At 34.1% G+C, this 72,089-nt stretch overlaps 3 protein-coding genes across 4 annotated transcripts in view; all 3 read right to left on the bottom strand.

The window, feature by feature from the left end:
• Positions 1–1,605: 1,605 nt before the first annotated feature.
• LOC139515391 (serine-rich adhesin for platelets-like) lies at positions 1,606–25,205 on the bottom strand. Its single transcript, XM_071304960.1, has 6 exons — positions 25,080–25,205; positions 17,445–17,754; positions 14,323–14,355; positions 8,593–8,678; positions 7,918–7,997; positions 1,606–7,318 (listed from the first exon to the last, which is right to left on the bottom strand). Exons 1-6 carry the CDS (start codon positions 25,203–25,205, stop codon positions 1,606–1,608), a joined length of 6,348 nt encoding a protein of 2,115 aa, XP_071161061.1.
• Positions 25,206–42,743: 17,538 nt separating this feature from the next.
• Positions 42,744–46,215, bottom strand: LOC139517154 (interferon-inducible GTPase 5-like). The gene is made up of 2 exons (XM_071307863.1): positions 45,873–46,215; positions 42,744–45,094 (listed from the first exon to the last, which is right to left on the bottom strand). The coding sequence occupies exon 2, from the start codon at positions 45,091–45,093 to the stop codon at positions 43,882–43,884; it is 1,212 nt and encodes a 403-aa protein (XP_071163964.1). The 5' UTR covers position 45,094; positions 45,873–46,215; the 3' UTR covers positions 42,744–43,881.
• Positions 46,216–59,812: 13,597 nt separating this feature from the next.
• LOC139514923 (calmodulin-like) overlaps positions 59,813–72,089 on the bottom strand; it is a 23,320-nt gene continuing 11,043 nt past the window's right edge. For both annotated transcript variants that reach the window (XM_071304505.1, XM_071304506.1), the window contains 5 exons: positions 72,003–72,089; positions 64,968–64,995; positions 63,685–63,831; positions 61,194–61,436; positions 59,813–59,973 (listed from right to left, as the gene is read on the bottom strand). The exon at positions 72,003–72,089 is cut by the window's right edge and continues 69 nt beyond it. In XM_071304505.1, the coding sequence (XP_071160606.1) occupies positions 59,951–59,973; positions 61,194–61,436; positions 63,685–63,831; positions 64,968–64,995; positions 72,003–72,089 (528 nt within the window). In that variant the 3' untranslated portion in view covers positions 59,813–59,950. The remainder of the gene's footprint in view (positions 59,974–61,193; positions 61,437–63,684; positions 63,832–64,967; positions 64,996–72,002) is intronic.

Below are 72,089 nucleotides of genomic sequence, written 5' to 3' on the forward strand. Positions count from 1 at the left end.
GAATTAAAATTAGAAAGATCATATCATATTTAGGGAACATGTGTGCTAAGTTTCAAGTTGATTGGTATTTAAACTTCATCAAAAACTACCTCGACCAAAAACTTTAACCTGAAGCGGGACAGACGGACGAACAGCAAACGGACGGACAGACGCACAGACTAGATAACATAGTGCCCATAAATGGGGCATAAAAATTGTCCTACAGGGTTCAATTAGAATCAATATGCAATGTGTATGTCATCTCTTCAATACGATATGTTGACTATATGAAGAGAGTTTCCAAATTTTCAATCATCATTCGTATAAGCTTTCAAATGTTGTAGTTTGAACCATGACGATAACTGTTTAATATTATAATAAGACCTTACATGCACTACATGTATTCCTATTAAAACGAATTTTGTTGAAACTGGCTGTATGCAGAGAAGATTACATGGATTAAGATTTACATAAATCATCTACGAAGAATAGATGACCGAAGCTTATTGGCGACACTATTATATAGTACAATATTAATGGATTCACGACGGAATTTCAGTTTTCAAAATAGTACCTAGTTCATTGGACAAGTGAGCTAGTATTACAAAGGAAATGCCATTGTTGAAACAAAACAAGTAAATCGACTGGATTTCAATTTATTTATATCACTTGGATAAATCATACAATAAAAAACATATCCTTATATACACATTATTACAAAAATATATTTGACATTGTGTTACCATACATTGTATGTACTGTTAACTTCAAACTGTAGATTGTATATTTACTTATAAATGTGTGTGCCTACATAGAGTGGGTGTACCTCATACCTGTTTGTATATTAAAAGTGGTCACATGATTTTTATATACACCTTTCTAGAGATCAAATTGAAATTTTGACAAACTAACACTAACACTTTGAACAGATTTGAATTGAACAATTGGAAACTTGAAAATTATAAAATAAAGACTGATACTAGTAGTTAACGTGCTTTGCATAAAAAATCTTATGCACGTTTCTTATGCACGTGTTTTTACACTGCACATACTACATAACAACTTAAACCTATACACATTTGTCGACTGCAATTAAAGGGGGAAATCATTTTTGTGACAGATCACTATAAATATGGCAATTTTGTATGATTGCTAACAGAGTTATAATAACATGCATATTAGCAATTGTAGTTCATTAAAACGCATCAACATTGGGCATAATCCATAACGAAGAGTCAGTTGAAAAAGTCCCGACATGAAAAAATGCGAAACAATAAAAAAAAAAAATGCCAGCGTTTTGAAATAGGATATAACATGTTCAAAAAACGAAAAGAATCGTGCAAAAGTCATGAAAATAAATCTCAAACATAGTGCAGGAAATCTAAGTACATTTTTTTTTTAAATGTGAATTCAATAGCTCACTCATCATTTCAAATCTTTGTATTTTTTACAAATCCTTGTATACACGATACAATTAATACAAACTTCATATTTATTCATGTGTATTGTACTTGTACAAGTATCTGACTGTATCTTGTTAAGTTGAGATCGTATACATCGTATGTTTTATTTTCACTTGCAATACAATATGTTGAAACTAGGTGTACAAGTTTTGATTTCTTTTTTTCACTTTCCACCAAGATTTGAAAAAGGAAAAGCATTTTGACCAAGTAAGTTGACGTCAAATAAGAAAAAGCTGTTTGAGCCAGAATTAAATCCTCCTGTTTGAAGTTTTGTTGCTTTTGTTGTCGTATCTCTTTTCGAAGCTGTTGTACCTTCACGTTCGCTTACATTAGCTTTACTTGATAGCCCGTAATTTGGACTCGTTGGTTTTTTGGTTACATTTGTTATCGATCTCTTCACAGTAAACCTTGATGTAGACATTGCTTGAAAAGTTGTACTGGTCTGTGAAGGTTTTGTCGAAACATCAGACTTTTTCGTAGAAGGCAGTATGGTTGAAGGAGCGATTGAAATTACCTTTGAAGGTTGCGTGTCTATAATAAAGGTGGTATCTGTTGAAATTCCAACCTGTTTTACTTCTACTTGCGTAATACTCTGTATGGTACTTGTTTCCGTATTACTTAACACGGTTGTATTTCCCTCATAAAGAACAGTTGTATTAGGTTTATCTAACATGGTAGGATCTGTGTTATCTGATGGTATTGGTGCATATATTGTTGTGGTATCAGTAGTTGTTGTTGTACCATTATATATAACTTGTTCAACTTTTGTTGCATCCTCATTCGGGCGTGTCGTATTTTGTACCGTTACGTTCAAAGGATTGATATAGAGTAAGTTTGTTTCGCTAGTATTTGTCATATCAGTTAGTTCTGTTGCATCAACTTTAGTTGGAGCAGAAGATGTCGACATTTCTGATACAGTAATGTTTGATCTTTTATTAAAGGTAATGTCATCTAGTCTTGTTCCGTTTACTCTTACTGACATAGCTACAGATGATGTTAGGTTAACCACTGTATTGTTGACTAAAAGTGAAACATTGGTCAATCCATCGACACTATTTTTGCTTAAGTTAAACCTAGTATCCATATTAACTATACTACCATTATCTGGAACAGTGATATTTACTGCGGATGTTGCAAGTAACGACGAATTATTTATCAAATTCCTGTTATCTTCTACAGAATCATCCCTAGGTATTGTCAAATTACGTTCACTTTCGTTACTTTTCTTCGTGATATGCTGTAATTGAATTGTAACATTAACAGCTGAAGATTCTGTTATATCTGTGCTGTTGTCTGTTAATACACTACTATGGAACATATCGTTATTGATAACGCTGTTATTTTCTTGAGTAACATTTGATACTAAAACTGATGATATGGTCGTGTCATTAATCTTTACTGTATCCCTAAGTATTTGTATTTCATGTACTGTACTATTGGATATTGTTCCTTCAGCTGATTCGGTGTTTATCACATGTTTTATCTTGTTACCAGATAAAACTGTTAACATAGATTTAGAATTATTATTTACTTTAATGTTAGAAACAGTATTTTGTTCTCTGTCTTCAATTGCCGATGCATTTGTTGATTCTTCAATATAGTCTGTTATATTTCCAGTTAAGGACAGTGTGTTTACGTTTTTTGCATTTGGATCCAAACTGATAGCCGAACTATCGTGTGTCTTATTGGTTTGTTCAATTGACACCGTGCTATTAATTGTGCTATTCATGTTTGTTGAATATTCGTTTTCCACATTGGTTAAATTATTGTCAGCTGCTGGCATTGGTTCCATAGTCAAATTTTCTGGTAAAGAGTTGTTACTTGCTTCATACTGAGGTACTGTAGCATTTCGCTTAAAATAATTTCTGTTTTCAACTGTTGTGTTATTAACCAGTGTATTATTAATTATTTCTTCTGCTCTATCATTTGAGATACTAGAGTGTATTTGTACATCAAGTTTTGAAACATTCCTCAGTAACGTGATATTTTCACCTTCAAAGTTAATCAATATAACATTAATGACATTCTGCGACGTGGAGTTTTCAGCTCTTATTTCAATAGGTATCGATACACCAGTTGTAGTGTTATTCAAAACCGTTGTATTACCATCTTTATATTCATTGGCTGTTAACACGTCATTCGTTAAATCATCTGTTTGTATCGATTCATTAGCTGTGGCATCAACGACAGTTATTTTCATGTCAGCAGATAAAACTTTCAATGTAGTTCCATTTATATTTATCAAATTATTTGTGGCATTTTGGTCAGATCTCGCTGTTAAGTTGCCAGTTTTATTATTTAAATTATGAGTTAAATTTGCTTGAGCATTCTCATGTGAATCCTGGACAAAAACGTTGGTCATATTGTTAAATCGTTCATCAATAATTTGGCCATCTAACGGTAGAGTTCGGTTACTGGATACAGGCAATGTTATATTGGATGAAGTATTGTCCGGGTTCTCGTTATTTAGTTTTTCTACATAACCTAGTATTGTACTATTTATCAAAGAATCCGTTTTATTTTCTAATTTGACTATTGTAGATATGCTATGATTTAGACTGTTCTCTTCGGTCATCAATAATGGTAATAATGAATCAGATAGTGAAAAATTTGTCTTTGTGTTTGACTCTGTTGAACTATTTGTCTTTATGATATTTTGTTCTGTTACGTTTGTCATTGATTTGCCAGGTAATATCAACAACGTGTCAGTGATATTGGACTCGACAACCCAATTTGCTGCATCAAGTGTAAAATTATGAACCAAATGTGTATAACTATCCGTTTCGTTGATGTTATGAGTTACACTTGTACCGTTATTTGCAATTTTTTCGTCTGTTTCAATAACATCCTTGATGAGTGCATACGCTTGTGGTGAATTGGCCACAGCTGTAATGTCATTGATAGAACTGGAAGCATTTGTAACTGTATTTTCTTTTTCGATTTCCCAATTGATTTCAGTGTTCAGTGTCATATTAGAGTTTGTTAGATTGATAATTTGTTCTTTGATTTTGCCAGTTACATTTACAGCATCCAAACTGAAAAGTCTATCACTAACATTTGTTTGATTTCCTTCGATAACTGTATGAGATTGGTTATTCGTATTAGACTTTTTATATGTGATATTTCTTTCCATTATATCGTTTGAGAAATAATGCTCATCCAAAGACTCATTTGACCTCTCCCTGAACTTTATCTGAAATGCTGTAGTTGATGCATTAACGAAAGCATCATCATTTTGGTCAAAAGTTACATTCAAAATATCAGCATTAGTATGATCATTATTAATGGATACATTAAACGGACCAGAATTATTTACCAAAATGTTGTTGGACATGAAAACAAAATCATCGTTGGTAGTCACATTTGTATTAGTTGAAGTGAAATCATCTGAATCAGTTTGCATTGTATTTAGTGTGGTTTTATCGTAGGATTTTCCTGTAGAAGTATTTGTTCTAATAGTATCTGCAATGCTGTCATTTGTGCTAGTTGCATTTGACGGTGTATCTGAACTTATTGTTTTATTTGTATTATTAGGTTCCATTTGCGTATCTTTATTATTCGCTGTTTGATGTTTGTTATTGGATAAAACACCCGAATTTATCGATTCATTAGCTACTGTATCAACAACTGTTACGGTCACTTCAGCATTTACAATTTTCAGCTTTGTTCTATAAAAATTTGTAATATTCTTTGAGACATTATCTACACTGGTTGTATTGACTTCAGTAGACATGTTTGAATCGGTTGTTCCTTCTTCAGTTATGATTGTAGGAGCTGACTGAATTATATTAGAAGTTTCATCGTATGTGATATTTGTTTTCATTGTATCATTGTGTACATAATACTGATCCAATGAATCAGTATAAATTTCCGGAAATGTCATTTTCAATGATGCGGTGGGTGTATTACCAAAATTATCATCAATTTTTTCAAGAGTTGCATTCGAAATATCAGCAACAGTTGGGCCATATTCTGTTGATATATTAAACTGATCCTCAGAATGTTTGTTCATTGTATTGTTTGACATGAAATTAACATCATCATCTAGACTCGTTGCATTTGTGTCCATACGAGATAATTGTGTAGACGTCTCAGTTTTATGTTTTGTCACCATCAGTAGAACTTCATCAGCTTTGATTGCTGGATCAGATTTTCCAGTACTATTTACATTTCTGACTTCAGTTATTTTCTGTTGTTTTTTATGAGAAACATCAGGATATTTATCTTTACTGTTATTCACATTTGTAGTTGTGGTGGTATTGGTATCGACTGAACTGGTTTTGGTTATGTTTGGTGCTGTTTTCCCGAAGTTTCTTACTGCAGTTATATTTCCATCAATGGTTTTCGTAATGGTATCATTTGTAGTTGTTGTGGTATTTGATGAAGCTATAGAAGAACTAATTGAATTACTGTCTGTATTGCTTGTAGTATTTGTGTCTTTATTGTCCACAGGTGATAACCCATTATTCGATAAATTACCCATAGGTATCGATTCATTAGCTATCGTATCAACAACTGTTACTGACACTTGAGCGCTTACAATTTTCAGTTTTGTTCCATAAACGTTTTGTATATGTTTTGCAGCACTATCTTCACTGGTTGTATATATACTGCCTTTGTCAGTTAAATTGGTAATGATAAGTCCATTAACCGATGTATTTGTTTTCATATTTTGTTTCGTCGATTTCTTTGGATCATCTTTGCTTGCCTTTGTACGTATGAATGTTGTATTACTGAATTCAGTTTCGTTAAATTCATTTATATCACTCACATTAGATATGACATTCAATTCTTGAACATGTGTTTTATTTTCACTCTCAGCATGAACAGATGCAGACACTTCTAAGTTCGTGTCCATTTTCAAACGTACATCAATGGGTTCTTTAATGTTGCTATACGATTTCCTTGTTATCGAAACGTTTGCACTATCAACATTTTCTAGTGTTGGTGTTTCTGTTGTAATGATGTTGTCAATCATGGCCCTTTTTGTTGTCATATCTCTATATGGTTGTTCATGTACTGCATGTGAACTGAACGATTGAGCAGGAAATGATATATCATGGCCATAATTATACATTGTGCTAGAAATTGACTCCGTTGTTTTGATAGTCGTAGAAAGAGTGGTCATTGGTATTTCCGTTAAATTTGCATTTGAAGTTTCGTTTTCTGTGCTTTTTGTTTCATACTGACTAAAATTGATGGAATCCTCAGTTCCATTCTGAATATTTTCCTCGCTTTTGTTTGAAGACAATTTGTCTGTAACAGATACTGACACTAAGGTTGTCTCTATGTTAGGATCTGGGCTCATGGATGTGTTATCTTCGTCTTTTTTGATATTGGGTATCGCTTGATCATTTGTATCCAATAAAGACGTCTTATTTTCGGTTTCAGTAGTTTGTGTTTCTGATCCTTCATTGCTTTTTATAATTTCCATCAAAGACATGTTATTATTGTTTTCTTCTATTGTAGTTTCCTGAGTTGTAATTTCCTTCAGATCATTTGAGAAGAAATTGAAATCGTTACCAGATAAACCTGATAATAGGTTATTATCAAAAATGGAATGTCCAAAATTCATTGGTTTTGGATTTAAACTTCCATCGTTTCCATCGAAAATATTTCTTAGATGTTTAACTTCTTCAGATGATAATACTAGAACACTGTCGGGTTCTTTCATTTCTGTTGTTGTAGTAAGGGGAATCGTTGTAATATCTTGCTTAGAAGTTGAAGTTGAAATTGGTTGTTTTGTTGTTGTTTCGAAAACGGTTACAGACTGTTCCTCTAGTTTAACTTTTGGAATACCATTATCAACCGCGATGTCACCTTTTATTAAATTATTTCCTGTCTCTAAAAGCAACACCATGTGCATAAATCCTTTCCTGAAAAGATATTGGAAGATACCAGGGTAAAGTCATGATAATAGTAATATATCAATATACAATTAATGGAGCGCATTATATACTACAGCAACTACTCTAGCGCTTCACATTTAAAACTAAGTAAAATACAGAATACAAAAAACATATAAATACAAAGCACCAATTTACACGAATCAAACAAGCAGATAAAGAGTAAACATTTTTTTTTAATTAATCTAGTGTATGTTTGAACTGGTTTGTGAACAATATCATCATTTTTATTAATTCTATAAACATGTTAACATAAGTTTAATAGATGAATCACTCCAAAATATGTTTCTTCCAAAGGTTAAACTTGTAAAGTTTAGAAGTTGATATCTCAATGCATAATAGCAAATGACGAATTTCATTTTTATAAGCAGAATGCACTATTTTAGATTTAAATTGCATAGTCCTTTTCTCGTTTTGTGTAATACTGTACTTGTGATTGGTGCACACGCTTACATGTATGTATGTAATAATAGGTTGGTTTTTTTTTTGGGGGGGGGGGGGGGGTCTTAGATATCATGTAAATTGTTACCAATTATTCTTCTTAATTGTTTTATTTTTTTCATACTTACTTTTTTGTCAACGAAATAGAACAGTTATGTAATTGCTTTTCTGGAGACGTTATATTATTTCGTTCCAATGCTGACTTCATCTAAAAAAAAAACAATATGTATGATACAAGTTATTTAACTGATTAAAAACAAATTTTTAGTCAATTCCATACGAAAAACTTGAATTCAGCAATGAGTTATTCGTGTGTTAAATGGTAGAAGGTTTACTATTTCAATTCAGTCCATTATATACGTTTACAACACATTTATACTTTATCTAGGCCTCCCTAACCAAACAATGGAGTCTTGCTTTGTGGTATATATATTGATTCCTACCTGTCTTTATCTACTTTTGGTTTTATTTTTATACCAATTTCCAAAACTGCTAGGTTACATGTTTGTGATATCTTCCATCAATTCAATTTAAATTTTAAATGTAGATTATTTATCAAAAATATGAAGATCAAGATGACCTCAAGTTCTCGCTTCTGGAAGTTATGCTTTTGGTTAAGAGCCTAGGATTTAAGAGTAATGCCTAGCATGATTTATGCAATAGACTTACTGCCATTGCATTAGCTTATTGCCTAGGATTTAAGCTACATTTGTAAATGCCTTATTTCACTTATTGCCGCTAACACATTTATGTAGTAGGCCTTTTTTTTTTTAAATTAACGAAGATCACGAATATATACTCACCAGTGTACAGACTTCTTTGGATATATTTTTTTCTTTTGACTTCAATAATTCAAGGTCTGTAATTGTAGATAGTCCTGTGCCGTTTTCTACAAAAACAGTATACTACAAGGTGAAAGATATTTATCAAAATTTACAGTTTTATATGCCACACTTTACAATGATGAATGTTATGCGAATTATTGGATATGCTTTTAAATTACCTCCGCTTGAATTGTTTGTCGACAACTATCCATTGTGTGGAATGCCATTAGGCCAGAAACCCAGTTTGACACTATACTAGAGGAACGCGTTGTTGCTGGTTTTCGTACCCGAGAGCAACGCATAACAATAAGTTTACAAATCATATAGCAACGCATAACAATTATTGTAAGTACTATAGAGCAACGCATAACAATTAGTTAATGTTCCCTACAGAAATGGCCTAGTGTATCAAGTAACATGTAACTTATGATTTCGTGTTTTCATTATTTACTTTTCCACATGTATCAAATATATTCAAGATTGTACAAAGTAGTGCATGTCATAATTCCCTAATAAGCAAGTCAGAGTGATATAATAGTAAATGCCTACGAGAAAGACACGGTGATAACTGATACATGTATTACTAAGGAATAATAGAATACATCTGCAATAAGGGCTAGCAAACAATTGTCGGATTCTATTGTTATACCAATTGTTTTGTAGAACTAGTAAAATATTGTGAAATAGTGTGCGTTAATCAGCGAAGTATAGAACAAAATATCAAAGAATCCGAATATTAGCTTACATGAATAATTAAAGGAATATTAAAAGGTGGTACACGAATAAATATATGACCGTGTCAGGTCCTGGATTTGTATATCTTTACTCTCAATAAACCATATTACATAGGTATAGAGAAGACAAATGAATTATGTACAATATTTACAAGAAGACAGAACAAACAAAATAGTTGCTAATACAATATATGAAGTCCATTTCAGCCAGGAGCACATACACCTGTGTTAATAATCTTTATGAATTTACATAGTTTAAAAATTCTGATTTGTTTTTTGAAGACATAATCTGATTGTATTTGACAATATTTGCATTTTTTAAATAATAATTTGACAGACAATGTTTCCTGTTTTCTTCAAAGTATTTACATTCTAATATATAATGCATTTCATCACCAATATCATTTTTATTACATAGAAGACAAATTCTATTGTTTCTAGCTATATTGTTCCATCTACCCTGTTCAATAGGGAGCTTGTGATTTGTGGTCTTAAATCTACACAAATCAATAGACAATTTTTTCCCAAGAATTTCAAAATAACCTTCTTTTCCAAAAAAATCTTTAAAAAGTTTGTAATTTATTGCTATCACAATACAAAGGATGATGATTACATGTATATGCATACAAGTGCTGTTGCAATAAGTAGAATTACTATGTATGAAATACATCCAGAATATTTCTGAGAAATTACATATTTACCTAAGTTCTTTTTTTTAAATTCATTTGAATATATTTTTCATTACTTTATTATGTTTTTAAGACTAATTTTAGTTAAAAATCATTTATTCATAATATGTTTGAAATCATTTAATATACATGTTCATACATATAATATTTGCAAAGATAAGGCGAAATGTCGCTTGATGTTGACTTTCTCATTAACTTTCGACCCTGATCAAAATATGTTCGTCATAATCATTAGCTTGACCTGACATGACTTATTGTCTGATGTGTGTTATGTGATTATAACAAGTTACAATAATAATCAGGAACAAATTGCATGTCAATAAGTATTAAAAAGAACATAATATATGACATGTTTTATTTTGTCCTCGCATTTCTTGGTATACTTATTAATTGACATGTTACGATGTGTTATCTTTACATTCGGTGATTCGTGCATTTGATTTGTTTCAACAGTATTTATCTCGTCTATCTATACAGCAGTACGTTAATGTGAAATGACAGTAATGTGAACCAGGTGCTCCGCAGGGCGCAGCTTTATACGACCGCAGAGGTCGAACCCTGAACAGTTGGGGCAAGTATGGACAAAACATTCAAGCGTGATACAGCTCTGAATTTGGATTGTGATCAAATTTTTGACATTACATGGGGTTTTTTTTTACACAAAACAAATGTCAAGATTTTACAAATCAATTAAAGATTTCTTCTTCAAACTTTTTAAATCTAAAATTAAATAGTTGACACAGCATAGGTTTCTGACACAGAATGAATGTGGTCTAATGAACTTAAAAGTTTTTTTTTTTGCCTTTGAGCAATTCACTATGCTGTTGAATATTAATCCTCTCAAAAAAATGTTTGAAGAAATTTTCTTTTTATTTATGAAATCTGAAATGAGAAAAATTTAACCCCCCCCTTTTTATTCACATCCCCGTTTCCCTTTTTCCAAAACTGATATCAATTCAAATTTCTAATGGAGTTTGCAACAATAACTACTCTTTTAAATACATCATAAAATATTAAAATGTAAAATAAAGTGCTTGTTATCACTGAATGGTAAAGATTGGTTGGTAGTAAAAGTGAATATACATTGTTTATTGTATAAAACAATAAAAAAAACTTCATCAGCAACATTTTATATTGGCAAATTTCCAATGAAGTTATTTACATAAAGTTATTGGCAAATAAAAATAGAAAATGACATCATAGTCATGTCTGGCAAATGTCCAACATACATTATCTAAAAACATTTTAGATAAGATAAGGAAAAAAAGCTTCATCAGCAACATTTTATATTGGCAAATTTTCAATGAAGTTATTTACATAAAGTTATTGGCAAATAAAAATAGAAAATGACATCATAGTCATGTCTGGCAAATTTCCAACATATTTTATCAAGTACTATTCTATACAAAGAAAGATAACTCCAATTGAAAATTAATTGCTATTGCACAATATTGTGCAATTAGATATTTCTTGCTATTGTGCAATACTGTGCAATTGAAAATTTCTTGCTATTGCACAATACTTGATATGGAATCCTGATTTGGACCAACTTGAAAACTGGGCCCATAATCAAAAATCAAAGTACATATTTAGATAAAGCATATCAAATAAGCCCAAGAATTCAATTTTTGTTAAAATCAAACTTAGTTTAATTTTGGACCCTTTGGACCTTAATGTAGACCAATTTGAAAACTGGACCAAAAATTAAGAATCTACATACACAGTTAGATTTGGCATATCAAAGAACCCATTTATTCAATTTTTGATGAAATCAAACAAAGTTTAATTTTGGACCCCCATTTGGACCAACTTGAAAACTAGGCCAATAATTAAAAATCTAAGTACATTTTTAAATTCAGCATATCAAAGAACCCCAAGGATTCAATTTTTGTTAAAATCAAACTAAGTTTAATTTTGGACCCTTTGGACCTTAATGTAGACCAATTTGAAAACGGGACCAAAAATTAAGAATCTACATACATAGTTAGATTCGGCATATCAAAGAACCCCAATTATTCAATTTTTGATGAAATCACACAAAGTTAAATTTTGGACCCTTTGGGTCCCTTATTCCTAAACTGTTAGGACCAAAACTCCCAAAATCAAACCCAACCTTCCTTTTATGGTCATAAACCTTGTGTTTAAATTTCATAGATTTCTATTTACTTATACTAAAGTTATGGTGCGAAAACCAAGAATAATGCTTATTTGGGCCCTTTTTTGGCCCTTAATTCCTAAACTGTTGGAAACAAAACTCCCAAAATCAATCCCAACCTTCCTTTTGTGGTCATAAACCTTGTGTTAAAATTTCATTGATTTCTATTCACTTTTACTAAAGTTAGAGTGCGAAAACTAAAAGTATTCGGACGACGACGACGACGACGACGACGACGCCAACGTGATAGCAATATACGACCAAAAAATTAAAATTTTTGCGGTCGTATAAAAAGGGTAATCTTGTTGAAAACCATTTAATGTTTAAATATTTTACTAAGAAGCATATCGCAATAGAATAGAGAAACTCTCAAATAAATTCTAGGCATACTCGGGAAATATGAACCAAAAAGAAATATCCATATACTGCAAAATGCAACACCCTCCAGTATGTGCTTCTCTGTTATGGTTAAGATGGTTCATATTATTTTCTTTGTTGTTTTTGACATTATTGAATCATTTGTTATCACTGTTAATGAATTGCACTTTGAAATGCACAGGCTTATACATGAGTGTAACAAGCATTAGTGTAGATATCAACTTCAGCAGACTGTGAACCGTGGACGTTGATCTAGCTTTTGGAAAATAGAGCATTCGTTTGTTTGGTTTATTAATCTAGTAAGTCTATTTTATGTGTAGAATTGTACCTGGACAAGAAAATGATAACTGCCTAATAAACTGTTGTAGTTACTCTTATCATATACTTAGACTAAATAACATATATGATTTTTACCGTATGATAATAGCATTAAATTAAAGTATATTCCATATGTTTCGAATTGGTGCTTAGCGGGCTGATATGAAAAGTTTATCACATGCTTCGATTGTTATCACATGCCTTTCCGTAACGTTATCACATGGCATTCCGGTGATACTCGGCAAATTCCGGAAATTCACCTCAATGCTACGTTTTCAGTGAAAAACATTACAGAGTAGTGTACAAAACAATTATTTGAATACTGGAAAGTATATTGTGTAAAATAATAAAATTTAAAAAAAATTAAAATTATTAAATATAGGCATTTTTTATTTTTTTCTGAAACACAATTTAGAAAGTTACTTTAAGAAAGTTGACTTTTCCAAACAATGTTGATATTGTTGAATTATTTCTTTGTCGATTTGTGTTTTTTTTTTTCTCTGTTGAGGCATATGATAGAAAAATTTCATATTAAATGTATCAAATTGTGGGTCCGACGTCCGTGGACTTTTTGAAGCATATGATAAAAAGATCATAACATGTCATTTTTCATATCGCAGGTATTATCAGCCCTCGGTCAATATCAGCCCTCGATCCAAAGGGATTTAGATTTGATATCGTGTGTGTTCTTGGTATTGTGCTTTATTTTTCTTTCTTTCTTGTTTGAAAAAGTCTGTTCTGCGCAACAGGAACATGCAAGTTTATTTAAGGAGAAACGGATACATAAATGACAGAAAGTTTATGGTACACCCTTTACAAAGATTTTACCATGTCAAACGATATGCAGTGATGTGTATTGGTTTGTAATGATTATTTTATTGTCACTGAACAGTAACAGTCACGGAGTTATTTGTCAACAGGCGACAAAACAACTCATAAAACTGATGTCACATTCCACCTAGGAAACGACCAGAGATAGTATAATGCATTTAGTTGTGTAACATGAAAACTTAACAGTCCTCTTACTTGACCTTAGAGTTGACCTGAAATATGCACTTAATTCTACAACATTGCCATATTCTAGTGACCAGTGGAATTTTTATAATTTATGCTAGAACTGAATAACGCATGTGACGAAAGAAAATTATTTTTCACCCATTCAATATTCTCAATAGCAAAATGTGAATAACGAATGATTAGACATGTCCATATTGTGAACACTTCAATGAAATAGCAACCCCACAACCCAGTATATGACAGGAGGGCTTACAAGCTTTTGTTCCATTTTAATTTTAGTCAAATACTGTCGACGTCACGTCACAACAATCATATAATCAACAACGCGATCATAAACGAATGAATTTGAATAAAATAAATCGAATGACCTGTTCTTTGTTGAAAATACATATAACAATAAGTAATAGGTTATACTAACCTGTAGTTTGTGAAACGACGTGTGGCTCGGTCCCTGAAATACATAAAATAATATCAATGTTCTGCCTTGAAATAGTTGTTACAATAATGAACATTGTTTCTCTCTGATGATGCAATACGATTTGGGATGATCAGTTCACACAATTGTGTTTCATTTATAATTTTGATATGAAAATGACACATGTTAAAAGACCAAGATAGTATGAAGCTGTGATCATTAAAGTTGACAACAGCTTAAAATATAAGTAGCTTTGCACTACCAAAATCACGAGTGATTATATATATATATATTATTTATTTAGAAAACTACCCCTTTACATCGGGGGCACCAGTCATCAGGGTAGAAGTGATGGTGCGCCTATACTATATTATTTACAATTATATACATTTTAGTTAATGGTTTCATTATAGAATGTCTTTGAAACAATAACATACATGGCACATTAATAAGACAAAAATAGAGATTTCTAAAATACATAATCATAATAAAAAAAAAGACAATTTATAGAATGTTAAAATATACATGTAATTAAAACACTCATAGACAAATATGACCATGCAGCATGTATAAAGCATAAAAACTAAGATCAATCAATATATAATAGTACATTCGAGTAAGTTAACTCAAAGATTTATTTTGGTTCAACCATAGTTTGACGTAATCTAAATAATTCTAAGAGATACATTCTTCCATAAACATCATAAAATGAACCAATTTCATCGTTAAAAGCATAACCAATATCGCCAACTAAAAATAATACTTGTGCACGTGGCGACAGTTCCAGAAAACTTACATTTCTATCATTAAAAGAGGCAAATAAGGTGAAAAATTTAGACCTGGTTTGTTCAAGAGATGTACACCCGAGCAGAAAATGTTCTAAATCTTCTGACTCCCCTGAATCACAAATGGGACATAGGTTGTCCTCGGACATATGCATTCTAAAAAGAAACTGCTTTAATGGCAAATAATTTGTTCTTGCGAGCAGTTTAAGACGGGATGAATTAAAATCGCTTATGTCCTCTAAGTATAGCTGGCTACCTGTCTTAATATAGCAGTGCTGATACAAATCAAGGCTACTTTTAGTAGTAACATCAATAATTAAACTTTCCCTTATGGCATTACCATATTGACAGTTAAATTTATCAGACCCAATACTTTCCGTGTAGGTGTTCATCTCTTGAACATATTTCCAGACACTTTCGTTTAATTGAACCATTTCACTAATTTAAAAGACTCGCTTGCACAGTCTATCGTCTGGTAGGTTATTAATCCTTTTAAAGTACGCAACTTTTTGGCGGGTGATAAATGCAGATACGGGTTCCCATCCAAGCTCGAGAAGGAGAGCGGAACGAGGAATATTCATTTTAGTGTTCATAATGATCTTAGCTGCGCGGTATTGCCAATTGTCGATGATCGATATATTTGTAGCTGAAAGTGGCATCCAGACGGCGCATGCGTGTGTTAAAGAAGGCCGGAGCACTGAGTTCCAAAGGGCGTCTCCAAACTTAACACGGTTAAAGAATGCATGATAACTCCAACTCTGTTGGGACCTTTAATACGAATTTAAAGAAAGTAGATTTTATTTATTTATTTAATATTATCCCCAAGATGTTCACGGGATATTTGCCTTTCAAATATAGCAGTAAATGTATTCAAGTTTTGAATTTTGACTTAAATGTTGCCATTTAGGCTTCAGACTTCTTGTATTTAATAGATACTTTTAAAATTGTCTGACTTTTAGCTCTTGCCATTTTGACATATGTTGTGGCTTACATGGATACAAAAAAATATATATTTGTCCCACAATATGTTTTAGAGGGTATTATAAGGTCTGATTTGTCAATCTCGACATTTTTATTTAACCCTGGTGTCATTATAGTGACCATTAAAAGCGTCCAGACAATATCATCCTATTCATTTATCAATAAATTAACATAAGAATTGAATACGTTTGCTATATCTAAGGGATCAAAAAGAGGTTATGGCACGTATCTCCTCTTTTTGGATAATAATGAAATGTACATTGATTCAATAAGTTTGATCTCACTGCTACTGACTGTTCCATCTTATACCCTTACCTGTTCAATTTTAAAAATGTCAGCATTGTCTAAGCCAAATATCAATGCCAATTAAAGAATGTCGAATAAACTATTATGAAAATTTGATTTTTTTTTTTGTCAAGATTTAATTCACACAAACTTCCGATTAATGCTGGTATGGATATGTATTACATCTTTACAATGTACAAACAAATAGCCTGCAGCCACTGCAAGTGTGCAACAAATCATTTTACCTTACATATTAGCTGACAGTTGGAAATTAATAGCGATTTCATTAAAACTTTCTGTCAATCATCTTGACATGTGATTCAATGAGCCTATCTCAGAAATTGAATTCATTCTTTAGAGTTAGACACGGGAAGTACGTCAACCACTTCATCTTGTTGAACGTTGTTGAGTTATGAATGTGAATGAGTGATTCTACATGTAAAGATTCAGAAATAAATTGTAGATCCAGTAGAGAAACCAATTAATTCAATGGAAATATTAATTTCAAACCATTATTTCTGTGCATTATCAGATTTTGATTCTTGGCGCAGTCAAGTTAAAGAATATGTAAGCAATACTACTATATGCTTATATGGACGTGTTTGTTATGTTTTTTTAAAACTATTAGAGTTAAAGAAACGTTTCATTGGAATTCCTAAAATTAAATTCTCACATGCAAGCAATCATATATAGTAGCAAAGGAAATTGCAATAGTCATGGTAAATACAACGGACAATACAAGATCGATGTATACTTAGAAATACGTAGAACAACCTCGTTCGGGAGAGGGGGGCACCTCAATTATTTTTAGGTATAGGTTTGAGCAGCTGAGAAATCAAGCACTCCACCTTCTTCATATATTTGGTATATCAACATTCATTGCAAATTCATGTGCACATGTTAAAAGCAAACCATATTTGAATACATGCTTCAGAAAGACGAACAACCATTAAACTGAGACTGACAGTAAATGTCACACAAGGTAAGTTTGACATTATGAATGTTTCAATGAAAATCGATGCTGACAGAACTTGACTTTGTTTTTTGCATTACCTATAACTAAATAATACTTACACAAAATTGACAACACAACGGAAACGGAGATAATCGCAGCAAAACTAAAAATAAGCATAGTCCCTAAACATATCCCACAGCATGGTACTTTCTTTGTTGGGCTTTTAGCGATGGATTGCTGGCTCATTGAATATGCACTCATACTCCTTCTGCTAGATCTGATATCGTCAGGGTGGACGTAGTACCTGTAAAAACCTCCTGGCCCTGGTGGTAATACGGGTGTGTTATTACACCCCTCGACGGGAGCATCCCTTTCAGCTTCATTATTTTGTTCATTTTCAATATGGTAGAGAGCAGTGAGTCTTGGCCACTATAATTAAATAAAATGTAGAGTTATTTACATGTAAGTTCGAAATTTAATTATTTAGGGTAAATCTGATATTCAAGTTATCATCAGATAATGAGATATTGTCTTTGATTTCAATTCCGTATTATCTTCTTTTTTGTAAAATCACACTGAAAGTTCGATTAGCGAAGTTCTTAGAAAAATTACTTCTGCCTACGATGAGTTTTTTTTTTTATCAAAGCAATAAAACATCAACAAATCCAACTCACCAGCCCAGATTTGAAATCCGCATAAACGACAAAGGTACACAACTATAAAACGCAATAAAATAAATACTTGATTTTTTATGTATATTTAAAAAAAGATAATGGCTATTTGAATTGAAAACATTAGATGACCATTTTAGATTTTCAAGAAAAGGGGCTGTGGTGAAAGATGGCCGGAGTACTCATTTTCAACTGTTTGTTTATCTATTTAGCTAGAATTTAATCGCGGTTTTGTACCTAATCATTTTCTGTTTTATATGGCACATCCTTTCTTTGGCAAGATTACTTATTGTCAGTTCTGACCAGGCCAGTATATTCATTTTGAAAAAGACACGAATGATATTTTCTTCTTTATTTTCTGGTACTGCATAAAAATGACCAATGATGGTTCTATAGTAACACAATATTACAATCAACTTTTATCCTGATAGAAGTAATTGCGAGTATCTCATCTATGTAGCGGGTATAACTAGAAGGATTTCTGCAATTACTGACAAAATTCATTTAAAGATAGTTTTACCACACAAAATGCCTAACTGACGAATTTAATACTGTGCGAATGAAATATGCTATCGTACCTTGCCTTTCAATGCTTATTTTTATTATTCGTCACTTTAATATCTTTCAAAAAGGCAATTTGGGAGTTCGATTTTCAAGCACACGCAAAAATGGTTATTGTTGGTTAAATTTATTTGTAAATTTCATGGGGAAAAGTATACTGACAGTTTAGTTACAAAAAAAAAGGAACCTATATTTATTTATAAGCTTACAACAATAACAACAAAAACACGCCAAAACATTTGCATTTGTATTTATAAGAGAAAGTATAAGAATCGAGAATGGAAATTGAAAAGTTAATTTTGTATCAAACTTTCAAATTAAAAAAGATTAAAAATCGCGGTGGCATTTTGTTGTTTTGTTTGAAGTCACTATTATAAGTATTATTTTAGTGTCTCTGTTATGTGTATTCTATACATGGGATCGAAAAGTAAAAATAAATAATTAGCAGAAAATTTACCTTGTCATGATATCTGTCGGTCCACGCCATACCTTCCTCTGACCACTAACTGATATGAGAAGAAAGTAGGACATATTCGATGTCCTTGTCAAATTCCTTTACACGGGGCTATTGTTTTCACGCGTAAGGGTTTGTTTAATTGTCATTTTATTCGCATCAAGGTAGTATGTACAACAATTACTTGACGTTAGACAACATTAATTTGTTTTGTAATCATCGAGATGCTCATATAACTATTGTTTTATGTTTTTAATTATAACGATGTGTTGTGCATGCAAATCTCATACTGGATACATTTGATTACCGAGACGCATATTGCCTATGTTTTAAAATATACACATACATTAATTTCATTCAATTAAATAAAAAAATGTTTAACGCCAATATTATATATGTTCCAAGTTAGTAAGTGAGACAATACTTCATTTTCATTCGGCACATTGACACACAATTGAAACATAAGTCATAAGTTTCTTTTTAAAATATAATATATAATTATGTACAATAACAAAACAAAGCATGCAGCATGCAGCCTTGAAACAAATAGTAATAATAGAGACATTTCATTGTATGAATGCGTATCAATTATTTAAGTAAGATAGACTATAGAAAAAATGATAATTTATAAAAAAAAAAAAAAAAAAAAAAGAAAAAAAAAAAAAAAGATTAGCAAGCAAAAAATATTGGTCAAATATTTGCTTCATACATAAAACTAAAGTTCAGTGACCTTTTTGTTTATTTCCTACTCCACCCTTTTACATCAAAAGAAATTATACCAGGTTTTGATATATATTTATATGTACTGTCCGGTTACATCACATAAAAGATAGATATTAATTATCCAGAAGCAGTTAGTGTCAGAACATAGATTATTTTAGTCATGTAAATAATATTCTAATTGTTTATTACTATCAAAGATAATCCATCATCATTTCATACATTGAAAAATAATATATTTCAGGAAGACTGTTTTAGAAAATTTAAAAATCAGACAAAATAATTTGATAAATATTATGTGAAATTACATCGATTTATACTATGTCTTTAAAAGCTTTCAATAATCCCTGTGATAACGGTAATTAAATCTGTAAATATTGACTAGATGAAACATTTCTCAGGATAAGATAACAATTATAGTACAAAAGATGTGTTGATGTCATACTAAAAAGCTATCTTTTAAGTTTGTCTCTTAACAATAAGTTATCTACACACCGTACATACAATAATCAAAGTTTACATATGAATGTATGTTATACATGTATCTCGTACATGTATAAGTCAATATAATTGGAGAATCATCTAAGAGAACATCAGTTGTTTTAATTAGTTGTTATTGGCTTCAAAATAATCTTACTTGTACAGTAACTGCGTGTACACTTCGATCAGTTTTTTTTTTTTTATTTTTATTTTTTTTTTTTTTTATTTGTGCATCAAACTTATCGGATGAGCGAAAACTTTTCTGCAGGTCTTTTTTTTTCAGTTTGTTCTTGTATGTCACAGCTGTTATACCACCGTATAAGGTTAGGGTAGGGAACATGTTTAACCCGGTCATGTGTGCCGATCACAAGTCAGGTGCCTATAATTCAGTGATTGTAATTAATTGCTGTCTGTAATATTTGTTTTTTATTATTGTTTTGTTAAAAAATAAGGCCGTTGATGTTTTTGTTAATTTTTTTTTCACATTTTATCCTGTCGGTGCGTCTATATCTGACGTAACGTTATGACTTTTGATCATGGTTGAAGTCCGTATAATGACCGATAGTTGTTTAAATCCACGTCGTTTGGACTTTGTTGGATAGTAATCTCATTGGCGATCATTCTACATCTCTTATTTTATATCCTCTAAATCAGCATCGTTCAAGCAAATCATTGTAGAAAAAAAGTAAATAACAGAAGAGCGAAACTACAGTAAACGACTGTTGTTTTATCCTTAAACTTTTTATTTCACAACCATTGAACTTACTATATATACGTTATCGTTTTGTGTTATCTGTACACCTGTATTTGTATACTAGTAGTAGAAAGGTCGATTGCAGGTTAAATACATGTACCACACTAGAAATTATATTTGGCTTATGCTTATCTAGCAGTTATCAATCATACAAAGATATTATACTTAAAATATTGTATGAATCGATCTATGAAGAAGTATTTTTTGTTCATCCTGTATTAATTACTTTACAAAGAAGTGTCGTACGATTCTGTTATTTCCATTGAGTGACCGAGACATTGCAAAAGTTATAGAATGATTCTAATTTAATTCCTTCTAGTTGCAACACATATTAATGCACGCGCTCTCCTTGGAAACGTTACTGTTGCATAGAAAAAAACAAACAAAAGGTTTAAATCAACTAATGATTTCGTTATTGTGGCATTTACATGTAATATGTTTCTGTTTGTAGTTTTAATAGTTGAAAAGTGTGAAACGTGCATATTTTGAGTTCGAAACACTTCCGCGCTTCATACAAAATGTGCTTCGTTCGACGTTTTTTGCCCGTCTCATCCTCATACCCAACACTTAAAAAAATTAACAGCGTCAGTAAAATTATTTTTTAGTTTGCTATTGATGTGTAACTTACCTTTTTATATTTGCCATATATATATGAAACCAGACTCAAGCTAGCGAACAATAAGCCAGCGAACAATAAGATGAATCAAGCTAGCGATATAAGATTGCCTGGACCCAAATACCCAGGTGGGTAAAGTTACGGAACTTTTTTTTTGGAGGTCCAAAGTTGGGGTCGGGTGACCCTACCATCCCCCTTATTTAATTCATAGCAAAGTCCCTACGGCAAAGCTTTTGTCCACACTAGGTACACTCGATAGGCACTTGCCTAAGGTTGCCTGGACCCAAATACCCAGGTGGGTAAAGTTACGGAACTTTTTTTTTGGAGGTCCAAAGTTGGGGTCGGGTGACCCTACCATCCCCCTTATTTAATTCATAGCAAAGTCCCTACGGCAAAGCTTTTATCCACACTAGGTACACTCGATAGGCACTTGCCTAAGATTGCCTGGACCCAAATACCCAGGTGGGTAAAGTTACGGAACTTTTTTTTTGGAGCACTAAAATTGGAGTAAGGTGAAAAGTTTCACCCTACATTGATACATAATATAGTTCTCAGTCATTTAACGAAAAGGAGGATTAAATCAGCTTTTTCGACACAAGTAAGTTTTCTCTATCGTTTTTGTTTTCAAAGGTTGTCGTCTAAATAGTTTATACATTGTCTATAAGTTTAATTTACAGAAAATGTTATTTTAGGAACTATTTGACAGGATGCCGAAAGTAAGGAAAGCCATTTCACACAACACATAATTTCTAGTTGAAAAGTTTATAAAATAATAGGAACACTGTTAACACTTTAGATGATTTAACATAACACAGAAATGTATCAACACAATATAAACAGTCAACTGACGACAATAAATGCTAATTTGATCTTAATGAGCGATTCATTTTTGCGGAAACTTCTTACGTCTTTTGTAAAAGTAAACAAATGTCGACGCTGGACGACTTCGGATTACAAACGACAGACATGATCAATGTTTGTGAAAAGCTCACACTGACCCTGTAGTGCAGATAAGATATGATAGTGAATGTGTATTTATTAATACACAATATTACTTTTAACTATTATTTTCCACTAAGCAAGCCTAATAATCCCGTATATTTTAATAAGCATTATTGTTACTGAAACAAACATGTTGTTAATGAAGCTGATAATAACAATTTGTTTTTCTTTTCTAGTATGGAACTGTAGATTCATGTGACAAAAATTGTTATTTTTTTCAAAAAATAAAGTAGTAGGGGACAACAACAAAACATGTTTTAAAACTTTCCATTTATGTTCTTTACCACAAATTACCTATACGTAATTCTTCCATAGATATAAAGATTTGGTTTTGAAGTTTTGCTGTACCTATAGAAACTTATTTCTAACGGGAAAACACATCCTTTTTTTACGGAAATATTGTTTACCGTGTCCGGAAATTAAGAAGAGATCCTGGTAAACTTATCGATCCGTCAAATAAACTTGATCTAAAAGATTACCAAATCAACACTGTAATTAGATCATCGTATACATATTGTTTTTATTGGTATCAATATCGATTTTGTTATCAGTAAAGTAAAAGCAAACTTAATATTATTATTATGTTATATACATATACACTTTAATTTCATGAATCTACAATCTATCGATACCCTTATCTTGGCATTGCACAAGGTCATGTTTTTCTCCGACTGTTTATGACGTCTTTTACTAAATAAATTGGATGTCGGGTATGTACTGATTGATAATTCAGTCTTAGATGCATGATTTTTTAATTAGTTGTTAGTGGCTTTGAACTAGCGGTCAATACTGAGAGTATTATAAGATCGGTACTCAGTGTCTTTTGTTTTTGTTTATAGGATGTACAAGTACCAGGCCACGTTCAATTGTATTTTCAGTATATGTATTTTGATCTATCTGATGAGTTAAGCCTTTTTCAACTGATTTTGATAGTTCGTTCTTATATTGTACTGTTATACCACTGTGTCAGGTTAGGGAGGGTTGGGATCCCGCTTACATGTTTAACCCCGTCACATTATGTAGGGATATACCTGTCCCATGGCAGAAGCCTGTGATTCAGTGGTTGTCGTTTGTTGATGTGTTTCAATATTTGTTTTTCTTTCATTTTTTTGTACATAAATTAGGCCGTTAGTTTTCTCTTTTGAATTGTTTTACATTGTCATTTCGGGGCCTTTTAAAGCTGACTATGCGCAATGGGATTTGCTCATTGTTGAAGGCCGTACGGTGACCTATAGTTGTTAATTCTTGTGTCATTTGGTCTCTGATGGAGAGTTGTCATTTTGGCAATCAAACCTTTTCTTCTGTTTTATATTTTCAAATTGGCAACATGTTCTCAAAAACTGTTAAAAATAACAACGATTTTAATATTACTTTTACTGATGATGCATGTTAAAGATTTATAAAAAGAAAAATGGGGGTCAATGGGCAAAATATGTTAAGGCATTCAAATGGATAAATCCAGAGGATACCGAAATTCTGACAAAAATTCCAAAACATGACAAGGGAACTTCCTTAATATGCTCACGTCAGAAACATTTTATGCAAGTGTAGATTATGTCTTGTTCATATCGCAACATCAGCATTCGAAAATTCCAAATTAGCAAAATCTACTACAACGGGAAACATCTTGACATTAAACATATAAAATGTTTCAAAAAGTAAAAATAAACACAAAGGTGATGCTAAAAAGTTATGTAAAATAAAAAAAAAAACAAGCAGAATACAAGCATACATCTGCGGGAGTTTGTCGCGCTGTTTATAATTGCAGAGTTGTATAAGGAATCAAGTAGTTGTTTGGATGTTGATCCTTATCACAGGTGTATGTCTGTCTGACATATTTGGGCAACAATTTTACTATTCTGGATTCATGATAATTAGAGTAGAATTGCAAACATCTTGCAAACCACGATCTTCTGGAAGTTTTCAGCTGGTATAATAATCTCTATCAACAAAATGCACTTCAAGAATCATATATTGATTAACCTTGTAACATCGTAACAATGCTGGTCCATTTCCTTTATCATGTGCAGCCTCCATCCGCAGCTGTTTCTGTGCTATTCAACACCATGCAATCTCCAGAGGTGCGCCGGGTCAGTCTGACTCTGAAACTGGATGGCCTACATCGCACCCGATGTGTCAGCTGATGTAACTTTTGCACTGTCACTGATTGATGCTGTCACCAGAGCTGTACATGTTATAAAGTCTCTTCTATCATAAGTCCATTATTTCCACTAAATATCTTCAAATCACTCAATAAATCTAATTGCCACTTTTCCAGATCTCATCTCTCTCATCCTATCTTCACTGTGATGATACTTCCGCTTGTCTATACAATTCTGAAATAAGCTTCTCCCTATCTGCTCCTAGCACTAATTAGGTTCTGTGAGCTTGTCATATTGTTTGTTCCGCAAAACCCCTGCACCCTACTTCAATAGCAAAGCACTAAGTTCTCAATCCCTATTGTTGGCAATCTGATACAAGCTGTTGATATTTTACCATCTTCCTTTCGTGTACCTCATACATCCTTTCTTCTAAAGGGACTGTCAGTTCCAGCAAGACTATAGTAAACCTCCAGTCTGTTGCTCTTGCATGGATCCTTTGGCCTTCATGTGTGCTGGCCATGCTCTCAAAAGTGATGGGTTTTTTTTTACCTTTTTCCTCTTCCTCCTGACGAAGTACAACCTCGCTGCTAATGTGTTCAGTGCACTATCATGTCTCCATGTGTTCCTTCAATTTTTCAGTGCCACTTGACAAGATGACAACAACACATGATGTAGAGAAGCTGGTTTGTCTTTGCATACGGTGCACATTGGATCTTCTATCAATCCCTATGCATAGAGATTTGATAGACTTGGCAGTACATCATACACTAATCTCAGATTGATGCTGAAACGATATCCCTTCATACTCCAAATATCGCTCCTGGCAAACACCCCGCTTCTAGTTCCTTGCCAAATAGACCAGCCACCTTGCTGCTTCATACCTACCGCATTGATATTACTGTTCTATTCTTTTATTTGTCGAACTTCCTGCTTCCTGCTTTCTATGCTTTTCACTTTCTTCTTGTATTCATCTTCACTTTGGCTCCTCTAACTTTGCCATCTTTGCTGTTACTTACCATCATGACCTGTCGTGTTTTTGTAACTTTAAACTCTTCAGTCCACGAATTAAGTGAGTGGTTATTGCTGTTTAGTCACTATATTGTCAACGCTGCTGAAACTTCTTGTTACGCCGAACCAAAGTCTTTTTTTTTTCTTAACCTCAGCTTTGGACACGGAAAACTCATATATCAATAACGGCCATAGTGTTCTTGGCAAGACACGATGTTGATACATCCAAGCTTTGTATCTTCCTGACAGACCACGTTGGTCTATCTTCGACAGCCAATCTATTTATACCAGCTGCATTAGTATTTCTTTTGTGTTTTACTGTCTACTGTCCTAAAAGCATTTTATCTCCGACTGTTGGTAAAATTCCCCTGCTAATTCGAAAGTTTCATCTCTCACTTTGCCTTTTTTCAGAAGTAAACTTCTTGAATTTACTGGGTTGGAATTTCATTGTTGCCCAATTTATCATTCCTTCCAATATCTCTAAGGTCCATCTTCCCTCTAGTTCTGTGTTTGCTGTAATAAAATTAACGGTACAAATTTTCCTGCACCGGATGCGCATTTCGACAATACATGTCTTTTCAGTGATGTTTGTGGCCAAAATATTTGAAATCCAAAGCTTATATAAAAGATGAAGAGCTATAATCCAAAAGGTCCAAAAAGAATAGCCAAATCCGTGAAAGAAATCAGAGCTATGCATGAGGGAGATACATTCCTTAATTTATAATAATTTCTAACATTTTGTAACAGCAAATTTTAATAACACAAAAATCCGTATTTTCATGCCACTACATAAGTACTGGCTACTGGGCTTGTGATACCCTCGGGGACTTACAGTCCACCAGCAGAGGCATCGACCCAGTGGTAGTAATAATATTAACGGTACCAATTTTCCTGCACCAGATGCGCATTTCGACAATACATGTCTCTTCAGTGATGCTCGTGGCCAAAATATTTGAATTCCAAAGCTTATATTAAAGATGAAGAGCTATATATTCCAAAAGGTCCAAAAAGTATTACCATATCCGTGAAAGAAATCAGAGCTTTGCATGACGGAGATGCATTTCTTAATTTATAATAATTAATAGTCATGTCATCTATAAATGCTCATATTGGTTGTTGTCTTCTACCTGTTGACATTAATGGTCCTCTTCCTGGTTTTTCAACTGACTTCATAATGTGGATTAACAGCTGCTGCAAACAATACTAGGACAATGTACATCCCATTTATATTCCTTCTCATAGTCTTGGCCAAGCTGTGTTGAAATCTCCTACTGTAAATACCATCTCTATGTGATCAAAGTATTCCTGCAGCATTGTCATGTTGTGGTTGGCACACAGTACCTCTGCAATGTCAAATCTACCAGTTTGTGAGGTATGAATCCTTAAGCATATGCAAGGTCTAGCCAAAGTCGCTTTTCTTCTCCTATGATTCTCTTAAGCTCTGAGTCAAAACACTAGTATGGTCAATACATCCGGATACCTCTGTCATGCCTTATTTCTGAACCGATAGGTCTATGCATTATTCATTACTTAGCAGGAATTGTGTTGTTCTTTGCTAGAACTGGTAGGATTTTTACCCTCGATGTTCAGTATAGAGATGGTTCAAAACAACTCAACCTTCATGGAGTTCTCTCCCTTCGGAATAAAACATCTATCTGTTTTATACCAAGCATCTATCTTCTTTCTTCTTCTCCAAACTACTCTCAAAAACTTCTACAATCGTCTGGTTAGCTTGGAACATATACTGTATGGCCCTGGTACTGCTCTTGTTTTCTCCAAAACATCCTGCACTTTGTTGAACTTCAGTTCTGACTCATCAATTGTAAATACACATGCAGTTATATTGGTTCCTCTACTGTTTGCGGTTACTCTGACTTCGTGTTCTTTCTCTTTTCCCAGACGTAATCAACCCAAAATCTCTCCTTTCCTACGAAGTAAATAATGGACGTCACTGCTCTCAACTTTTCCTGCTAATTTTGTCTCTAAGTTGTTTTCCATGAGATCATCATCGAAAGCTTTCCATATCACTTTGTTTGCATTAGTTAGCTACTTAATATTTTCCTTCCTTGACGGTAACATTTCTCGTCTAACTGTTGGTTTTATCAGATGTATATCTCTGTAAGCTGATTTGTGTGCTATCCCAACCCCAGTTCACATGAAGGTTATGATCACTGTGGTTTGCTTTCTGAATGGTCTGACCAGATATATCTGTGCGTTGATCGCCAGAATGTGTTGGCACACATTACATTCCACTTTGTTGGATCTTCAAATATCCAGCATTCATGCACTATCGAAATATGGTTATGTGATGGATGTATAGAGCAAGCTTCGATATCAAATCGAAATCGATTCGACTTTATCGATATCGTCGACATCTGGTATATCTGAGTTTGTCTTATGAAAATTGTTGATATTTACATCCGTTTATGTTTGTGTGAAGCAAACATCGATATCGATACGATATCATGTCAACATTGCCTATATCGAAGATCTTGATTTATGGTTACATCTTGGACATGATTGACTCACATGCATCATTTAATCAGGTAAACTTTATGCTATTCAATTGTATATGTATCTGGGGATGTTCAAAGCATTTCGGCATACAGATTTTTTTTCACGAACTAAAGCTTTGCCGTAGGGACTTTTTTTTAAATATAGAAGGGAGGTGGTAGGGTCACCAAACCCAAAATTTGGACCTCAATTTAAAAAGTTCCATAACTTTGCCAAACTGGGTCTTTGAGTCCAGGTAACCTTAGGCAATTTCCTATCGAATTTACCTAGTTTGGACAAAAGATTTGTCGTAGGGACTATGTTATGAATTAAAGAAGGGGGTCGTAAGGTCACCCGACCCCAACTTTGTACACAATAAAACAAAATCCGTAACTTTACCCACCTGTGTCTTTGGGTCAAGGCAACCTTAGGAAATTGGCTATCGAATGTACCCAGTGTTGACAAAAGCTTTGCCGAAGGGACTTTGCTTTTAAATAAAGAAGGGAGGTGGTAGGGTCACCCGATCCCAACTTTGGACCAAAAAAAAAAGGTTTCGTAACTTTACCATCTTTGGTCTTTGAATCCAGGCAACCTTAGGCAAGTGCCTATCAATTGTACCTAGTGGGGACAAAATCTTTGCTGTAGGTTATTATTTAAAGAATTACAGAAGGGGGATGGTAGGGTCACCCCACCCCAACTATGGACCTCAATTAAAAAAGTTCCGTAACTTTACCAACCTGGGTCTTCAGGTCCAGGCAACCTTGAGCAAGTGCCTATCATTTGTTCCTAGTGGGCACAAAAGCTTTGCCTTAGGGTATATTTTATGAAGGAAGGAAGGGGGATGGTAGGGTCACCCTACTCCAACATTGGACCTCAATTAAGAAAGTTCGGTAACTTTACCCACCTGGAGCAAGACAACCTTTAGCAAATGCCTCACATTTGTACCTAGTGAAAAAAGAAGCTTTGCCGTTAGGAAAATTATATAAAGGAAAGAAGGGGATGGTAGGGTCACCCTACCCAAACTCTGGACCTCAATTTAAAAAGTTCCGTAACTTAACCTTCCTGGGTATTTGGGCCCAGGCAACTTTGGGCAAGTGCCTATTATTTGTACCTAGTCGGGACATAATCTTTGCTGTAGGGATTTTTTTATGAATTAAAGAAAGGGGATGGTAGCGTCACCCGACCCAACTATGGACCTCAATTAAAAAAGTTCCGTAACTTTACCAACCTGGGTCTTCAGGTCCAGGCAACCTTGAGCAAGTGCCTATCATTTGTTCCTAGTGGGCACAAAAGCTTTGCCTTAGGGTATATTTTATGAAGGAAGGAAGGGGGATGGTAGGGTCACCCTACTCCAACATTGGACCTCAATTAAGAAAGTTCGGTAACTTTACCCACCTGGAGCAAGACAACCTTTAGCAAATGCCTCACATTTGTACCTAGTGAAAAAAGAAGCTTTGCCGTTAGGAAAATTATATAAAGGAAAGAAGGGGATGGTAGGGTCACCCTACCCAAACTCTGGACCTCAATTTAAAAAGTTCCGTAACTTAACCTTCCTGGGTATTTGGGCCCAGGCAACTTTGGGCAAGTGCCTATTATTTGTACCTAGTCGGGACATAATCTTTGCTGTAGGGATTTTTTTATGAATTAAAGAAAGGGGATGGTAGCGTCACCCGACCCAACTATGGACCTCAATTAAAAAAGTTCCGTTACTCTACCAACCTGGTTCTTTTGGGTCCTGGCAAACTTAGGCCAGTGCCTCACTTTTGTACCTAGTGGGCAAAAAAAACTTTGCCGTAAGGGAAATTTTATGAAGGAAAGGAGGCAGGTGGTAGGGTCTACCTTCCCTAACTTTGGACCTCAACTATAAAAGTTTCGAAACTTAATCCACCTGGGTCTTATGAACCAGGCAACCTTGGGCAAGTGCCTAACATTTGTACCTAGTGGTTAAAAAAGCTTTGCCGTAGGGAAAATTTTTTGAAGGAAAGAAGGGGGATGGTAGGGTCACTCTACTCCAACATTGGACCTCAATTAAGAAATTTCGGTAACGTTACCTACCTTGGTCCTTGGGGCCAGACAATCTTGGCCAAGTGCCGCACATTTGTACCTAGAGGGCAAAAAAGCTTTGCCGTTAGGAAAATTTTAAGAAGGAAAAAAGGGGGATGGTAGGGTCACCCTACCCAAATTTTGGACCTCAATTTAAAAAGTTCCATAATTTTACACAACTGGGTCTTTTGGCCCATGCAACCTTGGGCAAGTGCCTTTCATTTGTTCCTAGTGGGCAAAGAAGCTTTGCCGTAGTGAAAACTTTATGAAGGAAAGGAGGAGGATGGCAGGGTCACCCTACCAAAACTTTGGACTTCAATTAAAAAAGTTCCATAACTTTACCTACCTTGGCCTTAAGCCCAGGCAACCTTGGGCAAGTGCCTATCATTTGTTCCTAGTAGTTAAAAAAAGCTTTGCCGTAGGGAAAATTTTATTAAGGAAAGAAGGGGGATGGTAGGGTCACACTACTCCAACCTAGGACCTCAATTAAGAAAGTTCGGTAACTTTACCCTCCTTCTTCAGAAAAAGGGCCAGAAAACCTTTGGCAGGTGTAGCACATTTGTACCTGGAGGGCAAAAAAGATTTCCGTTAGGAAAGTTTTATGAAGGAAAGAGGATGGTAGGGTCATCCTATCCAAACTTTGGACCTTAATTAAGAAAGTTCCATAACTGTATCCATCATTTTTTTTTGGCCCATGCAACCTTTGACAAGTGCTTATCATTTGTTCCTAGTGGGCAAAGAAGCTTTGCCGTAGGGAAAATTTTATGAAGGAAAGGATGGGGATGGTAGGGTCAACCTTCTTTGGACATCAATTATTAAAGTTTCGAAACTTAACCCGCCTGGGTCTTTGAGCTCAGGCAACCTTTGGCAAGTGCCTCACATTTGAACCTTGTGGTTAAAAAAGCTTTGCCGTACGGAAAACTTTACGACGGAAAGAAGGTGGAAGGTAGTGTCACGCTACACTAACTTTGGACCTGAATTAAAAAAAGTTCCGTAACTTTACCCACCTGGGTATTTGGGCCCACGCAAGCTTAGGCAAGTGCCTATCATTTCTTCCTAGTGGGCAAAAAAGCTTTGACGTAGGGAAAATTTTATGAACGAAAGAAGGGGGAGGGTAGGGTCACCCTACCCCAACTTTGGACCTCAAAAAAAAAGTTCCGTAACTTTACCCACCTTGATCTTTGGGCCCAGGCAGGCTTAGGAAAGTGCATATCATTTGTAACTTCTGGGCAAAAAACTTTGCCGTAGGGAAAATTTTATGAACGAAAGAAGGGGGAGGGTAGGGTCACCCTACCCCAACTTTGGACCTCAAAAAAAAAGTTCCGTAACTTTACCCACCTGGGTATTTGGGTCCAGGCAAGCTTAGGCAAGTGCCTATCATTTGTACCTAGTGGGCATGAAAGCTGTGCCGTAGGGAAAGTTTTATGAACGAAAGAAGGGGGAGGGTAGGGTCACCCTACCCCAAATTTACACCTCAAAAAAAAAAGTTCCGTAACTTTACCCACCTGGATCTTTGGGCCCAGGCAAGCTTAGACAAATGCCTATCATTTGTATCTAGTGGGCAAAAAAGCTTTGCCGTAGGGAAAATTTTATGAACAAAAGAAGGGGGAGGGTAGGGTCACCCTACCCCAACTTTGGACCTCCGAAAAAAAAATTCCGTAACTTTACCCACCTGGATCTTTGGGCCCAGGCAAGCTTAGGCAAATGCCTATCATTTGTATCTAGTGGGCAAAAAAGCTTGCCGTAGGGAAAATTTTATGAACAAAAGAAGGGGGAGGGTAGGGTCACCCTACCCCAACTTTGGACCTCAAAAAAAAAGTTCCGTAACTTTACCCACCTGGATCTTTGGGCCCAGGCAAGCTTAGGGAAGTGCCTATCATTTGTATTTAGTGGGCAAAAAAGCTTTGACGTAGGGAAAATTTTATGAACGAAAGAAGGGGGAGGGTAGGGTCACCCTACCCCAACTTTGGACCTAAACAAAAAAAGTTCCGTAACCTTACCCACCTTTGTATTTGGGCCCAGGCAAGCTTAGGCAAATGCCTATCATTTGTTCCTAGTGGGCAAAAAAACTTTGACGTAGGGAAAATTTTATGAACGAAAGAAGGGGGAGGGTAGGGTCACCCTACCACAACTTTGGACCTCAAAAAAAAAAGTTCCGTAACTTTACCCACCTGGATCTTTAGGCCCAGGCAAGCTTAGGCAAGTGCCTATCATTTGTAGCTAGTGGTCAAAAAAGCTTTGCCGTAGGGAAAATTTTATGAACGAAAGAAGGGGGGGTAGGGTCACCCTACCCCAACTTTGGACCAAAAAAAAAAGTTCCGTAACTTTACCCACCTGGTAATTTGGGCCCAAGCAAGCTTAGGCAAGTGCCTATCATTTGTTCCTAGTGGACAAAAAAGCTTTGACGTAGGGAAAATTTTATGAACGAAAGAAGGGGGAGGGTAGGGTCACCCTACCCCAACTTTGGACCTAAAAAAAAAAAGTTCCGTAACTTTACCCACCTGGATCTTTGGGCCCAGGCAAGCTTAGGGAAGTGCCTATCATTTGTATTTAGTGGGCAAAAAAGCTTTGACGTAGGGAAAATTTTATGAACGAAAGAAGGGGGAGGGTAGGGTCACCCTACCCCAACTTTGGACCTAAACAAAAAAAGTTCCGTAACTTTACCCACCTTTGTATTTGGGCCCAGGCAAGCTTAGGCAAATGCCTATCATTTGTTCCTAGTGGGCAAAAAAGCTTTGACGTAGGGAAAATTTTATGAACGAAAGAAGGGGGAGGGTAGGGTCACCCTACCACAACTTTGGACCTAAAAAAAAAAAGTTCCGTAACTTTACCCACCTGGATCTTTAGGCCCAGGCAAGCTTAGGCAAGTGCCTATCATTTGTAGCTAGTGGTCAAAAAAGCTTTGCCGTAGGGAAAATTTTATGAACGAAAGAAGGGGGGGTAGGGTCACCCTACCCCAACTTTGGACCTAAAAAAAGAAGTTCCGTAACTTTACCCACCTGGTAATTTGGGCCCAAGCAAGCTTAGGCAAGTGCCTATCATTTGTTCCTAGTGGACAAAAAAGCTTTGACGTAGGGAAAATATTATGAACGAAAGAAGGGGGAGGGTAGGGTCACCCTACCCCAACTTTGGACCTAAAAAAAAAAAGTTCCGTAACTTTACCCACCTGGATCTTTGGCCCCAGGCAAGCTTAGGCAAGTGCCTATCATTTTTACCTAGTGGGCAAAAAAGCTTTGCCGTTGGGAAAGTTTTATGAACGAAAGAAGGGGGAGGGTAGGGTCACCCTACCCCAACTTTACACCTCAAAAAAAAAGTTCCGTAACTTTACCCACCTGGATCTTTGGGCCCAGGCAAGCTTAGGCAAATGCCTATCATTAGTATCTAGTGGGCAAAAAAGCTTTGCCGTAAGGAAAATTTTATGAACGAAAGAAGGGGGAGGGTAGGGTCACCCTACCCCAACTTTGGACCTCCGAAAAAAAAATTCCGTAACTTTACCCACCTGGATCTTTGGGCCCAGGCAAGCTTAGGCAAATGCCTATCATTTGTATCTAGTGGGCAAAAAAGCTTTGCCGTGGGGAAAATTTTATGAACGAAAGAAGGGGGAGGGTAGAGTCACCCTACCCCAATTTTACACCTCAAAAAAAAAAGTTCCGTAACTTTACCCACCTGAATCTTTGGGCCCAGGCAAGCTTAGGCAAATACCTATCATTTGTATCTAGTGGGCAAAAAAGCTTTGCCGTAGGGAAAATTTTATGAACGAAAAAAGGGGGAGGGTAGGGTCACCCTACCCCAACTTTGGACCTCAAAAAAAAAGTTTCGTAACTGTACCCACCTGGGTATTAGGGCTAAAGCAAGCTTAGGCAATTGCCTATCATTTTTTCCTAGTGGGCAAAAAAGCTTTGACGTAGGGAAAATTTTATGAACGAAAGAAGGGGGAGGGTAGGGTCACCCTACCCCAACTTTGGACCTAAAAAAAAAGTTCCGTAACTTTACCCACCTGGATCTTTGGGCCCAGGCAAGCTTAGGTAAGTGCCTATCATTTGTACCTAGTGGGCAAAAAATCTTTGCCGTAGGGGAAATTTTATGAACGAAAGAAGGGGGGGTAGGGTCACCCTACCCCAACTTTGGACCTAAAAAAAAAAGTTCCGTAACTTTACCCACCTGGGTATTTGGGCCCAAGCAAGCTTAGGCAAGTGCCTATCATTTGTACCTAGTGGGCAAAAAAGCTTTGCCGTAGGGAAAATTTTATGAACGAAAGAAGAGGGAGGGTAGGGTCACCCTACCCCAACTTTGGACCTCAAAAAAAAAGTTCTGTAACTTTACCCACCTGGATATTTGGGCCTAGGCAAGCTTACTGAAGTGCCTATCATTTGTATCTACTGGGCAAAAAAGCTTTGACGTAGGGAAAATTTTATGAACGAAAGAAGGGGGAGGGTAGGGTCACCCTACCCCAACTTTGGACCTAAAAAAAAAAAGTTCCGTAACTTTACCCACCTGGGTATTTGGGCCCAGGCAAGCTTAGGCAAGTGCCTATCATTTGTACCTAGTGGGCAAAAAAGCTTTGCCGTAGGGAAATTTTTATGAACGAAAGAAGGGGGAGGGTAGGTCACCCTACCCCAACTTTGGACCTCAAAAAAAAAAAGTTCCGTAACTTTACCCACCTGGGTATTTGGGCCCAGGCAAGCTTAGGCAGGTGCCTATCATTTGTACCTAGTGGGCAAAAAATCTTTGCCGTAGGGAAAATTTTATGAACGAAAGAAGGGGGGGTAGGGTCACCCTACCACACTTTGGACCTAAATAAAAAGTTCCGTAACTTTACCCACCTGGATCTTCGGCCCCAGGCAAGCTTAGGCAAGTGCCTATCATTTTTAGCTAGTGGGCAAAAAAGCTTTGCCGTTGGGAAAGTTTATGAACGAAAGAAGGGGGAGGGTAGGGTCACCCTACCCCAACTTTACACCTCAAAAAAAAAAGTTCCGTAACTTTACCCACCTGGATCTTTGGGCCCAGGCAAGCTTAGGCAAGTGCCTATCATTTGTACCTAGTGGGCAAAAAAGCTTTGCCTTTGGGAAAGTTTTATGAACGAAAGAAAGGGGAGGGTAGGGTAACCCTACCCCAACTTTACACCTCAAAAAAAAAAGTTCCGTAACTTTACCCACCTGGACCTTTAGGCCCAGGCAAGCTTAGGCAAATGCCTATCATTTGTATCTAGTGGGCAAAAAAGCTTTGCCGTAGGGAAAATTTTATGAACGAAAGAAGGGGGAGGGTAGGGTCACCCTACCCCAACTTTATACCTCCGAAAAAAAAATTCCGTAACTTTACCCACCTGGATCTTTGGGCCAAGGCAAGCTTAGACAATTGTCTATCGAGTGTACCTAGTGTGGTTAAAAGCTTTGCCGTAGTGACTTGGCTATGAATTAAAGAAAGGGGAGGGTAGGGTTATCCGACCCCAACTTTGGACCTCAAAAAAAAAAGTTCCGTAACTTTACCCACCTGGGTATTTGGGCCCAGGCAAGCTTAGGCAAGTGCCTATCATTTGTTCCTAGTGGGTAAAAAAGTTTTGACGTTGGGAAAATTTTATGAACGAAAGAAGGGGGAGGGTAGGGTCACCCTACCCCAACTTTGGACCTAAAAAAAGAAAGTTCCGTAACTTTACCCACCTGGGTATTTGAGCCCAGGCAAGCTTAGGCAATAGTCTATCATTTGTACCTATTGGGCAAAAAAGCTTTGCCGTAGGAAAAAAATTTATGAGCGAAAGAAGGGGGGGTGGTAGGGTCACTCTACCCCAACTTTGGACCTAAAAAAAAAATGTTCCGTAACTTTACCCACCCAAGTATTTGGGCCCAAGCAAGCTTAGGCAAGTGCCTATCATTTGTTCCTAGTGGGCAAAAAAGCTTTGACGTAGGGAAAATTTTATGAACGAAAGAAGGGGGAGGGTAGGGTCACCCTACCCCAACTTTGGACCTCAAAAAAAAAAGTTCCGTAACTTTACCCACCTGGGTATTTGGGCCCAGGCAAGCTTAGGCAACTGCCTATCATTTGTACCTAGTGGGCAAAAAAGCTTTGCCGTAGGGAAAATTTTATGAACGAAAGAAGGGGGAGGGTAGGGTCACCCGACCCCAACTTTGGACCTCAAAAAAAAAGTTCCGTAACTTCACCCACCTGGATCTTTGGGCCCAGGCAAGCTTAGGCAAGTGCCTATCATTTGTACCTAGTTGGCAAAAAAGCTTTGCCGTTGGGAAAGTTTTATGAACGAAAGAAGGGGGAGGGTAGGGTCACCCTACCCCAACTTTACATCTCAAAAAAAAAAGTTCCGTAACTTTACCCACCTGGATCTTTGGGCCCAGGCAAGCTTAGGCAAATGCCTATTATTTGTACCTAGTGGGCACAAAAGCTTTGCCGTAGGGAAAATTTTATAAACGAAAGAAGGGTGAGGGTAGGGTCACCCTACCCCAACTTTGGACCTAAAAAAAAAAGTTCCGTAACTTTAACCACCTGGGTATTTGGGCCCAGGCAAGCTTAGGCAAGTGCCTATTATTTGTACCTAGTGGGCAAAAAAGCTTTGCCGTAGGGAAAATTTTATGAACGAAAGAAGGGGGAGGGTAGGGTCACCCGACCCCAACTTTGGACCTCAAAAAAAAAGTTCCGTAACTTTACCCACCTGGATCTTTTGGCCCCGGCAAGCTTAGGCAAGTGCCTATCATTTGTACCTACTTGGCAAAAAAGCTTTGCCGTTGGGAAAGTTTTATGACCGAAAGAAGGGGGGAGGGTAGGGTCACCCTACCCCAACTTTACATCTCAAAAAAAAAAGTTCCGTAACTTTACCCACCTGGATCTTTGGGCCCAGGCAAGCTTAGGCAAATGCCTATTATTTGTACCTAGTGGGCAAAAAAGCTTTGCCGTAGGGAAAATTTTATGAACGTAAGAAGGGGGAGGGTAGGGTCACCCTACCCCAACTTTGGACCTCCGAAAAAAACATTCCGTAACTTTACCCACCTTGATCTTTCGGCTAAGGCAAGCTTAGGCAATTGTCTATCGAGTTTACCTAGTGTGGTTAAAAGCTTTGCCGTAGTGACTTGGCTATGAATTAAAGAAGGGGGGATTAGGGTCACCCGACCCCAACTTTGGACCTCCGAAAAAAAAAATCCGTAATTTTACCCACCTGGATCTTTTGGCCCAGGCAAGTTTAGGCAATTGCCTATCGAGTATACCTAGTGTAGTTATAAGCTTTGCCGTAGGACTTGGCTATGAATTAAAGAAGAGGGAGGTTAGGGTCACCCGACCCCAACTTTGGACTCCAAAAAAAATCCGTAACTTTACCCACCTGAATCTTTAAGCCCAGGTAAGCTTAGGCAATTGCCTATCGAGTGTACCTAGTGTGGTTAAAAGCTTTGCCGTAGTGACTTGGCTATGAATTAAAAAAGGGGGAGGGTAGGGTCACCCGACCCCAACTTTGGACCTCCGAAAAAAAAATTCCGAAACTTTACCCACCTGGATCTTTAGGCCCAGGCAAGCTTAGGCAATTGCCTATCTAGTGTACCTAGTGTGGTTAAAAGCTTTGCCGTAGGGACTTGGCTATGAATTAAAGAAGGGGAATGGTAGGGTCACCCGACCCCAACTTTGGACCTCCGAAAAAAAAATCCGTAACTTTACCCACCTGGATCTTTGGGCCCAGGCAAGCTAAGGCAATTGCCTATCGAGTGTACCTAGTGTGGTTAAAAGCTTTGCGGTAGGGACTTGGCTATGAATTAAAGAAGGGGGAGGGTAGGGTCACCCGACCCCAACTTTGGACCTCCGAATAAAAAATTCCGTAACTTTACCCACCTGGATTTTTGGGCCCAGGCAAGCTTAGGCAAGTGTTTATCATTTGTGTATTATAGTGGGGACAAAAGCTTTACCGTAGCTATTTTTTTATGAATTAAAGAAGGGGGATGGTAAGGTCACCCTACCCCATCCGGGTCTTTGCCGTAGGGAAATGTTTACGGATTCAAGTTAGGTTTGATTCTAAATAAATTGTTGTTTAGATTAACCAAAATATTTATGTCAAATCGTTTTCATTCTATTTGACGTAATTGGTGTATTCGTGTGTAACTCTTACACTTATCGCTCTTATCGAAATGTAATAAATAAATTACAAGAGTGACTATTTACTTTTGAGTAATTACGTGAACTAGCTATTTCTTTGGCGAAAAGTGAATATAATGGTTATCAGTTTTTTTTTAATCGTATAATTATATAAGCTTGAAGATCTTATTGTTTCGCTACAGTAATATAGTGTAACCTGTTGTTATCAATTGTTATTATTATTATACAGACAATAACCAATCCCTTATCAAAGAGAAAGGAGAAAGTTTTTTTTTTTAATTCCCGGCCTTAAAAAAAAAGTTATTAAATACACAAATAAATTATTAAACTTTTCTGTGTTTAAATGGAATTGCATTTCATCTTCCTATTTGAAATTATTTGTCATCATTTTTATTTATTTGTCATCATATTTATAAGTACGTGTCGTGTTATTGCAAATCTTCGGTTTTTAGGCATGATCATGTGGGTGCGTTTTCTTATTGTTCGCTGGCTTATTGTTCGCTAGCTTGTTTCATCTTATTGTTCGCTGGCTTATTGTTCGCTAGCTTGAGTCTGGTATATATACCAAACAACATTAAACTGAAAATTATATACTACAAAACGTACTACTTTGTGAGCTTAGTTTTTTTTTAACGAATGGATGAAACAAATGAAATAACTGCTTAACGTCAAGCTGCAATTTTACCAAGACATGATAATGTGGTATGCATGCACATTAGATTATGCTTTGTACTATAGGCCGACAAGCTGATCAAGTAGTTGAATGCTTAGCTAACAGTGTAACAGTCAACAAAAAGCCAAATCAACCTTTTCCAGCACATTTTAAGGTGGTAGCTAATAAGGTAGAAGTCTACAGAAAGATAAGTCACTTTATCGGAAAATATTATTCTGACTTTAAACCGACTATTATTTTCTCATACTCCTGTATATCACAATTCTAGTGTGATTCGTTTGATGTCCCAATCCGTGATCAACACCTCCGGCATTCGAGTCGAGCAGAACGCTCCCACGGAACTTCGTGGTTGCGTTTGATTGCTGCTTGCCGTTTGATAACATTTCTTGCTTGAATTAGGAAGCCAATCCGATGGGAAAAGTGTGATGTTGAGTAGCAGCATTCAGTTCAATTGTTGTTGAAGGGTGTCCATCAAAGACCTTTCTTCCAGTAGAAGATGTAAGTATAAGCCTTCACGTATTTCTGATTCAAGTTTTGAGTATTTCAGGTAGTAATTTAAGTCAAACAATGTTGGTTGCTGATTTTTGTTTTCAAATAGTAAGCGCTTACCGAAATCCTGGAATCATGAGTCCTTCTTTTATTCAAATTCGTACATGCAGCTGCTAAATGTATATTGATTTTAAATACTACATATAAATATGTTTTGAAACGTTAAGAGTGCAAAATCGCTTGAATACCTCTAGATCTCTCAATTTTCAAACGATCCGAACTTGTTTATCATCTTGAATTGATATTCTGAAAGACATTAACATCATTTGCTAGAACTTTACGGGAAACATCTTATTGAAGTTTAATAATAGTACGAATGATTCTTTTAGTTTTTAGAAAAGGCCCGACCACAGACTGAAATGTTACAACAACGATTGCAATTGATACACACTATTCTCTTTTTCCATATATTACCAAAGTAAAAGTGTCACTCAAAATTCTAATGCAATTATTTTGTAACAATTGTTCTGATTGGATAACAGCAAGCGTAAAATTCTCTATCTCCTTGTCTGTAACTAAGGAAGCCGACATTTTGAATTTAGGAATGTATTGACATGTTATTTCTACAATAATAAACAAAAAACTCACTTGTTGCGCCTAAAAATTTCCTTTTTATCAAATTTTATTACATTCTGAAGCGGCACAGAAGCGAGAAAACGGCCGGTGTTTATGTTTGACGCCAGAAGCATACCTATGGCTTCACCTAGTGTAGGGACCAAAGAACATAACATCTTTTCGCGGAATTTTCTTTAATGAAAATTTTACACTGAAATAATGATTGCAATTTAATTATAAACTTGTTTTGCATTAGAATAGAGATAACTGTATTGTATTTGAAGCTTTGCGGACGTCCATCGGCAGTTTTACTGTCGCAAATACGCGTTTACCTGTCTCCGCTCCGCGTCGCCAGGTAAACTAAATTTGCGACAGTAAAACTACCGATGGACGTCCTTAAAGCTTCAAATACAATACAGTTATCTCTTAATTAATTATCGTACTGAAAATGTTTGGGATATTTGCCACTGACGTTAAGGCAAGCACCGAACAATCAATCTTGTAATAAACTTGTGACAAGTAAAGATTTCAATGATTTATCTTTGTCCCTCAATTTTATAGACCAAGACTTTTATGCATATCAGTAGTCACATTTTTGTGCTTTGTAAAGAATATTACCATAAAAGATTGGAAGTGAAATACCTCAACGTATTAGCTAGATGTCTGCATGTTAAAGTGATATCCTTGTACCGATGATAAAATCTAGTAAATGTTTTGACTAGTTTTTGATATCGAAAACCCTGGTGTAATAAATTTTCAGTAATACAGAGATTATTTTCGTTAAAATCAAATACTTTGTTACATACACGAGCGAATCGAACAAGTCGGGATATATAAACATCATAATATGTTGACAAGGGAACATTTGTATAAGGTAAATAACAGGAACGATCTACGTAGGAAAATCGAAAATACTGGTCCTAAACTTAGTCCGAAAAAAACTGACAAAATAAGCAATAATAAATTTGTATTTTTAATCATAAATTTGTGAAACAATAATAAATAAATAAATAGTGCAATTTGACAAATGAATTTCATTTGCAATGTAAATTAAATGTTGTACAAAATTTCACTCTTCTTTTAAAGATTGCTTACAACGGTTTTAAAAATAACCAAAAACTACGTGCACACAAAACAAATTACATATAGAGCATCAATAAGAAAAAACTACTGTAACATCTCATAATATAACGATCTTACATCTGTGACATCTCATAATATAACGATCTTACATCTGTGACATCTCATAATATAACGATCTTACATCTGTGACATCTCATAATATAACGATCTTATATCTGTGACATCTCATAATATAACGATCTTACATCTTTGACTAACAATCTTACATCTGTGACATCTCATAATATAACGATCTTACATCTGTGACATCTCATTATATAACGATCTTACATCTGTAACATCTCATAATATAACGATCTTATATCTGTAACATCTCATAATATAACGATCGTATATCTGTAAGTCAATTCTTCAATTCGTGTCTGAACTTTTATATTCAAAATGTTACAGTTTTCAAATTGACCAAATTTTGCTGTTTCCTAATTTGCCAAAACGCACTGTAGAACCCTGTGATTATACTATTCAAATTGAATGTATCAGGAAGGACAAAGTAACAGAAGCACTTAGGTTTTTATCTCGGACGTCCATTTCGAAAGGAGTAGGTTCAGTAAGACCCCTTTTTGGCCCCAAAATATAGCAGTTTTACAAAAGTATGAAAATGTAATCTTTTAGCTATTTACTGGAAAGTAGAATGCTTCTGCTACATAAATATGGGCTGTTTTTGACAAAGAAATGCACATATATCGGGTACTAGCATCATTAAGTCATGCTAAATTACTGAAATCTTCACACAATTTGAGCATTTTAGTTAAGTTTTACACGGTTTCCGTCTAAAATGAAAGTGGCCGCATTCGTGTTCATTCATAATATTGAAATGTAAGTTGTATTTGATGATAATACATAACATATATAAAGGTTGAGGATGAACACGGATGCGGCCACTTCCATTTTTGACAAAAACCATCTGAAAAGTGACGTTTTTTGGCATATTTGATAGATTTTTCATAATTAAGCTTGAATTGGAGCGTTTTTAATTACAAAATCAGTAAACATTCTTTACAGAAACTAATTGAATTAATTTAAATAGACACTAAAGTGTTTAAAAAGTATCAAAATCTTTCGTTCGATGAACGTGAAATTTGAGGCCAAAATCGGCCCTTACCGGACCTACTCCTTCATTAAACTGTTAATGCCATTTTTCATAATTCGATAGTAATGCTCAAAACTCTAGAACGGTCATTCAAAACACTGGTTTTATGACATGACTCACACACATGTAGCAAAATTCAAAAAGTTCCTTGTAGTTAAACAGACAATTGAATAAATCGGAAACAATGGAATTAAATCAGATATAATTATCATACCATGCATATCCATCTATTAAACGTCTCGTTTTTTTCTAAATAATAATATTTGGTGACGTGCTCAACTTCTAAATTTGGAATAACATAAACAAAATATTGTAAATTCTTAGAACTGTGCATAAAGATGTTATATTAAAATTTTGTCTTTGGCAATTCACAATTTTACTAGCAAAGATAAACCAAAAAAGAAAACTCATCATACAATGAAATGGTGAATAATTTATTTATTATGAAAAAGATTTAGTTTAAGTAGTCTTTCTTTTCCCACTACAGCAAAACAGTTAAAAACAAAAATCGTTAATTTTACCCGCAAAAGCACCATAACTGATTGCTGTCTGTACAAATAAAAAAACTGACACCTATATTAAAAATTGAATTGTACAATTGTACCAGTATTATATGTATAATCATAATGCCTCATTTTATATTAAACTAAATTATCTATTTAAAGTGATGTATTTATGACAAAAATTTTATAATACAGTGTAAATAAAAACAATAATTAGAACACACGATAGTCACTTAAAATAGTAATGTCAATAGTTTATAATAGTATGTACTAAAATGTACAAAATTAATCATAATTATCATAAACATAATTAAATAAAATGAAATAAATTACATCTGGTATAAACATACAAATTTCGACTAGATAGAACCATGGATTTCGTATTTACTAAGATAAAGGGAATCACAGATTGCTTATCATTTGGAAAGCTTAATATATTTACAGTCAACGATTAGATAATTGGTGGATAATAACACAGAAAAAGGTAAATATTCCTTCAAAAAAGAAAAAAAGATGAAGAACAATAATTGAAACATTAAAGTCTTTAGGCTAGTACTAAATTAATGTGCAAAATGTTCTGAACCCTGCTTCACATTAATTTGCTCGCAATTGTAACCAATTGCAAAAATAAGTTTATGAACACAACTTATAAATTAATACAACGATGGAGAATAACTGAAATAAAGAATCCAATAAAAATTACTAGTAATTACATATCAGTTTTTTTTAAACAATTAAATTAAATAATGTATCCACTGTGTAAAGATGTACCTTCCCAGCTTATATAAATCACATCTCGTAAAAATAACGTCCTGGATATGCATTTGATTTGCCGTTGAAAGTTAAACATCATCCATCCATCGTTTAAAAAAATAACAAATCACCCTAACAAACAATCTGTATCAAGTAATAGTTAACCTTTAACTTACTTCAGCAGGAACACAAGCGTTTGATAACTGTTATTTACACTTGTTGGCATTGGTTAAACATGATTGAATGACTTTAAGACAGGAAATTGATGAAAAAACAAACGTTCATTTTTTGTACATTTTTGTATTTACAGTTTCTTGTTTTTATCTATGACGATGCTTACAAGAGTTTGTGCATCTTCTTCCAAGAGATCAATTTCACTTCTCAGAAATTTAACACAAGCAGCGTAAGCCACACAACTTGAAACAATACTCCCTATTACAGGTATATACTTAGCAAATCTACCGCCTACTTGCTCTGCTGCTTGAGTTTTCACAATCTTCATGAAAAGGGTTTTAAGTGTACTCTTTTCAGTAAGGAGAGATTTTGAATGTTTCAAAGATTCAGTGATTTGATCATACTTCGTTTTCGTTTTCTTACATAGATGCATTAAGGATTCTTCATCGAGACCAAATTCAGACATGTAGAAATTGATTTCATATGCTATAATTGCAAGATCAACAGCAACATCTATGCCCGGAAGTGGAACAGCCGCCGCTCCAGCGGATATGACTGCAATCTTAAAAACTCTATTGTGGAGTGCTTTCTTTTTTTCTCGAATTATCTGGTGCGTGAGTGGCCCTATCGATAAAATCATAGCCTCTTTTTTGAAATCTGGCAATGAGTGAAAAATTGCAACCATTAAGTCATCGAACTGGCCAATTTCATGGTCATAGTTCGATATGATAAATATGGTTGGGTCACGGAAATTAGCTTTTCTAAGGTTGTCTGTACAGCTTTGATGTATTCTGGGTAGAACCTCATAAATACATTGACCATCATGCTCTGCACTTTTTAAATCCTCGTCCAGTTTGGACCTAACGAAGAAAAACGGCTTGCCACGTTTTCTAATTTCTCTTGCCAGCCATGCATCGTTTTCAGAAAAACATTGATCAGACATTAAAATAAAAAAGTCGTACCTCTCAATGTTAATTGTTCTGAAGTAACTTTCATCTTTAGAATATTTCAAAGTTCCGACACCAGGCAAATCCCAAAAGACCATGTTCTTGTTGTATGGGTTTTCGTATGCTGTAGGCTCCAATGTAGTGTCTCCTAACCCAACGGGAGCAAATTTGTTATCCCATTCTTCGACACCACGTAGCTGGTTAATGAAGGTTGACTTGCCAACATAAGTTTCTCCAAGAACTGCAATATGGATTTGAACTTCTTTCCATTCTTTGGCTTTCTGGGAAATATAATTAGGCAGATTTAGTACTCCAGTTTCTTCTACCAGTTTTTGTAATTCATCTATTTCTTCGCAGGAAATAATATCATAATCGCCCAAATCATGCATATACATCCTATAAATGAAAAAAAAATATTTTACATATTTACGACATCTCAGTCACATATAAATGGAGTAAGGGGGAAATTATATCAAAACCATGTGGATGAAGGAGATTGAATTTAAACTCACAACTTCCTATAGACTTATTAGCTTAAACTGAAAACTGAATTTCATTAAATTGATAATGGATTTCTAAAGAATTTAAAAAGCATATATCTTGTTATTTCTAATCAGAAAAGACAAGAATCTTTTCAACTGAAATTTTGAAACAACTTTTAAGGTATATTGAGTAAATTAATTCACTTAGGAGCCGCATAATATGTATATCTTTTATTATACTTTGCAACAGAGATTGAAAAGTAAAGCTTATCTTGCATAAACATTTAAAACGTCCATACTCATTTACAATAGTTCAGACCGATATACGAATAAAAGATGTAGTTTGATTGTCAATGAGATAATTATCCAGCATAGTCCAAATGACATGAATGTAAGCAACGATTTGTCACCACACGGCCTAGTTATATAATTGGCCTATCTGAGGCGGCCAAATCAGAAAATCGCCTTCGACTCAGTCGGAATCCTAAACGGGATAACCAGTCATTTGGATATTTTCGCTCCAATTGGTGGACTTGAGCTGTTTTCTGATCTGTCGACGGGTTGCTATCTCTATAATAAGTACCAACTGTCCATTCAAAAACTGTTTAATTAACACAACTGCTATCCCCCTTTTTTTCTCTTTTTTTTAACCCGACCTCAACAATAATCTTTGAAAAATGGTTTATACCTACCTAAATATTGGTGTGCAATAAGAAATACAGTATTATTTCTTGAATTTCAGGTCTGCTGTATTGACTTTGGTCTTGAATAGAAACTTCTTTTGAACCAATACGTCTAAATCTAGCACAATTTCACAACTTTAGTCGACATACCAACCAAACTTTTAAAACACTGGAACTGCAAAGTTATGATTAAAACAATTACTCCAAACTAATCCGAGTTGGATTTTTGTCTGTTGACGAAAGTTTATGGATTCCCCAATAAATAAAGACGTGGAACGTAAATCCCCTGGTCACCTTGGGAAATGTAAATAATCTTTCCTACTTTCGCTTTCACTTTATTCTCGAGAAAAGCGAGATAACTCTAGGCTGTGCTTGATTCATCAATTTAGATACACACTGACTGGCGTGACCTTCTGATCCGAGACCACAATTGTAGTCCCTAGTCACTGGGGTAAAGCTGATGACCGTAACTGCATTCACGGTCATCCCAAGATGTCGGATGAAAAATTAGGTCAGTTTCTGTATTGTCTGTTAAAGTGTTTCTATATCATTTTCTTTACAAATCATACATTGAAACGATGTAAATTTATAAAAGAATCACTCGGAAATCACTAATTACTTCTGAGAAATGTGCATGAAACGGGAAATTCGATTTGAAAAAATCGCCAAGATGACCGTAAATCACAATCGAGATGACCGTAACAGAATCAGCGATTCATAACAAGGCTGACCGTAACTGCTATTAAGATGACCGTAATTTGTAAATGATGACCGTAACTTTTAAAGGATGACCCTTAATTCTAAGAAATATCCGTAATTATAACTATCTTTTTGTATCAAATGATTGCCAAAAGACATTCAAATGAACAGGAAGTGAAAACATGCCACAAAAGCGCGATAAAATGACACCTTACAAGCATAATAAAAAAAAAATGGGGTGCACAGCCTTCAACTGCTCGACAAAAGATTTTTGTTTGTTTCTGTATAATAAATACACATTTTTAAAAATGCCAAAAAATTGCATGTACACCCATTGATATCATATCGTCTTTCATTTTGTCGTGCAAATAAAATAACAGTAATATTTTGAAAATATCATTCGAATATAAAACTAGTGAAGGTGAGCTCCAGCAAAGTAGATCCTTAAAATAGTATTGTACGAAATGCGTATCACAAGGCGGAACGTTGTCAATTTGTATATATACAGAAATGTTATTCATACAGTCAGGATTCTACTTCTTCAAAATTATCTCCCCATTGCGCCAGTTCATGCTCACAATCGTAGAAATGGAAGCCATTGTAGGGATGACGCTCTGCCAATTTTGCTCTTGAAAACTGATAAATTTATCCACATAGCACCATTACGATCGATCGTTATATGTCAGTTATATTTTAAAAGACAAATGTATCTACTAGCTAATGAGCATTAGTTAATGATCTTGTCTGCATTGATTCAACTTAAAAATATTGTCTGTTCGGATGTCAGATGGAATTTTTGAAAATTCTTAAGCATTTAAAAAAATTCTAATTAAATATTTCGTGGAAGGGCAGACTAAACATTTTCAGTGGTTGAAGATTATAAACCCTAGTTATCACACACAAGAAAATCATATTTTTTCGAAGATATCCATCATCATCCAAATTAAAAGACTGTCGTCAAGTACTTTTAGAAAAAATAGCTATTCGAACACACCTACTCTGTTTTTGTGATTCATTAGTTTAAACAATATTTTATTTCAAGAAGTGCACAAAATATAATTATACAATATGAAATACAGGGATTCGGAAACAAGAAAAACTTATATAAATCCGTCTCCCTTTTAAAAAAAATGACAAAATTAGGAAAATAGTATTAGAAACTCGTATAACGTAATTTTCAGTTCTTAGCTAACATGTTTATTCTGTGGTTTGCCCGTTACTCAGAAGTCAGTTTGATCGAAAAATGTGATCAACTCGTATTTAAATAATTATAGTGCATGCAACTGAGAAATATGTTAATGTTTCGAAAATAAGGTTACATCAAATAAAGTTTCGAAATCTTAATCGACATCGACATAAAAATAATTGTTACGGACCAAATCTCCCCGTTTCTAAAATAAATCTTTGTACAATTTTAAAAATATTTTCGTTTTCCTCATCACTGATTAGTTCACTACCTGATAATAATGTTTGTATATTATATATTGGTAGTGTAGAAATGGTTTGTGTTCTGATGAGTCGATAATTATGACATTCTAGCAAATAGTGTTTGCTGCTCTCAACTTGCCCACATATACAGAGACTGGAAATAACAATATTTTTCTGGAAAAGGTGTTCATTTAAGCCACTGCAGTTCAACCGGAGTCTGGCGTGAAGTATTTGGCCTTTTCTACAACCAGCATTATAATATGTGGGGACTTTCTTAGTATCTCGATTTATATAATTTTTAAGTGTAAATTTTGAAGGATTACATCTAACATCTTGTGGAAGCCTGTTCCAATCACGAATTACAGATGGTAGGAAAGAATTTTGATAAAAAGTAGTTCTACAGTTCATATTTTGAACATTAAATGCACTTCTAGTATTATAGTTATAGACCTGATATAGTTGTTGAGGTACGATACTACAAAGATAATTAGGAGCTTGATCGTGAAACATTTCGTGAAATTTAATAATTTTATGTCTGGATCTTCTTTCACTCAGAGAAACCCAACCAGTATCATTATAAAGATTAGATTTAGAGCAAAGCTTAGTGGCACCTGTGACTATACGAGCCGCTTCTATTTGAATGCTCTCTAGCTTGTCCTTTAAGTAAATTGGTATGTTATCCCACACAGTGTCTGCATATTCGAGAATGGGCCTGATGAAGCTGATATATATAACTTGTAGATTATTACGCGATAGCTTAAACTTTAAACTCCTCATAAGATTTAAGCGAGGCGTAGCTTTATCAATAATATAGTTTACATGACTTTCCCAACAACCGTTTTCTTGAAAAATTAACCCTAAATGTTTATGTTCTTCAACCTCTTGTATCAGTGTATCATTCATGTATATTGGTGGATTATGGGGTTTTGCTCTTTTTCTAGATATAGTCATGGTTTCAGTTTTTTTTGGATTAAAATTAACGAGCCATTGTTGAGACCATACGTGATTTTTTTCTATATCAGAGTTCATTAATTCAGCTGTAGCATACTCGTTCTCAACAACTATATATAATGATGTATCGTCAGCAAAAAGTCGGATATTGCATGATATGTCACAGACAATATCGTTTATGAATAATAAAAATAATACAGGGCCTAAAATTGAGCCCTGGGGGACACCTGCTTTAATGCTATACACATCAGATGTCTGTCCTCCTATGACAACTCTTTGTCTTCTCTCGGATAAGTAACTTTTAAACCATTTTAATAAGTCCCCCCTTATTCCATATTTTTCTAGTTTGTGAAGGAGGCCTTCATGCCAGACCCGGTCAAATGCTTTACTGATATCACAAAACACAACTCTTATTTCTTTTCCAAAATCAAGGGCTTTAGCAATATCGTTGGTAATATAAATAAGTTGATTAACAGTACTATCTCCAGGCATAAAACCTGACTGCAAGTTTGTAATTATTTTATAGCGAGAAAGAAAATTAAATAAATATTTAAAAACACATTTTTCCATCGTTTTACCAATAATAGATAACAGAGAGATTGGTCTATAGTTTGATAAAATTTCTTGAGAACCACTCTTGAAAACTGGTATTACATTTGCTATTTTCCATTCATAAGGATAAATGCATAACTGAAGTGATTTATTGAACAACAGAGCTAGGGGATAGCTTAATTCTAAAGCCGCATATTTGAGAAATCTTGGACTAATGCTATCGGGGCCGGTTGCCTTAGACACATCTAACAAGAGCAGTTGGTCATAAACTTGCTCTTGCGTTATAATTATATTATCTAAAGTATGTAAAATTTCGTCTAAATTTAGATCTGGGATATTTGCAGACGAGTCATCAACACTCGATTGATCACAAAAATAACGATTAAAGGCATTTGCTTTATCCTTATTATCGTCTAAGTAGGTATCATTTAATAAAATAGGGGGGTAGTCTGAGGATTTAGAAGGAAATCCAGCCAGGTTACGCAATTTCTTCCACCAATTCTTGATGGAATCTACTTGTGAATGTAATGATTCACATTGTTTTTCAAAATAATGGGTTTTTGCTAGTTTAATCATGTTAACACATTCATTCCTAATTTTTTTAAAGTTTGCCCAAGACTCGGGAGTATTGTATTTTTTGGCTTTTTTGTGCGAACGTTTCCGTCTACGAATTTGTCTCCTTATAATTGACGTCATCCAGGGTGGATCTTTCGTGCGAACAACAATTAGTTTACTTGGTATATGCTTGTTAGCAGCGTCTAGAATTTTTTGTGTAACAATGGAGACTGCATTATTTAAATTTGTATCTAGTAAACTATCCCAGTCAACTTGTCTTAACTCCTCACAGTAGAGATTGTAGTCCCCTTTTTCAAAATCCCAAACTTTACGTTTAAATTGGGTATATTTCGGTTTGTGCAAATTTAGTATTCCACTTACTGGACAATGGAACCTAGTATTTGCTTCTAAAATATTTTCACTCACTTCGTGATATGCAAGAATATTGATATCATTAACTATAAGGGGATCGAGGAGTGATGAGGAATTTTCACAATAAAATGTTGGCTCAGTAATTGCTTGGTACATACCATTATCTAATAATATGTTTTTTAAATTATTACGGTTTGCCAGTAATAAATTTTCGTTAAAGTCGCCCATGACCACAATACTTGTTATACCGCTGTTTACTGCGTTTTCAATTGACTGGTTTATATGATTCCAAATATGAAATGGTGAATCTGGAGGTCTGTAAAATAGGCCAAACAGTACTTTACAATCCTTAACCACTACTTCGACCCATAAACATTCGAGAGTATTGATTTCTAGATCATTTCGTCGCTTACTTGGGATGTTTTGTTTTACATACATCATGACTCCCCCTCCAAGCTTATCACCTTCTCTGTCGTTACGATAAGGAGCCTTAAAGTTTGATAATACAACTGAATTGTCGGATATGTTCGGCTTTAACCAAGATTCTGTTAACATAATTATATCTCTATCCCCAAGCTCTGCTTCCAAAATATCAAGTTTTGTTTTGACACTTTGGATATTAATGCAAGTAAATGTAATCAAATCGCGAAGATCTAAATTCGAAACTGAATCATTTAGGCTAAGATCATTTGCAAATGATGGCCCAGGATTTGTTTCAATATCACCAGAAAGCAAGATAGTAAAAACTACAAGAAATATCAAGTAACAAATAAGCTCAGTTTTCACAAAAAGACATCTGAATACTTCTTTAAACACTTTGGTAGTTAATCGTGTACTTGAAAATGGTGTTCTTGGAAGTTGATCTAATTCAAAAATAACAGTATATAATAGAGCAATTGTGATCCCTAAATAACCATATCGAAGCATAAGTGAAACAAGAACAACAGTATTCATGTCAATACATTTTTTACGATGCAGTCGAGTTGACCTAGAATAATTTAACCCCACCCTTATTCTGTAAGTAGTTATATCAGTAGACATATATAGTTATATAAAAAAGGTATACAAAGTACAAGGGTGGGGCTTCAACAATATAATAAACAATTTCAAACAGACATAAAGCATGGCAAACCACAGAACAGGCATATAAAACAAAATAAAATAAAAAGAACAAGATAAACATATATACACAAATTGTTTAGTTGTTGGTTAAGGCCTTCCAATGTGACTTTAATTATATAGATCAAAATTAGTAAAGGATCTTTCCTTATGTTTTTAGTTTATGTGCTGGAAGAAAAAAAAGTTTTCTTTTTGAATCAATATGGACAAAGTATTTACAATTCAAATGTAACTATAAATAATTTAAAAAACAAACAAAACAAGCAAAAAACAAAACCCAAGGAATTTAAAATAAAAAAAAGACAAAATAGTTCATGTAATTGGTATGCTTCGATTTGAAATCAAGATAATAATGTTAATGAATACAGAAAAATCTGTTAGCTTAATCTGTTTATATTTTCCTTCATCTAAAAGTACCATGATATGTACTTTATGAGAATATCTTTTCAAACGTTTTAGCAGTGAATAATATTTTCAGAATATTGCCTTATAGTATTATCTGAGAAGACAACTTTTCATAACATATTGAGATTAAAATAAATGTAGAAAATGAACTAGTTCTTGGCAATAAGTCAAGTAAAGACATTCGAACAGACCCTATATTACAGTTACAGATATTTCAAAAATAAAAAATAATACATATATTTTTTTTTAATCAAAACAGTTTCAAATTCCTATTTCAGACTTTGTTACAAGTATTATCTTATATGTGTTGACAGCGGTTTGCAAAAAAAACAAACACGTTCTAGATAGATTCAGTTCCCGTTTCCCATCACTACTTCATCAGATACAGGTTGTTTTTCAGGAGTAGATTCATCATCCGAAATGTCTGTGTCGATATGGCACACACTCAGCATCTTGGAGAATTCAATTTCGTTCCGGATAACATGTCTAGTTTCTGATAAGTCATATACATAAATTTTACCATCTACCACAAAAGTTGACTTGATTTTCTTTCTTCTAAGTAACTGTCGTGCCTCGTAAGCTAGACCACTTCTGGCTACGGTGAGATCTTGATTTATTGAAATACCTTGTAGATCAGGTCTGTCTTTAAGTTGTTTGGATGCCTTGAGCAGTTTCCTTTTAAGATTATGGTTTGGTATTCGAGCAATAATTTGTCTAGGTTTAGCTCTCCCTGTACGATGACTAATCAGTATGTCATTTGGCTGCATTTCAACACCTAATTTATTGGCGATTTCTATAATTTTGTAATCGGTATTTTCACCTATAGTATACGATACTCCACTTAGCCTAACACATTGCTTCCTGCTGTGCTGTTCTAGCTCGTCACATTTAATTTTTAGATAGTCTATCTGGTTTTTAAAGTTTTTGACATCTTCTCCATAGGATAATTCTAATTCAGATTGCTTTTGTTTAATTTCGGCTAGTTCAAAGAGAATAGGCCTCTGTTTTTCTTCAATAAGGGCTTTGAAATCATCAGTCAAAATTTGCTTTTAATTTACTGCTATAGCTATTTTAGCGATATCACTATCACTAATGCTAATAGTGGGTTGTTGGTTGGTCGCTGCCATGCTATCAGTAGAGCTATCAATGTCAGTACTTCTGATAAGATTTGTCTTTTTGGCAATATGTGTGTTTTGGGGAGATGGTCTGGATGAGTTTCTACGTCTCCGTTTTTTTAAATTTAAAGTCTCAGGTGTATTGCATTCATCACCCTGCATTAAACTGTATTTGAATTCTTCAAAAGTGTTTGACACAATTTTTTTATATTTCAAGTTTGGCTTTCAATGACAAATAAATGACAGGCACTCGAATAACATAGTTTATATCATCAACGGAATGTGTGTTTGTTTACCTTTTGTTTACTTTTAAAAGGTGCACTCGAATGATACTATTGAAAACATTATACCTGTTCACATATCGTAGTTTTCAGTTACATGTGATTCAAAATTCATATAATTGATGTCCGTACCGTACATACATTAAACTAAGGCACTAAAGCATGTTAAAGTCACATATGGAAGCTGTTTTCCTGAGAAAATCACATTTTTTTTAACGGAGCTTCAAAACACGTCTGTTCCTTTTAGACATGCGCACTTTGTGATTCATTAGATAGGTATCTCACTTGACCCATACATTTCATCTTTTCGTACTGTCATTTTTTTACGTTATAAAGTCAACCTGTAGCTTTAATATATAATATTGATAGAATCTGAAGCGAGATGCTATATAAAATACTCTTGCTTTGTACGTTTTAAAGACAAAATATACACCCCAAACATGCCTTAACATAAAAAGGTGCACTCGATTTTTCTCTTTTCGATACAATCGTTACCTGTTTTGGGGAATTTTTTCTTGATTCACATAATGGAAGGGCAGACACGAAAATTTCTGAACTAAAAGATTGATATGTTCTCCGTCCGTGATCGGAGGTTATGCATTTTCTACATCCAAATTTAGATACTATATATAAAAAAGAAGATGTGGTATTATTGCCAATGAGACAACTATCCAGAAAAGACCAAAATGACACAAACATTAACAACTATAGGTAACCGTAAGGCCTTCAACAATGAGCAAAGCCCATACCGCATAGTCAGCTATAAAAGGCCCCGATAAGAACCATGTCGTCGACTTGATATCTTATTGTTTTGCATTACTATGTAATAGATACATTGAAAACTTATGCAAATGGTGTTTTTAAAATAAGAAAATTGTCGTTTTATTTGTTTCTATTAACGTTTTAAAATTTTGTTACTATATCAAACATTACAGTTAACATTTATCGCTTTCTCGATAAACACAGAGCTTCGATTCTTTTGTTCTATTTCAAAAGTGTTTCCGCCTGCATATATCAAGACAAATTAAGATTTTAATCTGCTTCCTCTGGAACCATACACATGGGTTCGATTACCAAATATTCGTATGTATTATTAATGTTTTTAATGCTCCATTTATTGGCATTATGTTTTTCTGGTCTGTACGTACGTTCGTCCGTTCGTCTGTTTGTTTGTCCGTTTGTCCAGCTTCAAGTTAAAAAAAATTGAAACTTAGTACACATTTTCCCTATGGTATGATCTTTTTAATTCTAAAGCCAAATTACAGTTTTATCCCATTTTCATAGTCCACTAAACATAGAAAATGATAGTGTAGATGAGGCATCCGTGTACTAGGGACACATTCATGTTTCTTCAAATTTTCGTCGTATCGCTGTCAATTTGTGTTAAAATTTTAACGTCGATATTAATAAATATTTCATTGTTTACGAGAAATATGCAATTTACTATCATTGTTATATATCCTAAATATGGCCAATTATATTATAGTTCAATACAAGAGGCTGTCACAACGACAGCAAACCGGATTTATAAATATTTATTTGTGTCCTGGCAATATCACAAGAACCATTACTGATGAATGGTGAAAGTGAAAATCGTCAATATCAAATTTGACCTCAATTTTGTCATCAGTATCAACATCTTAAAATTTGAAAAGCTTAGATTGAATGGTTCATGAGTAAATGTAACAACGTGAATGGAAACGCCATTTCACAATCTTTCAAGAACCATTATAATAACTCCTGAACGGTAAAAGTCAAAATCGTCATTATTGAACTTGACCTCCATTTTGTCATCAGTAACAACATATTAAAATTTGGGAAGCTTAGGTAGAACATTTCATGCGTAAATGCACGGACACGACTGGAAACTCCATTTTTCAATCTTTCAAGAACCATAACTCCTAAACGGTAAAAGTCAAAATCGCCATTATTGAACTTGACCTTCATTTATAGTTTTCATTATAAAAGAAATTTATGAAATATATTTATGAAATATATTTATATCCGCTAACCGAGCCCTTATTGAGATCGACAAACTCAACAAAAAAGCTTTGAATACAATACGGATATTTCTTAGAATTGATGGTCATCCTATAAAAGTTACGGTCGTCCTATATAAATTACAGTCAGTCTTTACAAATTACGGTCATCCTTTACAAGTTACGGTCATCTTTTTACCAATTACGGTCATCCTTGTTTTATGTTACGGTCATCTTGAAAATATTTTGATATGATTTACGGTCATCTTAACGATTTTTTCAAATCGAATTTCCCGTTTCATGCACATTTCTCGGAAGTAATTAGTGATTTTCGAGTGATTCTTTTATAAATTTACATCGTTTCAATGTATGATTTGTAAAGACAATGATATAGAAACACTTTAACAGACAATACAGAAACTGACCTATTTTTTCATCCGACATCTTGGGATGACCGTGAATGCAGTTACGGTCATCAGCTTTACCCCAGTGCTAGTGTGGACAGTGTGTTACTTGCCAATTTTTTGTATAACCCTTACACATGTATTTCTCCATGTTTTATGACTCAAATAGCAAGTCAAGGGATGAAATGACACTGTCAAATAATTTGGGTCATGAATTTTAAAGTAAAGTAGTGGGTCCAGTTGAAAAAGGTTAAAAATTAGCACTTCGGAAGCTGTCAAAAGATTTCAAGACCCCCTTAACATAAAAGAGTCCATATTTTGAGTTAGAGACGATGAAGTTTTCTATAATTTTGATATAATTTGTCCCAAAAGTAGTACTGACAACACACTGTAAAAAATTTATTGAGAAAGCGCAGGTGGGATTTTTTTAATTTGCATTTTTTGTCTGAAAGAAATGCACTACGTCTACGAAATAATTGTGGTCTCGGACCTTCTAAAAAGACACAGTCTGGACTTCCCTACGTGTGTCATAATAACATATAGATATACTTTAAGTGAGAACGGGATCTCCCCAAAGATATATTATAGTTATGAAAAGTTTATATATACTATTGTATTTGGCATGCACAGGCGCATGGGGAATGCACCCTCCCCCTTTTCTTTTGGTAACTTTTTAATTGTTTTATAGTAAATATTCTAAGATGCATTTTTAATTATTTAACATGCTCTTTCTTTTTATCATACGATATTACAATATCAGAGGTTTATAAATCTTGACCCTGTAGACTATTGTGGAAGATCATGTTAGAGGGTCAAAATGTCTGCTGTTATTGTAATAACGGATGACAAAGAGGAACATGATTAAATAACTTCAAATATTACAGATTGTTTTGCTTTTTCCCCCTATTTTTTGCTTTTTGTTTTGTTGTTTATTGTTGTTTGTTATTTTGGAGTTGTTGGGGTTTGTTTGTTTTTTTTGGGGGGGGGAGGATGAGACAAAAAAAAGAATAGAGTAAAATGTTTGCATATTCAGAAATTTTATTGTGTGTCTTCTTTTAGAATGTTGAATTTTCTGAAGCACAAGGAAACATCCAACTCAAAATCACGTCTACATCATTTTGTCTACCTTATACTATTGATCCCTTTACAACTACCGAATAAAAGATTTTACCGATTTATTCTATTTATTGTACTTTAACGCCATGATTTATTATATGCATGTCATTGAAATGCTTCTGAATTCTATACATGTTTTCCCACAGTAAACAAAAGAAACAAAAGTGAATTTATTTGACATTTTTGCCGACATTTACTTTTCATTTTCATTTTTAGCCATGGCGTTGTCAGTTTATTTTCGATTTATGAGTTTGACTGTCCCTCTGGTATCTTTCGTCCCTCTTTTACATGAGGTATGATACCTTTATTAAACAAATAAAATATTTGATTTAATATACCACTGAAAGTTCTGAAATCTAAGATGATATTTTCACAAATGTTATATTCAGATGCTGTGCCACACGCTTTATAAGTTTCATGACAATACGGAAGATTACATCTTAATTCAACATACGCTGTGTCTGTACAATACTTTGTTCTTTTGTTGTTTGTCTTTCTCTCATATTATTTGCTCTCTGCGACGTTTGTTAAGTTTTTGTGAACTCTTCCTGTTCTTACCATGTAAGAAGCTAGAAACCTACATTGTACATGAACAGAACTTAGATGCTGAAACGCCACTGTTATGTAACCAAACAATTTAAATGAAGGGAGTCGTGAAAACCCCATTGAATTTAATAACATGTTAACTGCTTATTTAAGGTTTAAGATGTTTGCCTTTTTAACTTGGTCTGGATGGAGTAAATAAACGCATCATAGATACCAGGATTTAATTTGTTTACTTGCGCCAGACGCGCGTTTCGTCTACAATAAACTCATCAAAGATACCAGGATTGAAATTTTATGTTTGTGCCAGACGCGCGTTTCGTCAAAAAAATACTCCTCAGTGACGCTCGAATAAAAAAAATGTCGAAAAGGCCAAATTAGGTACGAAGTTGAAGAGCATATTGAGGACCAAAAATTCCTAAAAAGTTTGGCCAAATACAGCTAAGGTGATATATTCATGAGGTAGAAAATATACTGTGAGTTTTAAATAATGACCGAAATCATTGATTTAATGATAATTCCTGTCAATCAAAAGCACTGACTACTGGGCTGGTGATACCCGCGGGGAATAAAAACTCCACCAGCAGTTGCACCGACCTACCCGTTGTTTCGTAAAGATTTGATTTCCAACTTATCTTTTTTGTTTGATGATATAACAGATCTCCGATTTCGTTATGGCAGTAAGAGCTTTGTTGAACTTAGTGTTTTAGTGATCTCGTATTTGCATTCATGCAGTTGACATTATTTTACACCCTATAGTAATGTGGAAGTCCGTTTGTCTGTCCGTTCGCCCATATCCTTTTGTCCTTCTTTTGTTTCTGCATCTGATACTGAACCGCTCGACTGAATTTTGTGAAACTTTTAATCGGATACATTTGCACCCCTATTTTGTCATCTGAATGAAATGTAGGGTCAAGTGTGAACACACGGACTTCGTCATAGCTGCAAGCTTTAGTAGACATTTATATCTGCTATTTCCTAATCACTAATTACAATTTAATGAACTTCCTGGTTTTCCTTACCGGAGCAAGGACTTTAGATGAACCCGTTTTGTATCAACAACTCCTCCTTAACCACAGAATCATTACAATTCATTGAAACTATCTCCGAATTTTAACCTTAAATTATATTGTGCATCTCCTATTTTCATATATTTGTTCATCACATTAACTTTAATAGTTTCTGCATCATAGACTTTGTAACTGCCTTATTACAGGTTCTAATTTTGGTCACAATTCCTCCTAAACCTGTTTTAAGAAATTATTGAAAATTTCTCACAATCTTTACCATATAATTCGTTTGTGAACTCTTGTTTTATTTATGATCATATCATGCTCCTTTGGATTTCTCTGGTCGAATTATGGACATTGTCATTGTTTTATTTGGGTAACCTATTTTGTAAAACCCCAAATTTCAATTTATTGAAACATTCTGAATCCATAACTCCGCCTAAACCCACTATTAAAATATAATGAATGTTTATCATAATCCTTAATTTTGTGCATCTTCTTTTTGCTTTTTTCAGAATTTTTTTTTTGTGTTCCTGTATTCAAAGCATGAATTTTGTCTTTGCTTTATTTGTGGCTACTCATTTAGTATTCATTCACCTATTTACAAATTGTTCGAACATTCTTATCATCTTAACCATATTATTCTATTTGACACCTCCTTTTTTATAATATTTTGAATGGCTTCCTTCGGCGAATCACACTGCAGTACACATTTGTATCCACCTCTCCTATATCCGTAATCAGAATTTTATAGAAATTCTAACGATTTTTTTAAGGGTTTTCCTAACCTAATCACAGAGTTTGCAGAGTTCGCAGGGTTGGGGCTTTGTCCACAGTACCTCATTTGTCACTTAAAATTTTACTCTTGATACTATTTGGTTAGTTTACTGCAGTGTTGTACATAAAAAAAATTAGCTACATGTCTTAACTCATTAAGCAGAATCTTAAATTGTTAGTATGAATATTCATATTGTTAAAAATTATCATCGTCGTTTTGATTACTTCTATTCAAAATATTACAACTCAAGAAAGGAAGATATGCGACAGGAAAGCGGAACTTAGTCATAATGAACACGAAATCATTATTATAATAAAATTTTACAAAATATGTATTTTGCATAGGCAGTTTTCATCATATTAAGTCCAATAACAGTGTAGTTAATTAATAATATGCAATATCGATCAAGACTGACTTCTTTGTAAATTTCTTGTGCTCAAAACTAGATTTATTTTTAGCATATACGTAAAGTTGTCGGACATTTATTATATTGGTTATATTATTTTGACTTTTTGTCTTTTGAAAGCAAAGAAGGTTTCAACAACAACAACAAATGTAATGGGAAAGTGTGCAATACCCATGTATTTGTTATTCTTAAGGCTGTATCGCAATCCTCTTCACTAAATCCAATATAATGAATCGTTCGGTATCATGTTTATTGCGAAATAGAAAATAATTAAACAAGTATTGAAATGACAGAAAATATAACAACAATTGTAAAGTGCACAGAAATTATAAAGTATCTCTGTATGGTCAACCATATTTCTGATTTCACCTCATCTACGTAAAAAGGGTAACATACTCTGAAAAAGAAAGCAAAAAGTCTGACCTAAATATAGCACTTCAGTTCTACTAAAACAAATTAAATACTAGTACTCGGGTTACAGTTTCGTGCTAGGCTAGTCTTCGACTATAGTTGGATGGAAATGATAGAATAACCTTATCAAAGACAATCATGAAAAAGTACAGTCTTTAAAACATAAAATGAAGGTGTCATCGAATGACAAACTAAAATAGATTGAAGCATTTAAAGTTCAAAGATTTTTTGCTAGAATTGAAATACAATCAACAGTATCAGCATTCAAATCTATATTGATACAAAGTTTCAATTTGAAATCAATTCCAATTTTTACTTCAATAAATCTTAAATTACTCAAATAACTTTGAATCAAAGATGTCATATGTTTTCTAATACCAAGTAACGATTTACAGGATGTTCTGGGTTTTTAAACATTTCCGTCGACATTTTAATCAAATTACAGGAATCAATAAACTAAGACCAAAATACTATCCTGACCTATTGTCATCACGGAAATATTAATTGCTTCAGTTTCTACTATTGTGATGTAATCCCCATTGCAATAATTTGTCTCATTCAAACTTTTTAATATCGTTAATATCGGAATGCAGATGTACTTAAAAGTTTCTAGTTCTAATTTGATTAAAGGTATTAAATAAAAGTCGGTCAATACTGACTGAGTTTTGGTTGACAAGTAGAATTCGGTAACGAACAGGCTTTTTAACACAGCATCATTATACGGTTTTGTTGAAGGCGTACGGTTGCCCCTGATTGTTATCATCTTTGTATTTTGGTCTTTATATAAATAGTTGTTTCAATGGATGTCAAACCATATCAATGAAAGAACAAATGTAATACGACCATATCAACCTGGCTAAAAAAATATGAATTTTTCATTAACATTTCAAATTTGTTTTACCATGCAGCTCGGCAGCTGCCTAAACATTTTTTTACCTCAAAGATATTATATAACAATAAAAATGGACTAAACGAGTGCAGATATAGAATAAAACCAAATGGACAACTGCATCCGTATCCATGTATATTTTGTTTGACTAGCAATTTTGTTTTTAAGTAATGCGTTTTGTTTCATATCCTTTTACTGATATCTTCTTCTTGAATTTCTGTTTTAATTCATATTTCAAAGTGTCGTGCTAGTTTTAATTGAAAAGATATTTGTCTGATTGGTTAATTTATCACTGCAAAATGAACAATTTTACTAACCGTTCCAGGTTAGACGATGGTCGCCATCTACATCAGCTATCATGTAATATCCTTCTGCAGTCTCGAGTGCTTCTCTGGGAGACATGCCAATATTCTGGGCAATATTGACTAGTTCATCACGTGACACATATCCATCATGATTACTATCCTCTAGTTCGAACCATTCCTTGGCCATTGACGCACTGTAGTTTGGTGCTGATATTTCAGATAAGTAATCAGGAATGAAGTCTACATCGCCATCACCTTCAGAATGTTTTAATTAATCTCACTATTATTAGCTGTATATATAAATGGAAGTTCTAAATGTACGATGTTATTCAACTAAATGGCATACATTCTGTTCCAATCTTTGTCTTTATTGCCATTGAAAATTAATGTTTGAATATTTTACCATAGCCAAGAATTAGTCTGGTTTAAGGGAATATTTAACCATTAAACTTTGACAAGAATAGTCTGCTGTTATGAGATAACACAATTTGGCAAGAAACAAAGATTGTTTTAGACGAGCGACGTCTGTACGAGGGAGAAGCCTAACTAAATATACCCACGACATTCGAACTCTGGTGAATAGTTTTCCTCATTGGCATTTATACCACTTCTCCTTTTTTATAACAAAACTAGAAACAAAATCTATATTTATTTTTTAGAATTGAATCAGATAATTTATATGTAGGTCTAATGACAAATGTCTATGCTACAAAACAATTATTAACGTCACGGTTCCCAAATTGTAGCGAGTAACCAAATTGTACCTATTCAACATAAACAACTGGGAAATTCTTAAAGTTTTCTTTGAGATTAAACAATTTGTATTTTGATTATTTGTCATTATACACGTCTTACAAAATAGGTGAACATAATTGTGTATTCAAATATAACACTAAACGTTCACAATTTATATCAACAGATGCAAATTTCACTGGAAAAGAAAAATGTACGAAAACGCCGCCATGCGACGTTCCCAAAAAGTCATCTTTTAAAAATGAATAAAAAAATATGTTACAAACATCCATTTTTATAAAAATAAATAGTGAGCCTGTAAAATTGTTCTAAATATTTGAAAAAATAAAACAAAACATCGGTTATCCGATCTTTAGTGATGCAAATTTAAGCATGGATGCAATTTGGGTACTCCTCATTACGGAATCATGGATAGTTTGGAGGTAGATTCAAACCAATTTTTCTATGACTCAAAATGGATTAAAATTCAAATTGGTGTACCTATATAATAAAGAAGGAGACGGCTACTAAATCAGCACAGAATGGAATTTTTTATCTTGATCATTAAAAAACGTAGGTGAAAAAACTCAAAATAGGTGCAATTTGGGTACCGTCACGTTAAAGCAGTTCAAACATATAGAAATAAATATCAAATTACCAGACCGACAGGAAATAATAACAGCAATAGAAGAGTTGAAAAAGGCAAAATCACCGGTGCATGACAATTTTAATGCAGAACTATTCAAAGCTAACCAAAAACTTGCAGCTGAAACTCTTCAATCACTATTTAAAACAATTTGGGATGGAAAAATAATACCTGACGATCGGACCAAAGGAATAATAAGAAAGTAAGTAAAGAAGGGAGCGTCAGTTAGTGACTGCTACAACTGGCACGGTATTACCCACTTATCAATTCCAAATAAAGACATGGCCAAAATTATTATCCAAAAAATAATTAATGTAATTGACAAACAGCTAAGCGAGGAGAAAATAGGATTGCATTGACCAAAATTTTGCTTTACGTAACATTATCGAATGGCAAAGGCAGTTTTTAAACATTAACTATGTGGATTTCCAGACATCAACAGGAAGAGCTTGTGGCGAATACTTAGAGCATATGGAATTTCAAAAGAAATAGTCAAATTATCAAAAGTTTCTACAACAATATTTTTTGCAGTATGGTTTGAAGTAAAAACTGGAGTTAGACCAAGATGTTTGAAGTCTATTTTTCTTTTCCATTTGGTCATCGAATCGGTAATGGGGAAACAACAGGAGATGCCCCAAGAGGAATGAGATGGAGCATTTCATCAACATAAAGAAGATCTTGATGTTACTGAGGATCTAGCTCTTTCATATCACATACCCACCACCGTTAACAAGAGAAGACGAAACACCTTTTTAACTTTGACAGCCAAATATGACTCAAGATTAGCAGGACAAGGACAGAAGTTGTGACACTTAACATCACTAACCCAACTCCTAGACGACGGAAAATATCTTCTCATCACAGAAACATTTACTTACCTGGGATGTACAATTAGACACGATGGAGATGCATAAAATGACATAAAGAACAGATTAAACAAAGCCAGAACTATATTCAGATCACTTAACAAATAGTCAATGTAACGGCAATGGAGACCCGTTGTTGCTGCCCTGCATGTCAGTGGCTTTCCGGGATGTAAGTAAGCACGTACACAGAAGAAACCCTTTAAATTGGATTTCATTGCATCTCAAGTAAAATGTATCAATAACCATAAAATACTTATACCATTTGTGTCTCGTCTGACTACGAAATCCTGTACTCGTTTATCTGTTACCGCTGGATCATATTTTTGTAAGTAACTTTTGATTTCCTTGAAAGATGCTCGTCCGTCATTGTCTTTATCAATGAAAGCTGTAAATTGAGCTTTAAAAGCTGCAAAACAAATAAAATGCTATCATAGTTAATGCTCTGATTGCAGAACACAGCTTGATTTCATTGTTTTCCAGTTTTTATTTCTATTTTTTGGTCCAAATAATGCATCAAGACATACGAGGTTTGTAAGTATCTTTCAAAATTTAGCTTGTAGACGAAATAATAATTTGTATATGTTTGAAAAAAATGACTTTTTTTATGTTAACCGTATATGAATATAACAAATCACAAACAGGTACGTACGTAGAGAATAATTATTTGACATCAATATATCGGACCATTTCACAGATTGGCATCATACAATAAATCACCAACGATGTAAGCCGACAAAACCATTTACGTAGATATCTGATCATTTGTGTAAATGCCATTGGTTTTATTTCTCATCATTACTTTTCTGCCTCTTGTTTTATTTAAACAAATTGTTTCTACTTAATCCAAAATAAAGTCCTGATTGATACATGATTGACGTAATGAATTAGGTTTTTGCAAAACAAATCTTTTCTTATAGAGAAATCAATGGTAGAAATAATGTTGACTTTAGTTTTTTGCTATCTTTGACGAGAAACGGATTATTCTGTCTCACGTTTTTCATATGTTTCAAATTGTTAACCAAACACTGTAAATGATATATATCTGTTTTATGTTTAATACTAATAAAGCTCCTCTCCAACTTTACACCCACAAGCAATCTTAAAATTGATATCGATAAAGATGTAATGTTGAAATGGACCCAGTTGAAGTTCACACAGTAACAATCAAAATTATCCAAAATAGAAACCTCAAACTTAAATTCGATTTATTTTCTAACATTGATGAGATTATGCTGTTATATAATTATACATTTAGCTTGAAACGGTAAAATGTGAATACTATTATTTACGTATTTAGATAAATAAATCAATGAAATCGCTTTCAAGCGTTGTAACTTTGTTTATGCATTTTGATGACAAATATTGTATATGAGCACACATAAAAACGAATATTAGATATCGGTCTAAAATGAGCATATATATAGAGTAACTGTAATTCTTCTGATCGATAAAAAAAAATATTGTCTTAGGGTTCGAAAATTTAATTTTTTTATATTTATGATCTTAATATTTACGGTAACTTATGTTAATAAATTGACTTACCTACAAGCTGTCGAACATCAAAACATACCTATAAATTAGAAAAAGTAAAAATATCAGAGCTATTTTAGTGTTAAAAAAAACACTTAAAAATTTAACTCCATTCATGTTCATGTGCTTGTCTAAAAAAGGAGACGGAATATAATACCAAAAAAAGACATTCCAAATTCAGGAGAAAGACTAAACCAACCGTGAAAAAACACCAAAAATTACGACAGAGCAAACACCAGCCTCATGTAACTCTTCACATAAAAACTTTTAAAGACTGCAAAACACGAACGCCATAAAAAAAAAAAACAGGGATACAATCAAGTGCTCCGAAAAGCTAAACAGACCCTGCATTATATGTGCGTATTTATTTTGTTAATTAGTTAAATCTAAATATTTTAGTTTTTTATGACATTTGGTTTTTTTTTATGGAGAAGGGGACGTTAATATCCACCAGTTGTATAGACTTATGCGGAATGAGGTTTAAAGCTTCCAAGGCGTCTGTCGTAAATGCAAAATTTGAATCCTAGTTTCTATGATGAGTTTATTTACAATCACTGGGTCAATGTCACTGCTGGTGGAGTTTTTATTCCCCAAGGGTATCACCAGCCCAGTATAGTCAGGCCTTCTGTGTTAATATGGATTAATATTGATATGGCCATAATTATAAATTAATTGTTTACAACACTTTGAATTTTTGAAATTATAAGGCTTTCCTACCCCAGGAATAGATTACCTGAGATGTATTTAGAAAAATAGGATTCTTTGGCTCTCAATGCACTTCAACTTCGCATTTTAGTTGGCCTTTTAAACCTATTTTTATTCGAGCGTCACTATGAGTTTTTTGTAAATACAAAATTTCAATCCTGGTATCTATGATGAGTTTATTTGTTTATTTGTTTGTTTGTTTGTTTGTTTTTCATAGTAACTTTATTTAGCTTTTGTGTGTGTTTGTATGGTAGTTTGGTTTCTTTTTATTTAATTGCATAAAGAAAGTGTAAAAAGTAAAATCACAAAAGTACTAAAGTCCGAGAAAAATTCAATCTTAAAGTCCCTAATCAAATGGCAAAATCAAATGTCAAAAAACATCAAACAAATGGACAACAACTGTCATATTCCTGACTTGTTACAGGCATTTTTAAAGAGCTTCATTTCAATAAAGCATATTGTTCATATCTGTGTGTGTGTTTCATTTTTTCAAATCCGTTAGTTTTTCTGTCGGTGATGTTAACTTGACTGCTACTCCTACCTATCCATATTCTTTAGTAAACTTCACATTTGACATTTGCAGTTATTGCTAAAGTTGTATTCATTTAGCATTTGGTTGGAACATTTATGAACAAAAGTTAAACGGAATTGTGGATAGAAATTTAATTCTGTATCCATACTTCATACACTAACTAAAGCTGCTTCTAAGTATTCACTGAGCCAAATATTCTCTGTATATATTTAATTGATATTCTGTATCTATTCAATGTGATAGCAGTACTTAAAATGTGCTAATGACGGAAAATAAAGGATAGTATTGTACGATGTACCAGTTCATGACACAAAATAACTACGAGAAAATGCCAGAAAAAAATCAGGTGAACGGCACTTTTATTGCTGTCCCTCATTTCAGAGTCACAGTGGTGCCTTCAAAACGGAGTAAAAACTCGCTGAAATTTCAAGATTTTCCCCATTTACCCAACCAGTTTGAATTATTTGCTTAAAGTCAATCACGCTATATTAGTGCTGTAATGACAACACGCACATGTCAGGGGTATTTTAAAAAAAAAATCATTTATTATATGACATAGCAATCTTACAAATAATGTCTTCAATGAAATTCTTACTATATAAGAGCGTTTCGAAACAGCATAAATACACAATACCTCAATATGGGAAAGAAGGCAGGAGTAATTGCTATTGATGATACATTTATATGTCGATGGTATTATATTAATATTATGCTATGCATTTCTCGATGCATTGAAGACCTATTGGTGACCTTCTGCTGTTGTCTGTTCCATGTTCGGGTTGTTGTCTCTTTGACACATTTCCCATTTCCATTCTCAATTTTATGTCTTATCAAACGTAACGATACGATAGCCATCACCAAGGAATGTATATGAAAATTTGACCTCATGAACAAAAACCCAAGAAATTTGATCAATGTAAAAAACGAATTAAATTTAAGAACTGAATGTGTAATGCAATAATAATCCTATCTCAAATGCTTTGTTTTGCAACACTTAAAATCAATGCTGCCTGTCTCCCTGAAATTACATTTGCATCTACATACCTATGTCTACAACTCCACAGGTACAAGATAAGCAATATATGTTTCCTGGGAAGCTTTAGTTTATATTGCAATTATGTTTGCACTTTGACTATCGTACCTGTTCACTTTAATATGTGCAAACTTGGCTTTCAGACAGATTAAATTTTATCTTTTGTTTTATGCAATTTTAATTGGAAGTAGACTGCATGCTATATTGTGATGTTTGTTCATTTGTAATAAGACGTTGTGATAATTAAGCCTCCACTTAGTAAGAATTTGCATAACATATTTTTTCACATAAATAGTTTCAATATAATTTTACAATATCCTGAACAATCACACGAACAGAGACAAAATTGCAGTGATCGTTTCCTTGACAATAGACTAATGCAGTTCATATATTTAATGTCAAAAGGATAATTCAGTTATATAAGGCGATAATAGAATCATTTTCATAACAATGTGGTCAACACCATTTCTTGGCGCGCTCAGGTTGTCAATTGCCTGGGTCAGATTAGACGAACATTCGGCTGTAACGCCCACTTGTCATACCGTACGTGTTATAGACATTTAAACTGTATGGTCGCTAAAGATTATAAACGCCTAAATCAAATAATACAAATAACTAGACGAGTACTAAACCTTGTGTGTTGATTTACATGTTGAATACTTAAACTTTCTTTTTTCTTCTTCTCGTGCAACTGCATGTAGTTTACTTTTTTTTTATCATATTTAAATCCCCATTGGTATGCCTCTGACATACTGAGTGATCACTGTAATCGATAGCCGATGACAAACAAGTTAAAAGTAAAGAGTAAGTAGTATTACCAACATACCTACTGCTATTGTCCACGCTGTTATGAAAATTATACTCTGTACACTTCAATGAGAAAGCAACAAACTACACAAAACGAAAAGAGACATTATGACGGTATATCTGTTGTAGTTTGTCGAATTCACTTAGACTCTAGATATCTCGTTAATATGTCCACAGAGGGATCAAGGATCTACGAAGATCATTAAAGAAAACAGATTTCCCTGACAGTATCTGCTTATCCTTATTAAGTTCAAGTGTTGCAATTGACGGCATAGCGTGTCAAATTTTGTTTAATAAAGCTTCCGTACAAAATAAGAATTTGTGTTAAACATAATACATAAAGAGGATAACCGGAATCAGCAAAGTACTGAAAAGTACACCAGTCCACATAAATGAACAAGACAGAAGCCGTCGGAAACAAACAGACGCATAAACAGATAAACACCAACAAACAATACAAGGTCAAAATTACCATGGTTGATACAGACACACAATGTGCTGGGGTTGGACAAGTTTTAATGGCGCACCACATTTTTGGGACTATCTAGGTGTTTGTCGTAATACTGAAACATACAATTAATCCATGTACAGTGAAGATATCAACAGATTGGCCACTTACTTGTTCAAGAAAATGAAAAACGGAATAAATGAGAATGCAGGGTCAAAATGTGGTCTTTACTACAAGAAGAAAGTGGTTGAATACGGCTGCGCAAGAAACAAATTAAATTCAGAAACAACCATTCTAACTAGTTTAATGAAATTTCAACATAAAATGTGATTAAGCAGTATTTGTGATATACCAGTAAGTATTCTAAATCGTCATAATTGATATAAGTGGTATTTGTAGATGACAGCGAGTTTGTTTTAAATCGAACGACAAACTGAAACTGTTTTTAGATAACTAAAACTCCCTCTGGCAACGAAACATTAGTTTTAGGCTGTATTTCATGTTAAAAGCGGTATCCTTTCATGTCTGATATCCCATTATTGGACAGAAGTCATGAACAAATTGCAGGTAGATAAATATTAGATAGGGCAACAAAAACAATGAAAGAAAACATGCACTGTTTTTACACAACTAAAGTTAAAAAGCTTTGTAATGCCGCGCTTTTTACAATCTATGGTAACCTTTTCTTGGATTTAAAACTAGTTCAATTCATAATACGTTTCCCTGTAGGGAATTATCAAAAGAATATATTGTGAAAATGAACTTTAAATCCTTGGTAATACAATTTTAGCACTTCATATAAAACTGATCTGTTCTATAGAGACGTCACTGTTAACGATATTGTTTCGTATATTGTTTCAAGTCACGTTATACCTATTGGCACTTCTCAATAGGAAACTGTAACAATGTACATACTAATGATTCAAATGTTCTATTGTATTCACTTTCACACAAATTGCAACTGTTTGTAGACATTAACTAGCAGTCAGCATTCTCTGTAACTGCTATAATTAACAAAAGGAAGAACTCGGCTGTCATTACCGGATGTGTCAAATCTATATCAAATTAAATGTTTTTTTGTGAATATGTTGAAACATAGAAAAATTAAGGCAACAGTAGTATACCGCTGTTCAAAACTCATAAATCCATGGACAAAAAACAAAATCGGGGTAACAAACTAAAACTGAGGGAAACGCATTAAATATAAGAAGAGAACAACGATACAACATTAAAATGTAACACACACAGAAACGGACTAAGCATTAGACAACATCCTATGAGAATAACAAATATAACATCAAAACCAAATACATGAATTTGGGATAGATAAGTACAGTGACACGTCTTATAGTAATGTGAATTCCATTAAAAAATAAGAGAAAACAAACGACACAACAGAAACACAACGTTAAAATGTAACACACACAGAAACGAACTATACTATGACAATGGCCATATTCCTGACTTGGTACAAGACATTTTTAAAGGAAGAAATGGTGGGTTGAACCTGGTTTTGTGGCATGCCAAACCTCCCTCTTTTATGGCCATGTGAAATATAACATTAAAATGACATTACAATATAAATAAATAGGAGAACATAACTGACAAAGAAACACACGAATAATAGCTAACAAAAGGCAACAAGTTTAAAACTTTTATACGCCAGAAGTGCATTTTGTCCACACAAGAAGACTTAATAGTGACGCCCAGATACAAAAGTTTGAAAGCCGAAACAAGTACAAAGTTGAACAGCATCGAGGACCAAAAGTTCAAAAAAGTTGTGCCAAAAACGGCCAGGGTTTTCTGTTAGGTCCCAGAACATTCCTTTTATGATTGTGGAGCAATTTCAAAGATACAGACACAGTGGAAATAATGTAATCCAATGAACAAGCATGTTAAGCTTATGCGCCAGTGTTTCTAATTTTGGTATGAATGAAAAGATGTCTTTTGACAAGATAACTAAATTATGCAATCGGTATGAACTAAGGTTGCAAATTGACCCAATCTGTTCCTTGTTTGTGTTTATGCCATCTCTACTGTCATACTTTCAAACATTTATGATTTCGAATCTTGAAACTCTCCGACCCGAACGTTCTGGATTTTTTTTATTATAATAACAAAAATCAGGATAAATGAGTGAATGGTATCGGTAGACAGTATATGAATGTCAAATTTATGAATTGGCCTTGTGAAAACTTTACGACTTTATTTCATTTGTACCCTTCAAAAGCAGTTGCTATTCCCTGATCTTTCCTTTGCTGTAGTATACAAAACGTGGAAGTGATTGATAATACAAAATAAAGAGGCAACTCCGTATTGTTATAAATATTATTGAAACAAATTTTAACAATCATGCCATGAAAAATTTGACATTTCTCTACACTGTTTTAAATAGTCATATTTTGAAAGATTCTGAAACATTTCAAGAACATTTTAAAAAATATCCACAACCACGAGTGAATAAATTTCGTTTTCAACCAAACGCATTAAAACTATTGATAAACAGACATTAGATTGTGGCAATCGAATGAAAACAATAAAAGGTTATCAATATAAGATGTCGGTTATAATTATTAAATAATAGAATCATTTCTTGTAAGAAAAATGGAAAAATATGAAAGCACTATTTTAAATAGTCATATTTTGAAAGATTCTGCAACATTTCAAGAACGTATTATTGATGAATAACTATTTGTTATTCTCATAGGATTTTGTCTAATGCTTAGTCCGTTTCTGTGTGTGTTACATTTTAATGTTGTGTCGTTGTTCTCCTCTTATATTTAATGCGTTTCCCTCAGTTTTAGTTTGTTACCCCGATTTTGTTTTTTGTCCGTGGATTTATGAGTTTTGAACAGCGGTATACTACTGTTGCCTTTATTTAACTTAAGTCGATTTCATAACAAACGAAATGTAATGTTCCATTGATTTATGTGCAGAGTCTGAAACAACAATATGATTTTATCAAAAACCACGAATGTTATAAATATGAAATAAAATTGAGAATGGAAATGGGGAACGTGCCAAAGAGACAACAACCCGACCATAGAAAAAAACAACAGCAGAAGGTCACCAACAGGTCTTCAATGTAGCGAGAAATTCACGCACCCGGAGGCGTCCTTCAACTGGCCCCTAAACAAATATATACTAGTTCAGTGATAATGAACGCCATACTAATTTCCAAATTGTACACAAGAAACTAAAATAAAAATAATACAAAACTAACAAAGGCCAGAGGCTCCTGACTTGGGACAGGCGCAAAAATGCGGCGGGGTTAAACATGTTTGTGAGATCTCAACCCTCCCCCTATACCTCTAGCCAATGTAGAAAAGTAAACGCATAACAATACGCACATTAAAATTCAGTTCAAGAGAAGTCTTGATCTACCTTGAATTCATAATTTAACAAGTTCCCAGTTATATTATATGCTTATAAAAACAGTGTTCATAGCATAGGTCGAGAAGAGATAGAAAAGCTATGATGGGGGTGATTGTTAGCATTAGAACAACATAAATTTATACTTACATGCTGTTGAAATGAGCTAGCATCTTGTCTCTTTTTCAATTTTTCTAATCCCCTAAATATATGACTGGTTCCAAAGTGTAGACTACA

Source organism: Mytilus edulis, chromosome 3 (genome assembly GCF_963676685.1).
Source record: "Mytilus edulis chromosome 3, xbMytEdul2.2, whole genome shotgun sequence".
Taxonomy (NCBI): Eukaryota; Metazoa; Mollusca; class Bivalvia; order Mytilida; family Mytilidae; genus Mytilus; species Mytilus edulis.

What these genes read in the sequence shown, in the direction of transcription:
- LOC139515391 (XM_071304960.1), bottom strand. Translation starts at nt 25,205, where the DNA reads ATGGCCAGCACACATGAAGGCCAAAGGATCCATGCAAGAGCAACAGAC. An exon ending in CGTTGTGTTGTCAATTTTGT is followed by an intron (nt 14,356 to 17,444) that starts GTAAGTATTATT and finishes TATGTATTTCAG; the next exon opens with GGACCGAGCCACACGTCGTT. An exon ending in TCTATTTCGTTGACAAAAAA is followed by an intron (nt 7,319 to 7,917) that starts GTAAGTATGAAA and finishes ATATCTTTTCAG; the next exon opens with GAAAGGATTTATGCACATGG.
- LOC139517154 (XM_071307863.1), bottom strand. Translation starts at nt 45,093, where the DNA reads ATGTATATGCATGATTTGGGCGATTATGATATTATTTCCTGCGAAGAA.